The sequence below is a fragment of the Glycine soja genome, chromosome 7 (assembly GCF_004193775.1).
Source record: "Glycine soja cultivar W05 chromosome 7, ASM419377v2, whole genome shotgun sequence".
NCBI lineage: Eukaryota > Viridiplantae > Streptophyta > Magnoliopsida > Fabales > Fabaceae > Glycine > Glycine soja.
The window spans coordinates 29,181,469-29,253,557 of NC_041008.1; the positions used below are offsets into that span (position 1 = coordinate 29,181,469).

General features: G+C 36.6%; 1 protein-coding gene across 1 annotated transcript; it reads left to right on the top strand.

Moving 5' to 3' along the window:
- The first annotated feature begins 35,623 nt into the window (after positions 1–35,623).
- Positions 35,624–36,217, top strand: LOC114420561 (ran-binding protein 1 homolog c-like). Its single transcript, XM_028386426.1, has 3 exons — positions 35,624–35,775; positions 35,869–36,020; positions 36,123–36,217. Exons 1-3 carry the CDS (start codon positions 35,624–35,626, stop codon positions 36,215–36,217), a joined length of 399 nt encoding a protein of 132 aa, XP_028242227.1.
- Positions 36,218–72,089: the final 35,872 nt, after the last annotated feature.

Below are 72,089 nucleotides of genomic sequence, written 5' to 3' on the forward strand. Positions count from 1 at the left end.
AGGAAAATTGGTCTATGTGAGGAAAGTAAACAATATAAATCCAAAACATTTTTTTTCTCTCTTTCCTTTTTCGACTTCCAGTCTAACAACAGAAAATGGGACATTAAATATCTTTTACTATGCAAGGTTTTTACTATAAAAAGTGAGACAATTTTGATGAATAAAAACTTACGGCGATTTCGTCAACAAGGAAATAAAAGGAGACTAGGAATATTCTTTATCCAATTTATGACAGATGCTTTTATCAGAAAGACATTAAAAAAAATAGCTTTTGAGTTATACCCATGTTTATTCGGTGTTGGGTATCATTCTCAAGAGGTGGGGGAAGGCCAATCTTCTTTGACCTTTTCCTTTTCTAATTCAACTTGAATCAGTTAAGGAATTTTCTTAAAAGTTGGATATGAGATGGGGGGAGATTTGGTGAGGATGAAAGAAATTGGAATTTAATAAGTTGTAATTTAAATATAATGTGTAAGATATCTTAAGATATATTAAAATATATCAATTTGGGTAGGGAAAGAAAAGAAGGTCGGGAATTTAATTTTAAAAGAGTTTTGAAGAAAATTGTTAAATGATTTGTGTAAAAGCTATTTGAGTTAATCAAGAGAAATTGAACTTGTTATTGGACAAAAATAAATTCAGTTTTTAGAAGTAAAAGTGGTAATTTGAAGTTAATTTATATAATAAAGCTTACTTTTAATTTTTTACTCCCTTAGAATTCTAATGGGAGAATGTTAGGAGGGACAAAACAAACCAGCAAAAGCACCACTAAGGGCACAAACCCTTGGTGGATTCCCTTTAACAGAATCTGTTAGAAGGTGCTGAGTTGTCAGGAGGATACTGGTTCATAGGAAATATGTTGTTGGCATGTTGCTTCCCATCGTGTAGCACTACATTGTCGTCATTTTCCACTTTTCTATTATTTTTTTTCCCATTCTAGCACCTTCTGTTTTCGTAGCGGCACCCTTGGCTAGTGCCTCTATACAAGGGATGCTTAGTATGTAATAGAGGACAGCAGAAAAATAATACAAGTTTTCTTCCTTATCCTTCTTTCTTATGGAGGTTCATAGTCCTCGAAGCTAGGCTGTTCTTTTCCGTGCTTCTGTGCATGACAGAGAAGGTTGCCAATGTTAGATAAACTAAACCAAAATAATTGGAAACCTCTTAGCTTATTTAACAGTCTTGACTTACTTGCCAGTTTTAAGAAAAATTGCATTGAATTTTCCATAATAGTGTTTTTTTTTGCCTTTTTTGTTGTTGTTTGGTGAGTCCAATTAAGTTAACGAGTTTTTTGTTGAGCTGAAAAAGAAATCTGATTACTAGTTTCCAGCTTTGGAAGAAGCTTGTTCCAGTGTGGAATCACAGTGATAGATCATGATCTTTTCATTTTGTAGAACATCCAACCCCTGATGTTGATATGGTTTCCAAAATAGAATGTATAAGGAGTTTTGTTTCAATTTTTTTTTTGGTATTTTATTATTATTTCCCCCTTCTGTTTCAGTTTTATGTCATTTAAAGTTTGGGAAAATGGTGGGTATGAAGCATATTTATGCTAAAGGGTGTTGTTTGTTTGTTTTTTTTTTGTATGGCTTCTCCTTTATTTTGAACTCCAACCTGAGAAGTATTTGAAGCAAATGAGTGATTTTAAATTTTACGATTTTTTTCATAATTATTTTAGCCAAGTGTGGATTGTTTTTAATTTTTTTTAAACTATACTAATTTACTAATTTGTTTTTATTTTGCATTTTTATTATTTTTATGTGTCTCATCTCTTGTTAGGAGGCAAGTTTTTGGTTCTTGTGTTTGAAACTAAGTACCCAATTTTCTGAGATGAGAAAAAATACCAAAAACTGTTTTTTTTATCAGCAAAGACTAAAAATCTTAACTTTGATAGAAAATAAATGCATTTGTTGTTATGATTCTATTCTCTTAACCCGAAGTGTTGAAATCTTTTATAATTTTCCCCCCATTTTATAGCTAAGTTCCGTTAGGGATCTATGCTGATAAAGTGAAACAACTTGTAATCTAAAGTCTGCATCTCTGCTGATGGGATTTCATTGTGCTTTTGTTACATGGTGTAGAAGGTTTGAAGTCGTTGATGGTTTTGCTGATAGCTAAACTTTTTTTTTAAATGAATTATGGTCTAGTAATCCATTTACAAAATATCATTTCGTGTGGTAAATCTTTTCCAAGCTAATTGTATTTCTCATTTGCAGGGGGGAAAAATGCCATATAAACAAATCAATTGTTTACACACACATGTTAAGCACTAATAGCTCAACAATATACATATACATTTTACCAAAAGAGTACTTCATGGATCAATGAAGCTTAAGATAGCATTTGAATCTATGGAAACAAAATTTTACCAAAAACAAAATAATAAAATGTTGGGAACCCAAAGAGAGACAATAATGACTAACCAGTCACACAGCTAACACAGTTACCCACTTAACACCCATCTATTTGGTATCTTTATTCCTGAAAGGGTATTCAAGCTTTACTCATATTCTAAGTATTTGATTTGTAACACTCGATCAGAAAAAGAATTTGCAGTGGTTTAAGATTAACCATCAATTCTTCCTAGCATAAGTTATGCTGCCAAAACAATATCCATCAATACTCCAGGCCCAACATTTCTGATTTCTCTAATGAGCTGTCAATGATTGCTAATTCTTCCCGCCATAAATGTATGTAATCTAAATATTGGTTAATTATTCAAAGAAAGCTTGCAAGTGATAGATCATGAGCAAAGGTGACAATAGATTCAAAAAATGTATAACTCACTTAAAAAGAACCTAATGCACTGTAACTTTTTCATAATAATACCTCAAGTTGCCTGAGACTACCAACATTTTGGGAGTTACTTCCAATACCAAGTGAGCGTGATAAAACATCAGTGCCTCCATGCAAACGTTTCATAAGTTTTACACACATATCCCTCCTGAAACAAAATATGCATTTAATGATGAATCATGACCTATCTATCAAGAAGCTGATTTTGACTCCCTCTTGGAGGCACATCAACCCCAATCTTTCCATTGCCATAAAGTTGATACTGTAGAGGAGAGCTCCCATCAGATGACGAAACATCCATAACAATGTTGTTTTCATATTTGTACCTGATTGAAGAATGCAAGTTTGGATTATAACAGCAATAGCATATGTAATATCCTTGTCAATAAGAACAAACTAACAGAACATTCATTAAGTGTAAGTTTGGATGAGCGAGGCAAAATTGATTTTGGTTAAAATTGATTTTGAAATTATGAGAATTATGAATGGATATTTTACCTTTCATTTGATGAATTTATTACATCATGCTGTAGGTTTTCTTGAATATCCTGATTATCTCCTGTTGCAGTCAAATTAATTTGCTAAACACTAAATTATGCTGCCATAGTATTTTCAGATTCCATTGGGAGCGATTTTAGCCATTGTTGATTCTGTGGTCATTGCTGTTTCGAAATTCAAACTGGTCTTGCGGTCATTGCTAGAAAGTCAATTATGCCGAAGCCTCGAACTCAGGTATTTATATGTTTGATTCGAAAACTAATTTGAAATTGTTGTTGTATGCATTAGTGGTATATTCGTAACTTATGCTATGCCTCTCTACATGACTTTTCTTTCATGGGACTGATATCTTCATGCTTCTCTACATGACCTTTTTTATTGGATTGATATCTTTGAAGTATTTACTGTGATTTTGGCTCTCAGAACTTGTTAATTGTTAGTGTTGAATGTTTTTGTATTTTTATCTACTGCCCTTCTGTATATATATGTTGTGACTGCCACTGCCCAGCCCTCTAATGTTGTAGGAATGAATATTCATCTATGAGTTTTCCTCTCTCCCAACTCCATAGCTTCATTTCTGTCTCTGGCCTCCATATCTGCAAAGCTTTGAATAAAATCAGAGTGACATGTGTCTGCTTCCAAGCCTATGCTTGTCCCTAAGTCCCATAATTGCTGGGCCTCTTCCAACAGCTGATTGTTACAAACAATTTTGCTTTTTAATCTCCCTTCTGCTTCCAATTGCTTGTGACTTTGACTTTGGTTCTGGATATCAGTTGTGGTAGCCATGTCTTTGTCTCCTTCTAGCATGTGAGGTTCTTCTACCACAGGTTCAAGCTGGGGGGCTTTAGAGTGAGAAAATCTATGTCTTTACCAGGACTAGTAACAATAGGTTGGGGTGAATCCACTTGAGAAGCACTGCTATTGATTTCTGATGAAAGTGAACCACTTTCAATGTGTTGATCTAAGGTTTGCTTGATTTCTGATTTGTAGTAGAGGTTAGAGCTTTCAACTCATGACAGAGTGGGAAACAATGATGCAGCAATGTAGATGTAGATGTAGGGCATCCATCTAACACAAACCCAATAGCTTTCTCAAAGCCTGATTCCACTAAAATTTTACCAAAATCATGTTTCCTTGCAATCTTAGGACTTATTGGAATGTTGTGCTGCCTTAGAATATGACGATTTAAAATACCTTGTACCCCAACTGCAATATAATAAAATTAGAAATAGACTAATACAAGCATATGACTAATTAATAAGAAAAGCAGAAGAGTGAACCACTTTTGTGCAGTGAGTACCAGTGGTACTAAAATTACAGTATTTTTGGGGCCAGCTGCTTCCTATGTTTACTGATAGGACCCAAGCCAGCACCACAGCACCCAGCTATGTAACACCCTACTACAACAATCCATCCTCCTTACTCCTAGGCTAGGTACAGAAACCTAATGTTAGATTAGTAGCCCATTGGTTAAAATGTACTGTAAAGTTTTTGTCATTGGACCTGAGCCATGACCAAAGTAGTAGTAGGGCATCATCCATGACTTTGCTACTGTTGAAACATTGGTTTGAAAGACTGTTTTATTCCTTTGTTGCCAAATTGTTCACGTTACTGTAACCCACCAGCACTTCCACCTTGTAGACTTTGTGTTACCAACAAGCTGATGCCCATGCTGCAGAAAGTGATCCCTTGGATTTTGTGGAAGTGCAGTCACTACTCCGATCCAAGATAATGACTCTCGCCATAGAGGTAGGGTCTTACTGCAGTTAAAGAACAAATGGGCAGCGTCCTCCTCATGATTGCAGCAGAATGGGCACATTGTGTCGCTCAGCACCACTTGTCTCCTGCCTCTAAAGCTAACTTTGAAATCCAGCTTGTACTGTTGACACACACGCACACACACACACACACACACACACACACACCCACAAACCCACACACACACACACACACACACACCCACATACACACAAACTACCACACACACATACACACACAGCGACACACACACACACACACCCACATACACACAAACTACCACACACACATACACACACAGCGACACACACACACACACACCCCCACATACCCACACACACGCACACACACACAACCACAAACACATAAACACACACACACACACACACACACACATAGACAGCCACACTCCCACACACAGACACACCCATACACACACAAACACACAGCGACACACACACACACACACCCACATACCCCCCCCCCCCCACACACACACACCCACATACACACAAACTACTACACACACATACACACACAGCGACACACACACACACACACACCCACATACCCACACACACGCACACACACACACACACATAGACAGCCACACTCCCACACACACACACACACCCACATACACACACACACAGACAGCGACACACACACACACGCACCCACATACCCCCCCCCCCCCCACACACACACAGAAACACACACACACACCCACACCCACATACACACACACACCACACACAGACAGCCACACACACACACACACAAAGTACAACCACACTTGTTAACTAAAATTTTCACCATCAGCATTCCCACTGTCACTTTGTTGCCTTTTGAACTGATCAAATTTCACATGCCCAAGGCTGAGCTCCTTGTTAATATCAACACTTTCAACAGAATTTCCCACTACCTTCCCACTATCATTATCGTTCTCTGTTGTGTGCCTTTTGTGCTTCTTATGAGAGTGAGATGATCCAAGCTCCTTGTGGAGCTGCTTCAGCTCGTTGAAAGATGCAGAAGGTCAGTGGAGATATGCATTGATGACATGAGAAGTACCATCGTCAGCAGAGACAAACTTTGTGAGAATTTTAGCTGCTTTCGAAACTGATATGTCTTTTACCAAAACACAATGTCCAGAGATTGTCTTCATCTTCTTGCCCTTTGGCTCTCGCACATATATTATGTATTTTCGCTGAGCGAAACAAAAAAAAACAGTCTAAATTGTGCAGTGCACACTTAAGAGGAAGGTTTCGCTGGTTGAGACGTGAAAGCTCAGAGCTAAATGCATTGCAAATGTCTAGCAACTTTGAACTTATGTCGAACTACACATCAATCCATTTGTCCTCCCAATCACTCACAGGAAGCTTGATCGAGGCCGTACCCGAATCAAATAAACATGAAAATGCAGTAACTAGGAAGTGATCCTAGGTCGTTTCCCAACGAGCAATGATAAACCAATTGTTCATAATATACTTGCAGTAACAGTAACGATTGGGGGGGTTTGTTTGTTTTGTTATTTAAGGAGCAGAACAAGTAAACTGGAATACGAAACTAATAATATTAAAAATGGGTTGTTTCCTCTGATTCAAAAGCCATTCTCTTATCCTGGGTTATGGAGAATTCGTCCCTAACAGTTAACCACTTAATCCAACCCTATTTCAATTTACTAAGCGAAAATCAACCTAGGGTTGTCAATACATGATTAGGCACCACATACACCAGTTAGCCCTTCGTCCATTAAGCATGAACGCAAGTTAGGCTTAGAGGCAATTAATCGAACACGAAGCATGCACTGATTAATGTTCACGAATTTGGGTTAACTGGTGAAGGGAAAACTGCCAGGGAACCACATTATAAACGAAACCTCAAAGAGAGTTGGGCTTCTTCCTCAGAAGGAAACAACACCAGAATAATTAGCCTTCCATAGATTCAAACAGAAAACGTAAATGAAACATGAAACAGAAACGTAAATAAACAGAAACGTAAATGAGACAGAAATGAAAATAAAAACAGAAACGTAAATGAAAGTAGAAGAAGAAACAAGAACGAAATTGTAATTAGAAGCAGGAAATCGAAAATTGCATTAAGAACGAAACAGTAGCATTAGAACAGAAAAACTTCAAAACCATAAACCCTAAGCTCTGAATAATAGTCTAACAGAATGCCCTGCACGAATCCCAAGGCTACTATTTAAAAAGAGTCACTCAAAGTCACTGGGCCCTATTACAATACTTTGGCCCAAAACGAAATAAACACTGAACCACATAAAATAAAATTGCGAAATTTCCTAATTAGAAATTAACTAAGGTAAGCGATGCTTTATTTGCCTTCTTCAAGTCCACAACCAATATTCGGATTAAGCCCAATGTTTCATTAATTCCTAAAATTAGATTAAAAACATCAAATTAGCTAAATGAGCCCAAATAATAAAACTGCCTAATTAATTGACAATTAAGACCAATCAGTAATTAAAATGGTGCAAAAAGGGTTTAGAAAATAGAAGAAAATGATGGCACATCAAAGCTCAAGGGCAGTCATAAGGTGAGGATTTCATCCTTGCTTTTAGGCACAAGATAGTTGGTTTGTAGAATCAGCTAAGCCCAAACCCTGCAAAAAATGTTCCCTCCTCTCCTTCACACTAACAAGGTCCTTCAGACTTAAAGCAATAGTGGATAGATATCCATAATCGGTAATCACACAAAACAACATTGATCACTAGTTTGCCCTCAAATTTTACTAGCATGACAACTACACACATCCTCATGATACACACAAACCCTCATGATACACACACACACACACATATACCCAACTACAATAATAAAGCATAAGCACCCTTGAAACCCAGCATTTGAAATTAGTTACATAAACAACTACTGATGTCTATATTTGTCTGTAATTGAATTTTACCTTTTGTATGTTTTTGTATGTGATTAGTGTAATTTGCTATATAAACAATTGTTGTTCATGCTGAGTGAACCTTAGATTCCCGTTTGAGACTGAATGCAATGACTCTTGCGGACAGTTTGCATTAGTCATTGTATTTAGTCTTGAATTGTCCGTTTGGACAGTTTGGGGAGACTGGTATTTTTATGTTAGATTCATTGGTGAAGGTTATTATTATTTTCATTAATTTGATTAAATTTCGGTTCAATGCATTTCAAGTTGTTCTCCGAGTGCATACTTGATTATCAGGAAATTCATTTCACCGATGTCATGTCGTGTACTTGGAGACCAATGCGAAATGCTGCCGAAATTTAGTCAAATTTTTGTAAATAATGGTAACCCTGACGTTTGTAAATAATGTCAAGGCCAGGTATGGGTGGAGTGACAAAAGTTTCACCTCACTGCTTGAGGTAGTGCACAATCTGCTTCTAGAGGACAACACATTGCCTAAAAGTTACTATAAGGCGAAAAAGATATTGTGTCCGATGGGTATGGAGTATCAGAAGATTCATTCTTGCCCCAATGATTGCATACTGTACAAGCATGAATTCCAAGAAATGTCTAAATGCCCTATCTGTGGGACTTCACGATACAAAGTGAAGGATGAAGAATAAAGTTGTTCTGATGAAAACTCCAACAAGGGCCCCCCAGCAAAGGTTTTGTTTCCAAGGTTTAAGCGTCTTTTTGCTAACGAGGACGACGAAAAAGACCTTACATGGCATGCAAATGGAAGGATTTCTGATGGAATGGTCCGTCATCCGGCTGATTGTTCCCAGTGGAAAAAGATTGATGGTTTGTATCCAGATTTCGGGAATGAGCCAAGAAATCTTAGACTTGGACTAGCCAGTGATGGAATGAATCCATATGGCACCTCAAGCACTCAACACAGTTCATGGCTAGTTCTGTTAGTAATTTACAATTTGCCTCCTTGGTTGTGCATGAAGCGAAAATACATGATGTTGTCTATGATGATATCGGGCCCAAGACAGCCAGGAAATGACATTGATGTTTATCTAAGTCCGTTGGTTGAAGATCTGAGAAAGTTGTGGGACGAGGGGGTTGTAGTGTTTGATGCGTTTCGCAAGGAGACATTTGAAATGCGTGCAATGCTTTTTTGTACCATTAATGACTTTCCAGCATATGGGAATCTCAGCGGTTATAGTGTTAAGGCTCATCATGCATGCCCCATCTATGAAGAAAACACAAGTTACATACAACTTAAACATGGTAGAAAAATAGTCTACAGTAGACATCGTCGCTTTCTAACACCCAATCATCCTTACAGATGACTAAAAAAAGCTTTTAATGGAAGTCAAGAGCATGATATTGTGCTGATACCATTGACTGGTGAGCAGGTATATCAGTGGGTTCAACACCTGAATATTGTATTTGGGAAGACCCAAAAGAAGGATAAAAGTCAGAGTTGCATATGGAAGAAGAGGTCCATTTTCTTTGATTTTCCGTACTGGTGTGATCTTGACATTAGACATTGTATTGATGTTATGCATGTGGAGAAAAATGTTGGTGACATTGTGATTGGGACGCTCCTTAACATTCAAGGCAAGACGAAGGATGGCTTGAATACCCATCAAGATCTAGCTGATATGGGTATACGATCACAGTTGCATCCAAGGTCTGATGGGAAGAAAATTTACTTGCCCCCAGCCTGCCATACTTTGTCCAAGAAGGAGAAGATAAGTTTTTGTCAGTGTCTTCGTCGGGTGAAGGTTCCACAAGGATACTCTTTAAATATTAAGAGTCTTGTGCAGTTGAAGGAGCTTAAGCTTGTAGGGTTAAAGTCTCACGATTGTCACGTGCTCATGCAACCATTGTTAGCCATGGCTATACGAGAATCTTGCCAAACAAAGTCAGGTTAGCGATAACTCGCCTGTGCTTTTTCTTCCATGCTATATGTAGCAAAGTCATTGATCCAGTCAAGTTTGATGAGTTGGAAAATGAGGCCGCAATTATACTATGCCAGTTGGAGATGTATTTTCCCCCTGCTTTCTTTGACATCATGATTCACTTGATTGTGCATCTGGTCAGAGAAATCAAATGTTGTGGTCCTGTTTATCTACGGTGGATGTACCCGGTTGAGCAATACATGAAGATCTTAAAAGGGTATACAAAGAATCTATATCTTCTAGAAGCATCTATTGTTGAGAGGTACATTGCAGAATAAGCCATTGAATTTTGTTCAGAATACTTAGAGAAGGCTAAACCTGTTGGGCTTCCTGAGTCTCGGCATGATGACAGAGTGGGTGGTAAGGGTTCAAGAGGACTGCATGTGATCACTCCAAGTGTAGAAGATTTGTTACAAGCTCACTTGTATGTCTTGAACAACAGTAATGAAGTTTTGCCATACATAGTTAAGCAAGAAGCTTTAGTCAAACTGAATAATCCGAAAATGTCAAAGAATTGGGTGTTGAAAAAGCATAACAAGACTTTCTGTGATTGGTTTAAAGATACAATCTTTGGAGATGAGAATGCTTCAGAAACATTAAGAAAGCTAGCAGATGGGCCTAAAAGAAATGTTATAACTTGGCAAGGATACGACATAAATAGGTATTCATTTTACACAAAAGCACAAGATGACAAAAGTACAATGCAAAACAGCGGGGTCACCCTAAGGGCTGAATCTCAACACTTTGCAAGTGCCAATGACGCTAATCCCTGTGTAGCTTCCATCCCTTACTTTGGGTTCATTGATGAAATTTGGGAGCTTAACTATGTGAAATTTACGGTATGTGTTTTCAAATGTAAATGGGTTGACAGCAACACCGGTGTGCGCACCGATGATATAGGATTTACGTTGGTAGACCTAAAGAAACTTGGTTACCACAATGACCCTTTCATCGTGGCAGAACAAGCTAGACAAGTATTTTACGTGCAAGACCCTTGTGATGAAAGGTGGTGCATGGTTCTGTAAGGCAAAACAATTGGTGTTAATGTAGAAGATGATGATTCATACATGGACACCTATGTTAGTCCTTTGACCACTCAAATCACTCCTAACGTTGTCAGAGAAGAAGAAGCTGATGACGTTCATGCTAATCTAAATGATCATGATGAAGGAGAATTGATTAACATCGTCTAATGTAATTTTCTGCAGAGACAGAGGTCACCAAAGCAAGTAAGTGACAACTACATTTTTCTCTGATTGAGGCATCGGTATTTTCTTTTAGATGGTATCCTTAGGACTTCATACAGCTCATGTTTGTCGCCAGTTTCATCATCCACCACCCTTTTCTTCTCTGTCTTCTCATGTTTATTGTTGTTAAACCCATATTTATGCTTTCTTCCCTTCATGTCTTGTTTTATCACAACTTTAGTCGAATCTCCTATCTTCAGCACAGTTGAATCTCCTGTCTTATTCTCCAATAACACACTTCGATGGCCTGTATCTCTTTTCTTCGTATGTTCTAGTGCTTCAGCTTCAGAATGCATAAAGCAATCTGAATCTTCCAATGATCACCAAAGGCTTCTGCATCAGCATTGACACTCTCCACCCTCTTCGGTTTATGCTTCTGTGCTGCATTCCGTGCTTCCTCCTTATAAATCTCAGATTTATTAGAGGTTGCACTAGAACGATCAGCACCAATCTGTGCTTCTTCCTCGTCTACCAGCTCAATATCTTTCCTTTCAACTTTTTTTTTGTAAATTACAGTGTAGTTTACAAAAGCAAAGGTGAAACGAAAGATATTGAGCTGGTAGAGGAGGAATAGGCACAGATTGGTGCTGATTCTTCTAGTGAGACCTCCAATAAATCTGAGAATTATAAAGAGGAAGCACGAAATGCAACGGAGAAGCATAAACCAAAGAGGGTAGAGAGTGTCAATGCTGATGCAGAAGCCTTTGGTGATCACTGGAAAATTCAGATTGCTCTATGCATTCTGAAGCTGAACCACTAGAACATACGAAGAAAAGAGATACAGGCCATCAAAGTGTGTCATTGGAGAATAAGACAGGAGATTCAACTGTGCTGAAGATAGGAAATTCGGCTAAAGTTGTGATAAAACAAGACATGAACGGAAGAAGGCATAAATATGGGTTTAACAACAACAAACGTGAGAAGGCAGAGAAGAAAAGGGTGGTGGATGATGAAACTGGCGACAAACATCAGCTGGATGAAGTCCTAAGGATGCCATGTACATGTGTATTTCTTAAGATATAGTATTTATATTTCATCAAGCATACATTGATTGTTGATTACATGTAATAGACTTTTTATAACATGGTTGCCCCAAATCAAAATTCAAAAGCACAACTACCAATCTTTCGGAGTCCTTTGGTTAATTTGTCTTGTCTCCTTCTGTGGTGGGGTTTTCTTGGGTTTTATGTTTTTGGAAGGTGGCACCTTGGGTGTCTTGTATCTGATCTCCTAAGTACCTCTGGTACTGTTATGTTTTATTAATAATATTATACTTTTGCCTTCCAAACAAAACTTATGACTGATCCTCTTTTGATTAATCCTATTTTGTATGTTGTTGTATGTTATTGTATTAAAGATCATGGGTTCTCCACCTGCCTCCACTCCTCCTCTTCCTTCTCCTCCTCCTTCTCCTCCTCATCTTCCTCCTCCTTCGGACGCATCAGCTTCGCCGTCTGCCGTGAAGCGGACACGCAAAGCTTCTCGTCTACGATCGTTGTCCACTAGACCACCTAGTGCTGAGAGACAAGTGGTGCATGTTGATCCTGCTACCGGGAAGGCCGACGGTCCCCACAGGAAGAAATTAAGAACATATTTGGGGATTGTGGCGCGTGATAAGGTGGACGTCACCTACGAGAATTAGAAGGAGGTCCCTACTGCTCAGAAAGACCTGATTTGGGAGGATATTTAGGTATTTTTCTTTTCTTATTTGATTTTGTTTAATTAATATCCAAAAAATACATTATTGTAACAAATAAACTTTATTTGATGTTGTCAGGCGGAATTTGATATCTTAGAGGCTTCTGACAGTAGGACGAAAAGGAAGTTATTGCAGACCGTGGGGGAGAGATGGAGGCAGTTTAAATCAGACCTCACAAGGAAAGGGGCCCTTGCAGCCGATCAGGACGGTGTCGAGGACACTGTCTATGAGAAATACGGCATCAGCAAGGAAAAGTGGGCCCAGTTTTGCCAGACTCGCAGAGACCCTTCTTGGGAGGTATGTTCCTTGCCATTTAAGTTGTTTTTCAAAAAACATGATGTTGTTATACTTCATTCTACCAATTTCAAACATTATTGTTTAATTTTTTTAGGATGTGTGCAAGAAGGCACAGGACATCCAGAAGCAGAATACTGCCCCCCATGTTTTGTCTCGTGGGGGTTATGATTATTTGGAGCAGAAGCTCCTGGCTGAGAAGACGAAGAAGAAGCTGGAGGAAGCTGCATAGTCAGGAAGCGTTGATGGCGTCATCGACCCTCCATCCCTGGTCAGATGCCACGTGAAGTGGAAGATGGCCCGCACGAAGAAAACAGGGGAGATGACAACTGACACCGCAAAGGAAATCGCTGAGAAGATTGTAAGTCATTTTCAACTAACCATTACAATTATATTTCAATTGTAAGCCATGTACCACTGTGTGTTTTCTGTGCAGGATTCCTTTAAGGAGCAGACCACACAGGGATCCTTCATCCCCCATGGACGCCAGGATGTTCTCCCCGCTGGTATTGGACGTCCAGAGCACCCTGGACATGTCCATGTTGTTGGAGCTGGTGTCACCATCAAGCAATACTTTGGATCAGCTCCACAGACGTCCCGCAGCGCTTCCTCCCTGCCTCCTGACAAATTGCAGCAGCTGACCCAGCAAATCGGGGACCAGCTAGAGGAGTCCATCACAGAGAAAGTGATGAGGCAGGTCATGGCATACTTCAGCCACATGCAGTCCCAACTTCAGTCGTAGATGCAATCTCAGGGACTTGCAGTGCCTCCTGAGCCTCTGGTTGGTCCCTCCGGTCCTCGAGTGAGCACAAAGGGGAGTTGTGTTGATCCCTCAGGAAACGATCCTGAGACGGGTGACTCTGACAGGTGCGGCTTGTACATAGAAGTAGATCATGCCTGCCTGGTTGCCATGGGGAGAGTTTATGAGGGATCCACTATTGTTCATAACACTCCTTTGTTGCCTAGCCAAGTAAAGGTGAGTTTGGAGGAGGTTACAGATGCAGATGCTTCTGTTCCTGTACCCACTGATGAGATTTCCTTAGAAGGGCAGACACTTCACACATTCCTTGCTTGGCCGACACATCTGCTCAAGTCTTTATCACAGCAGGTACTTATTGTCCTTACTATATGCTTCTTCTTTTTAAATTAATTCATCAAGTGTGCCTCAAATTAGGCAATTTAACTTTGTTTCATGAACAGGTAGCTGCGTCTCCAGCAAAACCTCCTCCGAAGCCCGATCCGGAGATCGATGATCCGCTTTATCTGATGACATTGACCATCCCAGAGCTTTTCTTGAGGCCTTATCAGGTTAGATGGGATTCCATCGTGTTCGGGGTCTTTAATCCAGATTTCCCCCTCTACATAAAGCACGAAGACCTCTCCGAAATCGCACACGGTGGTCAATGTCTCAGCATATCAGTGTTACAGTTGTGGATTTTGTACGTCATTTTATATTACTTTTAATTACCTAAGTTATTGCTTTCAATTCATAAATATTTAACTTTGACTTAACATAAACATGCATCTCACTGAAACATGTATGCGAGTGGGGAATTCTGATATATATGGATTCCTCGAGCCACAGTCCATTCAGAGGTCTGGGCAATCGCAGTTTGAGTCTGAAAGTGACATAAAGAGTTGGATGCAGAGTTCACAACGCAATGTTTATCTTGGAGCCTACCTAAATGGGTAAGTCACAAAATAACTAAATTTAATTGATTTTTACTCATGTACTAACCCATTTTAGGTTCACTGCAGCGGACACTGGAAGATGGTGGTCATCCTGCCCAAGGAACACCTAGTTGTCTGGTTTTGTTCATAGCATAACAGGCCAGACAACTACCTTAAGGGGATTATTAATAGGTTAGTGTTCTTTTCAATACATTTTCTTTGTAATACCTCAACGTACAACATCAGTTTTTAATTGTTACTCAACTGGAACAGTACTTTAAAAGGTCTTGATGATGCTCCATAGCCTAAATCAAAGGCTTCTGCTAGGTGGATTGTCGTCAAGGTACGTCATTTACATAAAACTTCCACTTATATATATTTTTTTATGTGTTTGTACACTAGTTGTTTAATTAATATCCAAATTTCATTATGTGTTTAGTGTAATAGACAAAAAGGAAGTACTGAGTGCGGCTACTATGTCATGCACTGGATGTCCACCATCATTTTAGGAACTTTTAGGAATAATTGGGAAGCGGTAAGTTTATTTCAAACAAAATCGATTTATTTATAATTTGTATTACATTATTAACTTATTATGATTTATTTTATCATGCAGTATTTTAACAATCCTAGACCATTGGAGCCAGAGAGATTAAAGGCATTGCGGATCCAGTGGGCACAGTTTTATCTCCGAGTTAGAGATCAGGCCTAAGATTTAGGGACAGTGGTTTTTTCCTTAGTTTACTTTGGTTTAACATTTTTGAAATTTTCAATGTAATATGAACATTGAATTCATTTGATGATTGTTCTTTATGATAAATCAATTATTTGATGTTTATTATCATTAAAACTGCTTGAAAGCAGAATAAAATGTTTATTTGCTGTGAATTGGGCTTGAAATTGCATTTGACAGGTACAATTTTGGGTTTACTGTAAAAACAGAAAGTATATATAAAAAAATACTTGGAAACAACATCGGTTATTAACAAAAACCGATGTTAATATCATAAACAACATCAGTTATTTACAAAAACCGATTTCGACATGAACCTTAACATCGGTTGTAATAGAAAACCGATGTTAACGTTTGTAAATTAACATCGGTTATTTGTGTATAACTGATGTTAGCGTTTGTATTTTAACATCGGTCATATATAGATAACCGATGTCAACTCTTGTACATTAACATCAGTTAGTTATAAATAACCGATGTGAACATTTGAATATTAACATCAGTTATCTACACATAACCGATGTTATACACAAATAACTACACCAAATAAGTCTATGCATCATGAACGTTGACATCGGTTTTCTAGCAAAACCGATGTTAATGGAATATATTAACATCGGTTATCGTAGGAAACCGATGTTAATATATTACATTAACATCGGTTTTTCTAGAAAACCGATGTTAATATAACATATTAACATCGATTTTACTGCAAAATCGATGTCAACGTTCATCATGCGTACACTTTTTTTGCTGTTGTTCATTGTGTTTAACATCGGGTATTTAGGGAACCGATGTTGTCATATATACGTTAACATCAGTTCTACAAAACCGATGTTAACATTGATACATTCAACATCGGTACTTTCAACATCGATTTTTGAACCGATGTAGAATGTTCTAAATAACCGATGTTGAAAGTGTATTTTCTAATAGTGATTATTGCAAGTGCCTTCATAATATATATTACTAACACATATTCTACCGGACACGAGCAAGATTAACCACTTGCCTGTGAAATGAAAACCATAACAATTAGTGTTGGAAGCCTTACTTCAACACATTTTGCCAGCTACAAAATAGAGGGAAAGTCAATAATATAATCCTAACCTATCAAGTCCTAGACTTATAGCTAACTAAATTGCATAAAATTTGAGAATTAAGACTCAAGCATTTAACCTATTTGACTAAAAAGTTAGAGACACATGTAGAACTCTTTACCATTGGGAATCCAAGAAGATAAAGACTGAGTCCAGTAAATGTTACATAAGGTATTATAGAAAGTGGGCTTAGGAACCTAAATCAGCATAAGAAGAAGCAATTAACTAGATGGATATAAAATGCTAAAATTGATTAAAGGATTTTATTTGCTCTAACAAGCCAAACAAGATGCATGCCATGCACTTACTAACCTGACAACAAACCTCCAAATGCCCAACAATCCCATACACACATGGAAAATTGATTTTATGATCAAGGCACCTTGTATTCCTCTAATTGTGTGAGTGAACCTCTACATATCAATAACAAGGAATGCACATCCCCTAGTAGAACCACAAATCCACATGGAATAAGTTTTTCTATAAGCACTCATAGAAAAAGAAAATAACAAGGAAAAAATTATTTTAATTAGCTTAAAAAACACATTTAAATTTATGCATAAGTTATTTTTAGCGTGTGAAAGAAGTTTTATTTCATTTTTCCTTATTTATTCTTTGCATTTGGTGTGATTAAAATACTAGTTATTATAGTTTATTTGATTTTTCCTATTAAATTCTATATTATAAATTAAAATATAAAACTTAAAGAGTAAGAAATAAACTCTTCAATTTTTAATTAGATATTTTTAATATTTTATTCTTTTCTCTTTAGAAGTGTATATCACGTACTATTGCCAATTCAAAAAAAATCACATACTACTGCTACAAGTAACAAGAAAAAGTAGTTTTGGATTATTAACATACAAAAATCATATATGAAGCTATTTTTTATATTTATATATATGTGTGTGATATTACACGTACAAGTCTCTGAGGTTGTCATTGTATGATCCTCTGTACTTGAAAAGTCAAAAACTTAATTCCAAAGAAAAGGATATAAATTAAATACTGAGCTAGCCAAAGTAGTATATTTGCCACAAGAAAATGAAGATGTATTTATAGGTAGGTACCTTTATATCCCTTTGGAGAAGTCTTGTAGAATAGCCTATATGATACTTTCTATACACAATTGAAGAGGTTGCAAGTGTTGTTGCTATCTCTGTTGAAACTTTAGAGCCAGCGAAGTCCTTGATAACAACAATAGCCTAAATCTCCCCCTAAAACTGCAACAGAAAATGTGTAATTACACTTGATTTATTAAGTGAAAATTGAGAAGAAAAAAAAGAAATTAATAAATATGACAATTGATTTAGTAAGACATGAATAGAGAAATAGATAAAAAAAAATGTAGTGGGAGAAAGTGGCATAGAAGACAAAATAGGTACATCTTTGGTATTTTTCCAAATAAAATGGCAGGTTATATAGTAACTATTTATTTTCTACAATTGGAATTTAGTATTTTTTTTCTTGCTCAAGATAGGATTGAAATGGTCGGCTCTATTTCATTATGTCAATTCCATCTTCAATCTTGTTCCTATCTTTTTCAAGACCAATATCTCTCTTTTTATAAAAAAAAATTTGCAACATTAGTCATGTCTTTAAATTAACTTTTGGTTATTGGATGAAATATATAAACACATGACTAATTATTTAGAGTTACATAGATATTTCATGCATATGTATTCTCGACTAGGTAGTGTCACTCGACAGCGAATTGACAATTTTATAAGGGATTTTTCCTCTCTCTCTTGTTGAAAAACATGAGTCAAATTCTAGTTTTAGTATTAAAAAAATTTCAATACTAAAAAGATGCACTCTTCATTGGTGTAGCAATCAACTATTACGAAAAAAGTGTTTTGCTCGAGCATTAAAATTTATAGTACATTAAGACATGCGGGAATAGAAAATAAGTGCACTTAAATTGAAAATATGCAACAGAGCTTTCTCTACCTTAATCTTTTTAGGATTATCTGATCTCTTTTCATGAAGCTCCAAAAGAAGTTTAGAGCTTCCAGAGCTTTCAGAGGCTCCATGAAGTTCTTTTTCTTCCTTCTTAATGATTATATTAGAACCAAAAGTGCTGGAATCGTTGTCTAGTGCATGTCTAGTAATATTCACAATTGGACTCAACATATTCATATCCACATACTGCTTCAAATTGAAAAGGTGAGAGAAGAAAACATGGCAATGACATTCAAAACCAAGTGTCAACAGTTAAATATTGTACATCAAACCAACACTACCAAAAGATACACAAGAGTAAACAAGGAGATAGGAGTAAATATACGAGCTAAATGGCAAGCAAGGATAGCTTAATACATATTGTTGTCATTATCCAACACTTGCAAGACAAACAAAATCCATAAGTTAACCCTTAAATTAAAATAATAATTATATAAGCTATTGTATAGTACATATAGTAAGAGGCATTCCTTAAAAACCAATGATAGTGAATAGTAGCATAAAACATAGGCAGATAAATAAATTAGCAGAAATTAATTACTAAGAGAACGGTATTTAACACAAGTATGGAAAACACTATCATACATACAACACAAATTTGTAAACATAAAGAAACATGATATCTCAATCGCATGTGTATTCTCGTTTTACTCTCTATACAATAGTTGACTAATTTTTGGGACCACTGCATATGAAAAGAACCATCATGAGCTTCCTAAGAAGTAGGAACCTTAACAATTGACAACTGCACATGCTATATTAAGAAAATGGTGATCTTGTTTATGACCAAAAAGAAGAAGAAAAGAAAAGAAAATGATGATCCTATTATAGTTAGATTTAGTAATGAGAACCAACCTCAATGCACGATCCCATATGTTGTCTACAATATTCCAGTCAATAACAACTCCATCCTTCAATGGTGACAACACCTTATCAACATCAAAAAAATATATTTTAAAATAACTAAAATAAGACTAAAATTTAAAGCCTAACTAACCTAGCAAATACATATTCGGAAGTGTACGTTACCTCCATATGGTCTCTGTGGCATCCTAGTGACTGAGATCCTACATAAAGTTTGCATTTTCCCTTGGTTTTGTCAGAGTTCTCATTATTAATATCAGCAGTTCCATCAATGTTTGTTTTATCAATTGTGCCAACAACATAAGTATGTGACAATGTATGTTCTACACATCTCTTACAATACAAAAAATAAAATACAAATGAAAAGTGGCGAATGAGAAAGAGTTACAGAGGGAAAGACAACCTTGGGAGCATCTTCGCCAACATAACTAGCTTTGCAAGTGTGGGAACCCAGGTCTATCACTATTGTTGACACTTCATCTACCAAATTAAATAAAATTGCAACGGAAACAAAAATAATCAGAAACTAGAGAGCATACATAGACATAGTGAACAAAACACTCTCCATCACCATACATGACTCTGACTCGGGGACAGAATAAGTGTGAGTTGGAATTCCAATTTCCAACAAAACGAGATTAGGAAGGAGTGAAGAGTAGAAAGAACAAGGGCTTCTTTTTGATTTTCCGTTGATGGCAGGTTTCATATCACAATTTGAGTTGCACCCTTCAGATCATCTCACGACAGATCCAACACTAGCCTCGATGGTTCTGTCCAATCAACCTCATGCGGTAGACTGCCTTGTCGAATCCTCTGTAGGATCTTCTGCTCCTCCACCCCACAAACCTTTGCTGTTGTCGCTATCATAGTTATACGAGTATCTTGTCGCGCGTAAGGCCTTGGTTGAAACCGCAGCCGCGGTTGCACGAGCATCTTGTCGGGCATAAGTTCTCTTCTTCTTGGGGTTGGAGTTCACGGCCTCCTTGAGGCTAGGAAAGCTTTGGGGCTGGACCGTGAGTGAGAAAGGGAAGGGTGAGAGAGCTATGCTATGAGACACTGAGAGAGCATGCATAAGGTAAGGGTGAGAAAGTTGTTGCGTCGGGAGAGACTAAGAGGGCAAGAAAAAGGGAAATGAAATTTAAAGCCTAAATGGGAAGGGTTTTCAAAGATGGATTTTCAAAAACTATCCATGTATCCTGCTTTCAAAGATGGTTTTAAAACCGTCTTTGAATACTTTCTTTCAAAGAGGGTTTTTATAAAGTTGTCTTAAAAAGTTGAACTTAATTTCAAAAATGTCACTGCTTATTTTTCTACATCAATTTTTCAGAAACCGACTTAGATTCAATGACATTAAAACATGTTTTTTAAGTAGTGATTACTGATTATTTGATCCATTTGTCATTCTTCAAGTCAAGGTTTGGCCTTGCATTTTTTGTGATAATTAGAGTGCTTTTTTCATCATACTTGTGGGAACATTATGTTTTATTACCTCCATAGGAGGAAAAAAGGAGCAACGCCAATGGTGGCTTGCCTGTGTAATAGTAAATGTTGTGTGTTAGATGTTCCTCTCCTTCAAGTGATATGTTCATAAGTTGGAAAAGAAAATAAAGTATTAAAAATTTGTTCAAGTCTTATTAGTTATCAAATAACAACTTTATTTATTAGGACTTACTTTTTGTCAATTTGCATTACCACTGCTATTTTCATAGGTATTATGATTGTACAAAAAACATATATCTTTTGTTGACATTAGTTAATTGGTGATGACATCTTTTTTGTGCATTAGTGCATTACATTGAGAATTCATAATTTCATATATATTCTTGGGCATTTCAGTGGACTAGAGCAAAGGAATGTTAGGTATCTTTGCTCTCCAAAAAGAACCATATGTACATGCCTTAAAAGAGGACATCACTCCATCTGGTGTGCTTATAAGGGGTATGAGTATACTCTACTAGGATTAAGGTATGAAAAGTAAAAATACACATCACTACTTAAAAAACACATTTCACAATGGATTTTGAGACTTTTCACGATGATTCTGAGAGGTTTTTCATGATGATTTCAAACCGTTTTGGAAGAATATAATTTCTAAGACGGTTTTGTCCCAAAACCATCTTAGAATGTATTTTTTTAAGAAAAAATTAAAAAATGAGAAAGTAGACTTTTTAGACAGTTTTTGGAAGAACCGTCTTAGAATATCTTTTTTAAAAAAAAAATTAATCCAAAAAAATTGAGGATTTTAAGATGGTTTTTCCAAAAAAAACGTCTTAAAATGTCTTTTTTTTTAAAAAAATAATTTTTATTCTTAGCCACTTGCTATTTCAATTTCATATATTCTTATAGTCATTGTTCACTTCACAAGTTTCATAAATGTTGAAAACAATATAATAATGATAATAGAACTAATATCATACCCTATCTTTCTTTCAAAAATAAGCTATCTACAAAATAATGTTTTAAATAAAAAGAATAGCTTCAAGCTGATGCAGATTACTTTGGAAGCATTTCTCCCTCCTTCTCCTTTTCTTTGTAATTATACAACATTCTTGTCATTATCATTTATCTCTAAACAAGAGGTCTCATGCTTCAACACTTTGCAAGTTAGGATTTTGAACTAATGCATAGTTTTGTTGTATTATTAGCAATTACATAATCTGAAAAAATACTTATAATATACTCCAAGGTCATAGATCTGAAAGTAATTTAATAATTAATAATATATTGAAAATAGAAGAGACACAATGAATGAACACCCAAATGTATTTACCTAGGAAATATGTTTGTAACAAGCACTTTATTGAAATAAAAGATTACCTATTTACACAATATATACACTGACAAACCCATGTCATAACATATGCACTCTAGTTGTACACCTTTTTCTCCCCATTTACAAAGAATGGAGGACTTTTTTTGGCATATCCAGTTTAATTTTCCTTTTTTTCCTTTTATTATGAATCCTTAGGAGGATATCTTAACATATGCACTCTAGTTGTACACCTTCTTCTCCCCATTTAATTAAATTTATCAAACTATAAAAAAGGAGAATATATGAAGCAACGATTCTGCATTTAATGTAAACAAGTAAAACACGAAAGAAGCTTATATGAATTGTGCTAGAAATAGAGCCCCCTCACAAAATCCATCTCTGCCATGGATGGAAAGAAAAACTTACAGAGAAAGCTAAAGAGAAAAGAAAATGGAGGAAAATCTAATTATCATAGCATGAGAATTAGCTTATAAAAGTGTTGACTATTACAGTTTATATAGTTGGTTACAAGAATAATTAACTTGTAACTAACTAAACTAACTAAGCTAACTCTAGTTACAATGTGATTAACCTGAACTAACCATGATCAAAATGATATCTATGCTAATACCCCATCCAATGTCATTTTCCAATAAATTTATGCACTTAACATTCTTCTGAAGGAGATGCTTTACTATGACCAAGGCTGAAATGGGTTCAAAAGAAAACTAAATATAAGTTTGTTTCTCTTTTTTCTTTTAGTTTTCTATTTCCTGTGTTTTATTACCAAAGGTAGTAGGGCATATCAAATTGAAGCTTGATATAAGAATATTAAAACATACCCGCCATGGAATCCGCTGATCCAACACACAGTGAAAGAGTTGCTAATCGTTTTATATATGCAGCAGTCTTTCGCATGTCATGTTGCTTATCATCACACAACATTATCTTCAAAGCTCCTGCCAACACCTCTCCTTGATCTCTGTTTCATAAAAATAAAGCATATAAATTATCTGGAATAAGTTTAAAAAAACTGAAATTTACTAACAAGGTGCATCTCCTTGTACAACATTAAAGTTTAAACAAAGAAAAAATTAAAAAGGACAAACAAAATTCAATAGCACTTTATGTTTCCATGCTTCCATTGGATACACACACACACACACACATTGGGCTAGGAGAATTGAAAATTATACAATTTTCCATTATCCACCTTCATCGGTAAATTTTACTATGCTTGTTTTCCCTCTTAGGTTGAACCTTTAATTTCTTACCACCTAATTGACAACCATTCATCGTACTAATGGCAGATTGAGCATCTTCTGGAGTATCATAACTAACAAACCTTGCAAAAACGGGAGTTAATAGATTAGATACAAGCTCCATTCAAAACTCATCAAATTCATTAACAGATCTAACACAAGCTTACAAAAAAATTTGTTTACACATGTTACTTTATCAACAAAAATTTTAGCACTCAAAACTCTTAATCATACCAACATTATTCTAGTAAACAAACTTGATAAATAAAATACTTCAAAGTTGCCTATATTGGTTGCTAATAGCTATTGCAGAGTATACACAATTCTTCCAGTAATACAAACTTGCATATTACCACAAAACTCTTAATGGTGCCAACATTAAAATAGTGTCTATAGCCAGGCTTTTAGGGCACAAGAAAGTGCAACAAATAGTTGAAAAAACATTGTATGTTGTGGTTCACTAATCTCATATGAAACAAGTTATGTAGAAAGGCTTGAGTTGTCACATACTAACATCATTTCACATCACACTTGTAATCTTAGCTACACCTTGCTTCAAGAAACAAAGATATGTATCTAATCAATGATAATGACATCAAAGTATGAAGTAAGATATATCTTTTCTTCAGAGGTACTCTCGAGAATACACAAGAATGCCTATGAGAACTAAGAGCCACATGATTTGGTTCGCAAGTTAGTAATGCAAGGGCATTCAAGGGCTTTCTGAGATTTGGTTTCAACTAGTTGTCCTCGCACTCGATCATGCCGCCTCTGTAGAGTTCTTGGCGCTAGAGCTCTACCGTCACCATGTGACCTGAAGCCTCGTGAAACAACTTTACCAAAATTGCCAAACTCTTGCTCATGCTTCTCTCAAACGCACAAAAACCCTACTCTACTATACCCAGATTTGTGATTGTGACTTTTGTGTTGTGTTGTGCCCTATTTTCCCAAACCCTCGACAAGGTAGTTAGCAAAAGGGCATTTGAGAAGAGAGAAAAAGCACAAGACAAATAGAAACACACCTTGGGTTACTAGTCCGAATGGAGAGAACAACTTCTTGAGTTACTCTTGTGTAGTGTAAAAGGATAATCCTGAAAAAATGAAATGAAGCAATGGTAAAGGAAAGGTTAGGCTTGAATCTAGTTCAAGAGAATAAACCTTATTATGGGCGAAGAGCCTTCTCCTGATTCTTTGTCACACCTCCACTTTTCGATTGATTCTAATGATTAACCTGCTACTGAAGGTGTTGCGCCAAACAGTGTCGTTGTGGTAGAGGGCTTTCCACCAAAAGGCGACACGATAGAGGACATTATTTCCCCAAATAGCACCATCATCGTGGAAGACGAAGAAGCACTAAATGGCATTGTTGTGACACTGAAAATTGAAGAACCAGTGGTGTCGAATGCGGGTGCAAGAGAGGAAGAGGAGTCCAAGGAGAAGAAGGGTATAGAGGAAGAAGAAGTGAAGGAGAAATATAGAGGGCATGGAGAAGAGGATGACAAATGTAGGGTTTGTGGGGAAGAGAGCATGCACGGGTAAGCTAGGGATTTGAAAGGTGATGCGCTAACAATTTTGTAATTAGAGGAAATGAAAACCATGACGGTTTTACGTAAACTGTCGTGGTTTTCATTTCCTCTAATTACAAAATTATCACCGCGTGATATTCTAAGACGGTTATGTAACCTTCTTCGAATGTGCGTCGTTAAAAACCATTTCTTTTTAGTAGTGCATGCTTATTTTACCTAATTTTTGTAGTGAATTTGTTGTGTCTTGGACCTTCTGGTTGAAGTATATTTTAAGTAAACAACGCATTTTGCAAGTGTCTTGATTTTAAAGGCAAATATATGGTTACTTATCTGCATAGTTATGCTTCTATTAATTGATATTTGATATGTATATTTTATACTTGTATCAAAGATCTGCAACTTGAGCAATATTGTCATAACACTTAAAAGTAATGACCTATTTTTCTTTTTTCTTTATTTTCCCTTTCAGATTTCAACTTGTGCCTGTTAGATTCATACCATGCTTTAGACATCCTGAATATTGATTCACACCTGTGTTTAGTGCTTGATATTTGAAAATCCTAAAGACTCGTTACTTACCATTGTGCTCTAGTTCATTAAAGTCAAGCATCAATACTTATCACAATTATCTATGGATTAGTCATTTAGTTTGCCCTTATATTTTATAGTCACTATTTGAATTTTCCGAAGACTATATTTTATGAATTAATAATCCAAATGAATAAAGATTTAATGACTTATATGGTTTTCCTAGTTGTTGAAGTTGTTAGACAATAGTATGTGTTTTACATTATATGAAAGGTTATTACTTGTGCCTATTTTAATTTTCCTAGTTACTTAAAACTTGAGTGTTTATTACTTGTAGTAATATCATGAGTGCCTCATGAAATGAGAGGGAGTGGTATGGTGAAAAAAACACGCTTTCTAAGATGGTCGTGTTAAAAACGGTTTAGAAAGTCTCTACTTTCTAAGGTGGTTGTAATCCAAGATAGGTCATTCCGGGAACCATCTTAGAAAGTCTACTTTCTAAGGTAGTTTTTTCAGGTAGTCGTCTTAGAAAGTGAACTAGACGAATTTTGAAACAATGGTCTTACAAGCATTTTAAGACGATTTCATTTATGAAAAAAAAAAAACCTAAGACAAGTTTAAAGGGAATTGAAGTAGAAATCAAGATTTTAAGGCGGTTTAAAAACTGTCATGAAAAGTGTTGACTTTCCACAACGGTGGTTTCAAAGATAGTTTTTGAACCATTGTGGAATGTGCTACAAAACTGACTAAAAACTCTATTTTCCAGTAGTGAATCGGACGGCTTTAAAAACTTCAAATGAAATTTACTTATATATATATATATATATACTTCATTTAGTGTATAAAAATTAAATTAGATTTTTTATTTGTTTTTTTTTTACACAAATTAATTTAAAATGTCTTTTTTCAATATTATATTTAATTATGAATTACATTATTTAAATTTAATAAATAATAAATTAAATACAATAATGTTTTAGGATATTTGAAAGTCTAATTTTGTCATCTTTAAAGACCAATTTGGGAACTTTATTTTGACTTCACTTGCATAACCCAAAAAACTAACAAAAATATATTAATGATGAAAGAGATTAAAAAATACAACTAATAAAAATATTTGAAAAAGATAAAAGTATCTCACTAATGTTAATGTAATTTTAGAGAGAAAACAACATATAAACTTAGTACAAATTTAATGTTACGGATTAAATTAAGTAATTTCTTTAATATTGAAGAATTAGGTATTATTAAAAGGACTGAATGTGTAATTATTAAATATTTTTATGTTATATGATTGCAAGTATCTCTTAATTTGTTCACTCTAAGAGGACCAACCATTTATTGGTTGTTATGTGTTAATTTAGTAGCTCAATTGTGTAAATAAATGATAAACGAGTAGTATGCATATAAGTTTGGACAAACTTTGTTCCCTGGATAGGTTTGTCTTCTTGACTATGGGAGGAATGAGTTCCATATATCAACGATTAATCTCAAAAAGGAAATCTGTAAAAAAGAACTTATGAACTTATTATAAAATTGTATTCTTTATTTTACTGTATTCAGGATTTTCGGATGAATTTCCAAACATCTTGACAAATACATTAATGATGAACATATATAAAAATAAATAGACATTTTGAATCCTGAAAAATATTTTGCTACGTCGAATAACTTCTGCTTTTTACACTGTGTCTGAAAAATATTAATTCTCTTTGCCTGAAGAGTGCTGATTTTTTGGTTGTTCAAACAAGCTTCCATCATAAACACCTCGGATTGTTTCTTTTTGCAGTACGCCACTCTTATCTTTAGCAAGTTTGTAAAGGATTTTCCATTCAACCAGACTACCAATCCTGTGCAGGATGTTACAACATATTATCACTTACTACTATATATTTATAGTAAAAAATAATATCAAATGTTAATAATGAAAAAATGTGATTTCATATAATAGATTTTACAAAACCCACCTTCCTGCGAAATCTTTACGCTCTCTGTTGGCCTTTATCATCTCCGTCAACTCATCAAATGTCAAAGCATTTGGATGTGTATGTGCATGTTGTTGAAAATTTCTTCAAATTTTGAAGGAAAAACCAAAAAGATTTATCGTAAAGTACTCTATATATGTAAGAAAGATTTATCAAATGACATTGAAAATACTAAAATGAAATTAAAACAATAAATTAAAGATATGAAAAAAGAAATATTTGAACAACTACTGTAACATCCTGGAAATTTCTATCCGGAATTTTTGGAAACGATGTATTTTGAATGATTATATATAAGTATTATTCAGTGTATATGCCTATATGTTCTTGGTAGAAGTAGGAATAGCGGGGGGCAAGATATGCGGGTTAGGCTAATTAAGGGAGAGAAATCCATAACTGGGAGGTTATGGGTTAATTCCTAATTAATTAGTTAAAAATCATCGTGTTGCGTGCGACTTAAAATTTAACGAAAACAACCTCTAAACCACACTCGGGGTTTCATTCTGAGCGTTTTGATATATATATTGCTTGCTTTCGAAAACTGGCCCCGACGGACGCAGAGAAACGCGAGAAACTGGAATCAGAGAAACGACACGCAAACCGAGGCAGGATTTTAGCGTTTCAAAGGTCAGATTTTTCTCACTTTTGTGACTGAGTATGGGTCACAGTCAAAAAGAGAAAGTGGGCCCTTTTGCTCCAATCGAATAGGGACATGTGGCAGAGCTTGAATAAAATAATGGAAAAAAGGGAAAACCCTTTTTATTTTAAAACCAAAAAGCTTTTCTCTCTCCTCACTCAGCCAAAGCAGAAATTCAGAAGCCTTTTCTCTCCCTCTCTCACGTAGCTTTCTTCTTCTTCATTCTCCATTGAAGCTTCAAGCAAAGCTTCAACCTTTGGCCACCATTTCTGCCCCAAATCGCGAAAGGAGAGCATTTTCGGAGCCGTGAAGTGCGTGGCTACGAGTGGGACTTCGAAAATCCAGGTTTGGGTGGACTTCTTTCTCCCTTAAATTTCGTGGGTATGGGGTTTTGGGAGATATGATGGGTGGTTTTGTTAGTTTTCTGCTGTGTGATGATTATTTGTGAAGGCATTTGCTGAAAACTTGTTGAAATCGCCATGTTTGGATGAGTTAGACATACCCATTCTGTTTTAGGGTTTTTGTGATGATGTTTGTGATGTTTATATGCTGAAATTGCTGATGGAAATCTGTTAGAGACGAAGGGTAGAACTAACCCAAGGTTAGAAAGTGAGAATGTGATGTTATGAGTGGAAAAAGAGTGAGACTTTGAGAGTTGGAGGCTAAGTCTGAATTCTGTGGTAAATGGAGGTTAAAGTGAGTTAATACTAGCTTGAAATGTCACTTAGGACATGTGAGAAAGGTTAGGCTGAGCTAGAGAGAAAAACAAATGACCAAAGTGAACAAAGAGCCATTGCTAGGGCAAATTTGGGTGTTGAAGAGTCAAATTTTGATTCGGTGAGATTTTAGGTGTAAATCCAGTTTGAACAAGTCTAAATGGATGTTATGGACTGGTGTGAGGTGAGAGTTTGCCTCAAATTTACCTCATTCTAAATTTCACTTTTCAAACCTAGAAAACCCATTGAATTTAGGGGTTTTGGACACCTAGATTCTGTGTTGCTGTGTTTTGAAGCTTGATTTTGGGTTAGACATGATTGATACATGAATTGGGACTTGTAGCTATTGATTTGGGCAAGATTGGATGAGGGGAAGTGTGGTTTTCGAAATATACTCTTTGTGCAGATTTTGCTGTAAAATTGTGCAGCAGAATTCTGCACAAGTGCAGAAAAATCCATGTATTTTGCTGGTTGTGGAAAGAGTAATGTAAAATGAGTTCTGGATGTTTGCTAGTAGATCCCAACGGTCAAAATGTAGGCTTATGCACTATAGACTTCCAGTAAAATTTTGGAGTCGATCCAACGGTTAACAAATTGGATCGAAGGAATTGTTACTGGGGTCTTTGAGTGGGAAAAGCTGTGATTTTTGGTTGGTGTTTTGGCAGAGTTTTCTGCCTTTGCTTTGTTTTGCTTGGCTGTGATAGCTTGTGCTGTGTGAATGTTGTTTTGCTTGGATGTTGTGGAAGCTTGGGAGGATTGATGGGGACCCGGTGTTGAGAGAAACGAGGATATGGGCTACGTGGGAGTACGTGAGCTCAGTTGGAGGTGGGCAACAGGGGATGGTGGGTTTATGCGCGCATTGTGGATGTGGAAAACTTGTTGTGCACCATCGCCCGACCGCCACCTAGTACCACATGTGATGGGTACCCCATAATCCTACAAGCTTGAGATGAGGAAGTGTTGAAGGGTGAAACTTCCTGCTTTTATTGTTGACCACAGAGTGGTACCTGGAGATATGTCGCGGGGGTCAGGAGACCTTGGGGACGTCAGGTGGGGTGCTATTGCCCAAAACCAAGCTTGACCAATCCCGACCCAACCCGGGCATAGTCGGTCAGTGAGAACCTGTGATGTACCTAAGCAGGCGAGCTCCTGGCAGTCAACAGATAAAAGGAAAACAAGACCACAAAGCAAGGAGGCTTGTGGTGGCTGGCCAGCTGTGAATTTTGTGTAATATGTGGATTGTGGCCTCTGGTAATCGATTACCAAGGGTGGGTAATCGATTACAAGGCTCAAAATTGAGGACAGGAGGCTAAGATGGTCTCTGGTAATCGATTACCAAGGGGTGTAATCGATTACCAGGCTTGAAAACGAAGTCAGGAAACTTAGGGAGCCTCTGGTAATCGATTACCAGCCTGTGTAATCGATTACACAGAGGAATGGGTCACTGGTAATCGATTACCAGGCATGTGTAATCGATTACACAGTGTATTATTGCATATTTCATGTCCTGAGGCTGTGTAATTCAAGTTTAGCCTCTGGTAATCGATTACCAAGGTTGTGTAATCGATTACCAGAGATGGAAAGCCTTAAAATACCCCTTTTATTGCATGTAGTGTTTATGAGACGCATCGTGTGCAGCACAGTTAGATTCTTGTGAAAGAGTCTACCCCTTTCTCTTCTTTCTTGTAGATCGTGATGGCGGCACAGCTAATTCGTGATCGAGTAGAGATGGAGTGCCTAGAGGGAGCTTGGGAGACCCTCGAAGGCAACACGAGGTGCCGATTTCGGGGCACCATTCGATTCACGGCTACTTCTTTGGTGCACCCAGATGAACCTGCACGGACGCTTCAGCGCACTGTGGAGTGGATACTACCCACGCCTACACCATATCGTCTAGTGGAGCCCGTTCAAGTGATCGAGGTAACGTCATCCGAGGAAGACCCTGAGGAGGACCTGGAGGAGCTACCTCCTGAGCCTGCTGTGGATGCCCTTGACTTTCTAGAGGGTGATGAGGATCCACTTCTCGAGGTGGATTCTCCCGAGGAAGTCATGTCGGCATCTGAGGCAGACTCTACGGAGGATAGCGGCCCGAGGGAGATGGCGATCAGCGGGGGCTCTTCATCCTAGTGGACAGCTTTTTGGATTAGTTTTGTATACTTTTTGAGGGTGGGTGTATCTAGGACTAACTGTTAGGTTTACTCTTTTGTTTTTGTATGGGTAGACCTGATGTATAGGCATTTGATGATTGTATACATGTGGCTGAAGCCACCACTATGGACACCTTTGCTCTAGATGACACTATATATTTTGTAAAACTCCCATATTTTGGACAGCTTTAAATGATGAATGCATTTATGATCGATCTTGTTCTTTGAAAAGAAAGCGTTAGTAACTTTATTTGTAAAAGAGTTTATCGACCGTATTTTATTCTTTTATTTTCACGTGACGACCTAAAGTAATGGCTGGTACGTTCTTTCTTTTGAAAAAGCAAAATAGTTTAGAGATTATGAGCAGTGAGAAAGAAATGACTCCGAACAGAGTTGTGAACTGGCCATTCAGGACTCTGTAGTGAGGATTTTCCTTCGAAAACTTGTTTTAGTGAAAAGAGAAAGAAATGAAAAAGAAAAAGAAGAAAAAAAAAAATACCATGGTTTTTGTTAATTAAATCATTACTATTAAACCAGTCATTATTTTGGGGACGCCACAACTACCTCCCTTCAGTATCATAGACTCCAGTGTCACTGCCATGTTTGCCCCGTTGGATATTTTTAATTTCAATTGGAAAAAGTATCGATGGAAACATTCCCTACACCACGAAAACTTGGTAAGTAGTACCTATACGTATGAACAAAGAAAATATTTTTTTTAAAAAAAATATTTTAATTAGTAGTATTTTAAAAACAAATTAACAAGTAATTCCACCAATGATTATATTACATGTATATTTTTTGTCTGTTACATTAAATATTTTACCACCACCACTACAAAATGTATATTCAACATCATCATTTTAATATCGGTTACAAGAAAAACCAATGTTAAACTACTCACGGTGGCATTTCCCTAAATAAAGGAATATCATTAACATCGGTTTTTCAAAAAACCGATGTTATTAGCATAATGTTAATATCGGTTTTAAAAAAACGATGTTGTTAGTTCATAGTTAACATCGGTTTTTGAAAACCGATGTTGTGGATTGCATGAACAACATCGGTTTTATTTAAAAACCAATGTCGTTGGCTGTTTTATAATAAAGTCTGGCACCAAACCCTCGACATTGCAAACTTACTTCCTTAGTCACTCTCATGGTGCTTCCACTCCTGGATCTCACTCTCATTGTCACTCGCAACTCTCCGCGGCGGGCAAGGACGAGTACAAAGTGCACGGCTTGAGCGAGGAGGAGGCATGTGTATGCAGTGTGCCACAAGTACAGGCTCTCACGTTCTGAGTCTCGCCATCATGAGTGGATGTGTAGCCACTTGTTTCTCGCTTACCCCGATCTTGATCCCGGCCAGTTCTCCGCCCTCCGTGCCGCCAACAACAGCACCGAGAAGCTTGCCTGTGTCGCCGTCCGCAGTGGCCTCCACCACTACGTTTGCCACAACGCCCCTCCCCTCGTCGACCAGGTCGAGCGCTTCGTCGACCAAGTCAAGTGCTTCGTCGATGTTGTCAAGCTCGAGATTCACCCCGTCGCTCACGGCGGATCCGTCAAGGCGCCCAAGGTCCTCGCCGACGTCGTCGAGTCCGTCGCTACTGCGGTTTACGTCAACGTCAATTTCAACCTTCAAAAACTATGGGTGGTACTGTACCTTTTATCAAAATTCATCATCTCTTTTTCTTTCAAAAACTATGGGTGGGACCATGCAGACTCCAACATTGTTATTATGATGGCTGGAAACTTTGATGAAGCCATTTTCACAATGGGGTTTTGGTTTTGGTGATTTTTTAAACCATTTTTTATTCCCTAAGGCTTTGTTCTTATATGTGCAAGTTGTATTAAGGTTATGAGTTTGTGGATACTAAGAATTTGAAAATGAGTTTCTAATGAGGGAATTAAAAATGAATTAGTTGGTGAATTCGGGGATTGCATTGTTTCTCTATGGAGTTTTATGTTATACTTTTATTTTTGTTTTTTTTTTTACTAATTTTGTGTTTGTCTGAAGAACGTTCTCACCAAGTGGAATAGGTTTCTCTCCATTGCCACAAGCTACTCTTGCGAACATGTTCATTGGTTGAAGCCACATATGTATAAGTGGAAATGGTAGCAACCAAACTACATTAAAAAAATGAGAAAAGAAATATTTTTGGCCTAATACCCTCTAGGTTTTTGTCGACTGAAGAAGGTAAAGATGCCATGTTGGATAGAAAGCTGAATCTAAAAGGAAGGCTAGCGAATTGAGATGGAAAAGTGCCTTTTGGGATGAAGCTATAAGATATAGATGACACCACCGTCCTGTTAATTTGACACGTGTACAATCTTGCCCATCTGTCATAATGTTACTCATCTTCAATTTGCTGTTTCTTCCACATTACTTAATAGCTGTGTTGATCGATCTATTTTGTCCTGTTCTTGTGGAAATGACATTTAATTATTGCTTTGTTATGTAGCACGCTCAAGATTTGAATGATTTTGTGCGACTAGAGTTCAATGACTTGGTCTCGCAAAAATAGAGGAAAATTATTGTACACACGGTCACTATGATTTTTAATTTTTATGAGATATGTGCTCAAATTATATAAATTATTTTAAATTAAAAAATTGATTATGCATAATATGAAAGTTGATTGAAATTATAACAACGAGAAATTATTAGATAATTGAGTGTTATTAATTTTTTTTCTCATAAGGTTGGGCTATAGATCATTTTAAAAGTAATATTTGCTCTGACAAATTTGTTTATTTAAAAAGTAATATTAGCTCTAGGTTAGGCTATAGATTATGATGCAATCCTACCCCGCAAGGGCATTGGATAGAAGACTCCAAGTAGATTGGGCCAGAGATGCAAGAGAAGACCCTAAGGTTCTCATGAGCCTTAGGGTAGATTTTGGGCCTATGGGCTAAGTATGAGCCCACTTATCTTTGTACATATTATATTAGGATTTCATTATTTTTGGTCCTTGTATTTAGGGCTCCATAATGTAGGTAGGGTATCCTAGAAATGTAGGATTTTTCAGCTCTTGTATTTTAGGGCACCTAGACTAATTTTTGTATTAGGGGTAGTTTTGTAATTTCACATGCATTGAGTGAATATTTGATGTGTGTGTTGGTAAATAAATTTAATTGAATTGGGAAAAGCCCAATCCAATTAAATTTTAGAGGGGGAGGTGAGCATTTGGTTGCTAAACCCTATTGTCACATCATATAGTCACACTTTGTGCATGTCCTTCATGCTTTACATGCCTCATGACACCTAAGCACACTTAGTGGAGAATCTTGGACTTGATCTTGGATTAGTGGGCTGAACCATAACTAAAATTCAATAATCATAATTAGTGAAGTTTTGGCTCCAAAATTTGGCTCCACAAATTCAAGTAAAATGTGAATAGAAATTCAAATTTCCCTCCAATTTTGTGTGACACTTAGTCTATAAATAGAGGCTACGTGTGTGCATTTTTCAAACTTTGATCATTTAAAAATTAAACTTCAGATTTCAAAACTCTTTTAGAGCATAAAATTTTGTGTTCTTCTTTTCCTCTCCCTTCATTCATCTCCTTCTTCCTTCAAGCTCTTATCCATGGCCTCCTATGGTGGTGAGCTTCTTCTAGACTCATCTTCTCCTTGAAGTGGCGTCTCCTCTCTCTCTCTCTCTTCCTTCTCCATTCCGCTGCCATTCATCTTCCAAGAAGCAAAGGAATCCATTGATGAAGAAGATCCTAGGCCTACAAGCTCCAATGGAGTTTACATCATGAGGCATGTAAAGCATGAAGGACATGTGCAAAGTGTGACTATATGATGTGGCAATGTGGTGTAGCAAGCAAATACTCACCTCCCCCTCTAAAATTTAATTGGATTGGACTTCTCCAAATTCAATTAAATTTATTTACCAACACACACATCAAATATTCACTCAATACATGTGAAATTACAAAATTACCCCTAATACAAAAACTAGTCTAGGTGCCCTAAAATACAAGGGTTGAAAAATCCTACATTTCTAGGGTACCCTACCTACATTATGGAGCCCTAAATACAAGGACCAAAAATAATGAAATCCTAATATAATATGTACAAAGATAAGCGAGCTCATACTTAACCCATGGGCCCAAAATCTACCCTAAGGCTCATGAGAACCCTAGGGCCTTCTCTTGCATCTCTGGCCCAATCGACTTGGAGTGTTCTATCCAATGCCCTTGCGGGGTAGGATTGCATCAGATTATTTATTTAATTTAAAAAGTTGAGCTTTAGATCATTTTAATAAAAAAATTAGCTCTAACAAATTTGTTTATTTAATTAAATACAAGTAATATCCTTTTCTCAATAAAGTTATTATATTAGTTTTGTTACAATGTATTAAAATCATATCACTACTAAAAAAACATTTTTTACGACACTAAAACAAAAACGGTTCCTCAAGAATCGTCTTAGTATATGAAGCGATGACATGCTCGTAAATAAATACAACTATTCTACGACGATTATAAGAAAACCGTCTTAGAAGATTTTTGTTTATATTTAATATTGTCACTCTCACACTCCCCTCCCCTCTAGGGTTCGAAGCCGCAACTATTGATGTCGAGCGCCGATCTCAAGCACAAAGAAGAAGAGGAGGAACTTGTCGTTGGCGACGACAAGGACACCAGAGCTTACGTTGCTCCAATCGTCAAGCTCCAGAAGGTTGCTATCACCACCGGTGAGGAGGACGAAGATCCAATCTTGGATCTGTAAAGAACTTTCTTCTCTCCTTTTTTTCTTCTCGATTTTACTGTTTTGGCACTGATTGGTGCGGTTAATGCTTGTTTTCTCATTGATCGTAGCAAATCAAAGCTTTACCGATTCGACAAGGACGAGAACCAGTGGAAGGAGCGAGGTGCCGACACCATGAAGTTCCTGAAGCATAAGGCTTCCGGCAAGGTTAGGCTTCTCATGAGACAGTCCAAGATGCTCAAGATCTATGCCAATCAGCTTAGTATGTGTTTCTTCTTTTCTTCTTGGGTTTTGCATCTATTTTTGTTTCAAAAATTTGATTTTGAGATATTTTTATTTGTTTTTTTGTTATTGATTGTTGCAGTTTTTGAGTCTGTACAATTTTCATCGATTGGTTTCATTCATGATTGCCCTAGCTTCCTTAAACCTCTGGGAGAGGAAGAAGAAGGACAATCTTAGAGTTCCTTGCTTTCTTTAATTTGTCACATTTTTTAAGATCCAGGAAATTGTGATTTTTCTCATGTAAATAACAGTGTCTGAAAAGAACATTAAAGAGAACATTTAGAGAGTAAACAGAGTGTTGGGATTGATTGTCGAAGAAGTGGTTCATTTTTAATGTATTGGTGTAAGTGTGGCAGGGGAAACTCTAAAGTTGTATATTATCAATGAATCCCACATGTTTGACTGTAATCTATTGGTTTAGGAACTACCTTTCTTTTGTATTAATACAAGAATTCTTTGCTACTTTGGATCATGAAGATTTGTCTCTAAGAGCAAAGGTGAGTTTAGTTAGAGTTGAGCAATCTTGATTTTTTTCTGCTTGATCAAAGTTTTATCATTTCTTATTCATAATGTGCATAATACATGCAGCTAGTGAATGTCATGCTAAGATTGTACCTCCAAATTCAAATGTTTGAGACTCTTTATAATGCAGTTGTGTGATACAAAGCTTTTCTGTTTGCATGTTGTACATTGCAAATGAAGCGAATTCAGTCCATTATCATAAGGTCAGCACTCAACACATTAGATGATTTCTTTTATGCACGCCTCTTAATACATGTTCCTGAACTCATCTTTTCTTGGTAATAAGAGTTTATAGTCACTAGTATACTTGCTAATAATCGTTGTTAGAATATTTTTTATAGTGGTGAGAGTGGATCTGGGAAAACAGAGACAGCAAAAATTGCTATGCAATACTTAGCTGCTCTTGGTGGTAGTTATTCTAGAATAGACAATGAAGTTCTTCTAACAAACTTTATACTAGAAGCTTTTGGGAATGCAAAAACATCTAGGCTATGGAAACTTTTTGAAAATGAAGTGCCTCTAATAGGATTGATTCCTAAAGAGGATGATATCTGTGGGAAACCAAAAAAAAGAAAGTCAAGCTGGATAGTATGATCATATAGCATTGTGTGCTTTCTGAAGCATGGAGTTACAAGCTATGGAATTCAAATAATGAGCTAAGCAATATATTTAATCATGCAGGTCAAATTCCATGTTGTATAACATTACAGGCTTTGGTGTTCTCTGTCTGATCCAAACATTGCATTGTTGCATCATCTCAACATGGAACAACTCACAAAGACATTGGCATCTTTGTTCAATCTATAAGACACAAATCGAAATTCAATTCATGTGCATGAGAATGAAGCTGAATTCCATTCATTATATGTGCTGCTTCATCTTGGTTCATACAGCCAACCAATGGTTAATCTCTACATCATTGGTGTGATTAATTATGTTTCTGTTTTCATGTTAATTTTAGCCTTGTTGCAACTTAAGTTATTAAATGTAGCTATTTTTAATGCTCAAGGGGAGCCACTTTCTTTGTGGTTTAGACGTGTATCAACTCCAGTATTAAAGTCAAAAGAAATGTGTTTTGCTAGGAGAATCTTACGGTAACATTTCTTGTAATCTTTTACCATGAATCAATCATTCCAAAACCTCAATTCAGACAAATGAATGATTTAATATTATATCTCTAACATGCTAACTTTCACTAGAACACTTTTGGCTTAAAATATAGACAATGAACAGGCCCACCTATCATATGCTGAAATTCATTTTCTTAAAAATAATATCAAGAGTTGGCTAGCAAGGATCAAATTCTTGACTACGTAGTCATAGAGGCTATGATACTATATCGTGAACCATCAGTCCCAAAAGCTTAAACTATTATCAATGGTTCTATAACATCATTAATATTCTTGATTTTTATAATTAAAGAGTATGATTTTATCTTGTCATTTTTTTCATATTAAATGATAATTGTATGCATGTCAATTATTGATATTGTCTTTTCTCTTGACAGATCATTCTAACTTGGTAATTATAAGGATTTCTTCTGTACTGCAGCAGCTCAGGCATCATATCTGTAGTTCTGCATTATGATGCCTTATATCAATGAAATAATTTCTGTAGTAGAGATTGTGTTATTTTCCTATCATTCTATAACTTGTTTATTTGGGCTTTCATTTTGTGTCTAAGTTGATGGATGCCTACTTGTGTTGTGCTTCTTACTTTCTTCATATGTATTTTAACACAAATCATCTCTTGTCTTTGTAATAAATATTTTAAGGATAACCTCAATAGGTTATGGCTAAAATATTAAAGATCTACAGAATAAATGAAATGCAAGGGAAGGCATGGAACATTATATCGGGATCATCACTATTTTACCAAAATTTTACTTTGGTTCATCTTATCTCCCATATTCCAAATAATTGAGATAAATTTGCCAACAACATAACTCTTGCCAAAGCTAACATCTTAGCCCAATCTTAGCATCTCAGCAATTCCAAACCACATTTGTGCACTCCACATGCATCAGCAATTAGTCTGTGTTGTAGGATTTTGTACATATGTACCCTCACATGGAAGTTCAGGATCAAGGGGTCAGTGTTTGAGGGTCTTAATTACAGAAGAACACTTTAGAAAATAAATACCTTCTCCTTACACCACTTTCCCTGAAATTTCCACCTTAAATTTATTATTTATAAATTATAATTTATAACTTATCTTACATTGTGAAGTGGACTGCATAGATCTATTGATGTCATTTGGCTCTATAAGAAGCACTACTAGAAAAGTTCCTTTTTATGTCGTTATATCTACATCGGTTATATAAAAACCGATGTAGTAAATGATATGGTGGCATTTTTGAAAATAAAACAAACTTTTTTAATCAGCCACGACGGTTTTTATAAAACCGCCTTCGATGTGAACGTTATGAAGGCGGTTTTATAAAAACCGTATTTGTTAGTCCACCTAATTACTATGGTTTCCTTAAAAACCGCCTTTGATTAATTAAGTTATAATTTTTTTATTTATTTTATTTATTTCGTTTTCCCTTTGAATAAACGTAGCTAGCAGCAACCCTAACGCAAAGCTCGTCTCGCTCCCAAGGCCTTCGCCGTCTCCCTCGCGCCAGAGAGAGAGGCGATGATGTCTTCAATTAGATTCCTATGGATCCTGATGGTGTCTTTGACGACATCATGCCCGTTAAGCCAACCGCAGAAGCTATCGGCCTAAGATGTTCTGATGGAGTACGAGTTCCCGGTGGGTCTTCTTCCCAAGGGAGCCATAGGGTATTCGCTTAACAGAGACAGCGGCGAGTTCGCAGTGTATTTCCAAGGAGCGTGCAGCTTCGACATAGAGTCCTACACGGTCAAGTACAAATCCAACATATATATATATATATATATATATATATATATATATATATATATATTGTTCATTTTTCAGTTGTTTCTCTGGTTTCGAGTGTTGTTTTCTTTTGCTCTGATATGGATTTAGCTTGACTAAATTGTCTCTTGAAATTCTGATACCAATGCCAGATGTCGTACAGGATGTCACGACATCACGCTTCAGAACATGCAGATTATATTTGAGAGTATGAACAGATTAAACAAGTAAATAACACAAGAGAATTGTTAACCCAGTTCGGTGCAACGTCACCTACATCTGGGGGCTACCAAGCCAGGGAGGAAATCCACTAAAATAGTGTTAGTTCGAAGATCTAACAGCCACTGTTTACAACCTTCTCACCTAACCACTACCCGTGCAACCTCTACCTAAGAGCCACTCTTAGATATGAGAACCCCTCTCACTCCCTCTCAATCACTCTCCCGTGTTTACAATTAAATCAAAGACACACCAGAGATTGCTCTCTGAACAAAAGAGATCAACTCTACACACTCAGGTCCAACACTTGAAGTTAGGGTAACATCAAGGTGGCTCACAAAACACTCAAGTCCCAAAAACTCACAAAATAACTTTTCAATCTCGGACTTGGTACAGAACTCGTGCAGCCTCCATGTTTTTATAGTAGTGTGTGTATCTGGGCTGCAACAACTTGCGCTGGATGAGATCTATCATTCTCCTGAAAAATCTGCACTTAAAGATCCAAAAGATACAGTTTGATCTTTTAGTTTTTATCTTTAATCTTTATTCCCTGAACGAACTCTTCTAGTTTGTAATTCGAACTTTAATTATCTTTTAATTCGTTCCTAAAGATAGATCATCTTATCTGCTGCTAACTGCACAATAATCTGTTAAAGATATAATAGATTTATGTGTCCAGTATTTTCGGGCAGGATGTCCTGGACATTGTATCCGACATCGTGGATCCTGCATTGTGTGCATTGTGCAGCAACTCCAGTATTTTCGGGCAGGATGTCCTGGACATTGTATCCGACATCGTGAATCCTACAGCTTCAATTCTTCATTTGACATTTCATCTTGCCTTGTGCATTGTGCAGCCCGATCTGATTCCTTGACATAACGTTGGACATCATGTGCAGCAACTCTAGCTTTCCTTCATTGTCTAAGTGCTTATGTTTTAACAAAATCTTAGCCAATCTTTTAAAACACAGTAGAGCTAAGCACTAACAATCTCCCCCTTTGGCAAATTTTGTCTAAAACATACTTAGACACTTCCTGAGCAGGTACGAGCAGTTATGCAAGTGGGATCAGCAACTTTCATTATCAGAGTAATCAAGCACAGCGGTATCTATAGTGGTAACAGCAAAATTCTGCAAGTTGCAAGTCGTTTCCAGGATGTCAAGACATCTCTCGTGACATCTGCTTTCTGCTCCCCCTGTCTCCATGCTCCTACTGCTGTGAAGCAGTTCACTGCAGCATCTTCTATCAGCTACTAGTCTTTTACAGGATGTCAAGACATCTCATGTGACATCAGTCATCATCAGCAGCAGCAGTCTCCCCCTCAAAATCATATACATACAACTCCCCCTTAAAATCATGAATCATGCATACATCGTATCCTACTTCTCATAAATCATGCATAATACTGCTATTGCATACATAGTATCCTACTTCTCAAAATCATGCATTACTCCCCCTTTTTAGACAGAATTTGACAAAAGTAGAATGCATGAACTTAAGGTGCAAATATTACAGACCAATAGCAAATCAATTGTTCAAGGGACATGCCCCTATAGCTAGTAAGAGTAAAAAGCAAAAATAAATGTCTGATGGTCATGGGGTGGCTTCAGAATCATCATCTGATTCAGTATCCTCTGCTGCATCTTCCTCTTCCTCAGCTGCTTCTTCTTCTTCCTCAGCTGCTTCACCATCTTCCTCAGCTGCTTCACCATCATCAATGCCACTGTCTGAGAGTCTTTTGATCAGGCGTTCCAGCTCCATCTTCTTCTCTGTGGTGGCTTTGATGGTTGCTTCCAGCACCTTGCATGTGTCCTTGAGTTCAGCAATCAAAGCATCCTTGGACACAGCACCTGAAGCAGCAGCTTTCCCTGATGTCGAGACAATGTCTGGGACATGTGTCCCCTCAAACAATTTGTAATGCAGGGATAGAGGAGATTCTTTCTTCATCACAGAGTCAGTGTAGTTTAAAATATTGGGATGTTGACTCAACATAATGCCACACAATACAGTTGGGAAGGCAATGGGTAATTTGACAGCAAAAGATTCTGAATGCTTAACAGTTTGATCAAAAATATAGTTTCCAAAATTAAATTTTGACTTGGTTCCAACAGCATACAGAAATTTACCCAAACCTGTGGCAACAGTGGAAGTATGATTGGTGGGTACCCAGTTTGCAGCGCCAATCCTGTGCAGAATTGCATACTTCACACTTAGCTTCCCTGCAGAAAGCTTCCCTTTCTTTGGCCAATGCTGGACTTGTTTGGCAGTGATTTCCTTGGCAATTCGATGCTCAGACACAGCAATATCCACCACTCCTTCAGTTGGTCTGCCCAGGTATTTGTTGATTACAGCAGGGGAGAATCTAACACACTTTCCTCTGACAAACACTTTCTGATACTCATCACTCTTTCTGTTTGTTATGTCAGAGGGAATGTTGACAATGAATTCCCTGACTAGACTTTCATAGCAATCTCCCAACTTGGTGACAGTCTTCAGCAGTCCAGCAGCCGTGATGAGGTCCATGATCTCCTTGCAATCCAAGGCATCCCTTCCCAGTTCTCTTTCTAAGGCAAGTCTGCGTTGATATACAAATTTCCACCTTTCAACATTGCCAATGGAGTGGAATGAGATGTTGTCCAATGGTGCATCAGGGACATTTCCAGGCACCTTTTTCCCTGATGTCTTGGCCCTCTTGATGTCGGGAACATCTAGTTCGACATCATCATCAGAATCAGATGAGGAAATTTCTTTCCTCTTCTTGGAAGGGATTGCAACTTTGCTCCGTCTGGATGTGGTAGGAGTGATTGGAGTGCTCTTCTTCTATGCCATAGTCTTGATTCGTCCAGACCTCTTAATGGGGGTTTTTCCTTTTCGGCTTTGTAATCTTTCTGCAATGCCAGGTGCCAACTTGTTGGCAATGGGTTCCTCATCAGATTCTACTTCTTCTAGGTCAATGAGGTCACCTGGAGCAGGTTCTGGTGCCCTTGGTGCAGGGGTCTCCTCTGTGGCTTGATCCTCTTCCTCTGTTGAGTCCTCTTTGCTGGGTGAAGAGAGGATTTCAGCATTTGGGGTGGAAGATGTTGGAACATCTTTATCAGCATCAGCGACAGAAACATTAGGGGTGGAAGATGTTGGAACATCTTCATCAGCATCAGGGACAGAAGCATTTTTCAAAATGCTGCTCACAATACTGCGGATCTTCTTATCCATCTCCGGGTCTACTTCCCTAGGACTTGTTGCAATGCTAGGGTTTTCAGAAATCTTCACTCCCTGTTGTCTTTTGGGGGCCAGTTTCTCAGGAGCAGGGGCTTGACCAGGGATCATTTGTATGGGTTGGATATGGAATTCAGGCTGTTCCTGGTTTGATGGTGCTTTGGTAGGTGATGGAGATGATGGTACAGAGGGTGAACCAGGAGCTGAAGTTTCTTTTGGTGAGGTAGCCATGGAGAAGCAGAGCCTTTGGAATGTTTTCGTAAATTTCTGAGAGCTGTTAGGGAATGCTGAAAACGAGATTACCACTAAAATATGAATTTGAATGAGGAATGTAGAGGGACGTGTGAAGCAACGGTCGAATTTGTTTTGGCCCAGTAGAGAACGCGCTATTAACGTTTGAGCACGTTCAGATAACAGTAATTGCTATAAATCTTCTAGCAGACAAATGCCCAGCTTGCCCCTCAGTTTTTCAAACTGATTTGCATCCAATGCCTTTGTGAAAATATCTGCTATTTGTTCCTCAGTGTCAACATGCTCCAGTGTGATAACTTTATCATCAACAAGCTCTCTAATATAGTGATGTCTAATGTCAATGTGCTTGGTTCTGCTGTGTTGAACAGGATTTTTAGAAATATTAATAGCACTCAAGTTGTCACAGTACAATGTCATGACATCTTGTTCGACATTGTACTCCTTCAGCATCTGCTTCATCCAAACTAGTTGTGAACAGCTGCTTCCTGCTGCAATATACTCTGCTTCAGCAGTAGATAGGGACACACAGTTCTGCTTCTTGCTGAACCATGAAATAAGATTGGTTCCCAAGTAGAAACATCCACCAGAAGTGCTTTTTCTGTCATCTGCACTTCCAGCCCAATCAGCATCACAATACCCAACCAGCATTGAATCTGAACAATGACAGTACATAATCCCATAGTCACTGGTGCCATTTACATATTTCAGAATTCTCTTTACTTGATTCAAGTGACTTATCTTAGGATTGGCTTGATATCTTGCACAAACACCTACTGCATAGGTGATGTCAGGTCTGCTAGCTGTTAAATATAGTAAGCTCCCAATCATGCTTCTGTACAGACTTTGATCAACACTGGTGCCAGCTTCATCCTTTGACAGCTTCAAGTGAGTAGGTGCAGGTGTTCTTTTATGGCTGGCATTTTCCATCCCAAACTTCTTGACAATGTTCTTTGCATACTTGCTTTGTGAGAGGAATATGGAGTCTTCCATCTGCTTCACTTGGAGTCCCAGAAAATAAGTCAGCTCTCCAACAAGACTCATCTCAAATTCAGATTGCATCTGTTGGACAAAATGTCGAAGCATCTCATTCGACATCCCTCCAAACACAATGTCATCAACATATATCTGTGCTATCATCAAGTTTTCAGCATCTTGTTTGACAAAGAGAGTCTTGTCAATTCCTCCCTTCCTATACCCTTGTTGAGTAAGGAACTCTGTTAGCCTTTCATACCAAGCTCTTGGAGCTTGCTTCAATCCATAGAGAGCCTTCTTGAGCCTGTATACATGATCTGGATGAGTTGGATCTACAAATCCCTTTGGCTGCTCCACATAGGCTTCTTCATTCAGGTATCCATTCAGAAACGCGCTCTTCACATCCATTTGGTACAGCTTGAATTTGAGGATGCAAGCTACACCAAGCAACAATCTGATGGACTCAAGTCTAGCAACTGGGGCGAACGTTTCATCAAAGTCTACACCTTCAATCTGAGTGTAGCCTTGAGCAACAAGTCTGGCCTTGTTTCTGGTTATAACACCTTCTTCATTGGTTTTGTTCTTGAAGATCCACTTGGTGCCAATCACATTAGTTCCCTCGGGTCTCGGAACTAGCTCCCAGACTTCATTCCTTTTGAATTGCTCCAATTCTTCTTGCATAGCATTGATCCAGAACTCATCAGTCAGTGCCTCTTTCACATTCTTGGGCTCAATTTTGGAGACAAAACATGAGTTGGAGACAATCTCAATCTCCCTTGATCTTGTAGTGACTCCTCTGTTTGGATCTCCTATAATCAGCTCCTTGGGGTGCATCTTCTGGATTCTAATGGAGGGTCTCTTGTCAGGTTGGTTGATGTTTGATTCATCTGTAGCAGAATCAGAGTTTTCTGCATTCTCTGCACTTTTAGCTGTATCTGCTACATTGTCTCCCGATGTTCTGACATCTTCTTCGACATCCTTCTTTCTTGCTGGAGTTAGATCATCAACAACCACATTGATGGATTCCATCACAGTTCTGGTTCTGGAATTGAATACTCTATATGCTCTGCTGTTTGTAGAGTATCCCAGGAATATTCCTGCATCACTCTTGGGATCCATCTTTCTCCTTTGCTCTCTATCTGCCAAAATGTAACATGGACTTCCAAAGATGTGGAAGTGCGTGACAGTTGGCTTCCTCCCTTTCCAGATTTCATACAGTGTGGTTGGAGTCCCTCTTCTAAGTGTGACTCTGTTGTGGATGTAGCATGCTGTGTTCATGGCTTCAGCCCAGAGATTATAGGGAAGTTCTTTGGCATGAAGCATGACCCTAGCAGCTTCTTGCAAAGTCCTGTTTTTCCTTTCAACTATGCCATTTTGTTGTGGTGTAATGGCTGCAGAGAACTCATGAGTGATGCCTTCAGATGTGCAGTATTCAGTAAACTTGTTGTTTTCAAACTCTCTGCCATGGTCACTCCTGATTCTCTTGATGACACAGTCTTTTTCTCTTTGAAGTCTTAGACTCAACTCCTTGAATACTTCAAAGGTGTCTGATTTTTCTCTGATAAAGTTGACCCAGGTAAATCTGGAGAAATCATCCACAACAACATAGGCATACCTCTTTCCTCCAAGGCTTTCAACTTGCATAGGCCCCATCAAGTCCATGTGAAGTAGTTCCAGCACCCTGGAAGTGGTTTGATGTTGAAGCTTCTGGTGGGACATCTTGACTTGCTTTCCAATCTGACATTCACCACAGATTCTGCCTTCTTCTATTTTCAGATTGGGAATGCCTCTAACAGCACCTTTGTCAATGATTTTCTTCATGCCTCTTAAGTGCAGATGTCCAAATCTTTGATGCCATATTTTGACTTCATCTTCTTTGGAGACTAGACATGTGGAGGAGTAACTGGTTTCTTGAGGTGTCCATAGGTAACAGTTGTCCTTTGATCTGCTGCCCTTCATTAGGACTTCACTCTTCTCATTTGTCACCAAGCATTCTGACTTTGTGAAGTTTACATTGAATCCTTCATCACACAACTGACTGATGCTGATCAAGTTTGCAGTCAGTCCCTTCACCAGCAGTACTTTGTTCAGACTAGGAAGTCCATCATGGACTAGCTTTCCCATTCCAGTGATCTTTCCTTTAGAGCCATCTCCAAATGTCACATAGCTAGAGGAGCAAGGTTCAATGTTCACCAGGAATTCTTTAACTCCTGTCATGTGTCTGGAACAGCCGCTATCTAGGTACCAATCTTCCTTAGCTGATGCTCTAAGTGAAGTATGAACAACAAGACCAACAGTCTTGTGTTTTGGAACCCACATCATCTTCCTTCCACTGCAGCTACTTTGAGTTCCATGATGTGGATGGCCATGTAAATGATAGCAAAAGGGCTTTATATGACCATACTTGCCACAGTAGTGACACCTCCACTTCTTTCTTTTGCTCCTTTTCTGCTGCGTTCCATGATGTCGAGACCGATGTTGTGACATCGTGGCTCCAGTGTTGTTTTTGGCAGGAACAAATTCTGTCATGGTTGTTCTGCCAGCAGATTTATGATTAAATCCAACTCCTCTCTGGTTTCCAACATTTTTCCCAAGCTGTAGGACCTCATCAAGCATATCTGAGCCTTTATTCAGCATCTTTATTGATTTTGTCATGTTTTCCAGTTTAGAGTTCAGAAAACCAACTTCTCCTTTAAGCTCAGAGATCTCCTTTTCATGTGCCTCCTTCTCAGCCTCCAGATTTGCAATGACCTTCTTCAGTTGTGCTTCTTGCTGAAGAATCTTCTCACTTTTGATGCATAGTTCTCTATAGGATATAGCAAGCTCATCAAAAGTGATTTCACTATCTGTATCACTTGAATCTTCAGCAGATTCAAATCTCCCAGTGAGTGCATTCACATCTCTGTCAGAATCACTTTCTTGTTCACTCTCTGTATCATCAGACCGACATACAGAAAGTCCTTTCCTCTGCTTCTTGAGATGAGTGGGACATTCAGCTTTGACGTGTCCATAGCCTTCACACCCACGGCATTGAATTCCTTTGTTGTGACTGGGCTTTTCATCTGACTTTCTCTGGTATTCACTACCTTTCCTGATGTCGAAAGGGATGTTCCGGCCATGTGGTTTCTGCCTCCTGTCCATTCTGTTCAGCACTTTGTTGAACTGTTTTCCAAGGAGCACAACTGCGTTAGTCAGACCTTCATCAGTATCCAGGTCATACTCATCTTCTTCTCCTTCATCATTGGACACGAACGCCAGATTTTTGCTCTTGTTTTCAGTCCTATCCGAGAGTCCTAGCTCAAAGGTTTGAAGGGAACCAATGAGTTCATCTACTCTCATGTTGCAAATGTCTTGGGCCTCCTCTATTGCAGTGACTTTCATGTCAAATCTCTTAGGCAAGGATCTGAGGATCTTTCTCACCAGCTTTTCATCTGTCATCCTTTCTCCCAAGGCAGTGCAAGCATTGGCAATTTCAAGAATGTTCATGTGGAAGTCATGAATACATTCTTCCTCCTTCATCTTCAGATTTTCGAATTTTGTAGCCAATAGTTGCAATCTGGACATCTTCACTTTGGAGGTTCCTTCATGGGTGGTTTTCAGGATCTCCCATGCATCCTTGGCCACTGTGCATGTGTTGATCAGTCTGAAGATATTCTTGTCAACTCCATTGAATAGAGCATTCAAGGCTTTGGAGTTTCCAAGTGCCAATTCGTCTTCTTCTTTTGTCCAGTCTTCTTCTGGCTTCAATCCATCAGTGGGCTTTCCTTCTGTGTCCAGCATCTTGGGATGTTCCCAGCCTTTGATGACAGCTTTCCAGGTTCTGCTATCCAGTGATTTGAGGAAGGCCACCATCCTTGCTTTCCAGTATTCATAGTTGGTTCCATCCAGAATTGGTGGTCTGTTCACTGGTCCTCCTTCTTTCTCCATGTTCATCAGAATTTATCTTCCTAGATCTCACTCAGTGATTTCGAGTGCCTGCTCTGATACCAATTGAAATTCTGATACCAATGCCAGATGTCGTACAGGATGTCATGACATCACGCTTCAGAACATGCAGATTATATTTGAGAGTATGAACAGATTAAACAAGTAAATAACACAAGAGAATTGTTAACCCAGTTCGGTGCAACGTCACCTACATCTGGGGGCTACCAAGCCAGGGAGGAAATCCACTAAAATAGTGTTAGTTCGAAGATCTAACAGCCACTGTTTACAACCTTCTCACCTAACCACTACCCGTGCAACCTCTACCTAAGAGCCACTCTTAGATATGAGAACCCCTCTCACTCCCTCTCAATCACTCTCCCGTGTTTACAATTAAATCAAAGACACACCAGAGATTGCTCTCTGAACAAAAGAGATCAACTCTACACACTCAGGTCCAACACTTGAAGTTAGGGTAACATCAAGGTGGCTCACAAAACACTCAAGTCCCAAAAACTCACAAAATAACTTTTCAATCTCGGACTTGGTACAGAACTCGTGCAGCCTCCATGTTTTTATAGTAGTGTGTGTATCTGGGCTGCAACAACTTGCGCTGGATGAGATCTATCATTCTCCTGAAAAATCTGCACTTAAAGATCCAAAAGATACAGTTTGATCTTTTAGTTTTTATCTTTAATCTTTATTCCCTGAACGAACTCTTCTAGTTTGTAATTCGAACTTTAATTATCTTTTAATTCGTTCCTAAAGATAGATCATCTTATCTGCTGCTAACTGCACAATAATCTGTTAAAGATATAACAGATTTATGTGTCCAGTATTTTCGGGCAGGATGTCCTGGACATTGTATCCGACATCGTGGATCCTGCATTGTGTGCATTGTGCAGCAACTCCAGTATTTTCGGGCAGGATGTCCTGGACATTGTATCCGACATCGTGAATCCTGCAGCTTCAATTCTTCATTTGACATTTCATCTTGCCTTGTGCATTGTGCAGCCCGATCTGATTCCTTGACATAACGTTGGACATCATGTGCAGCAACTCCAGCTTTCCTTCATTGTCTAAGTGCTTATGTTTTAACAAAATCTTAGCCAATCTTTTAAAACTCAGTAGAGCTAAGCACTAACATCTCTGATTTTGAATCTGAAACTATTTTCATATATCATATTCGACATTCGTCATTTTGCTTTTCTTCTTCTTTCGCTTAAGAGAGAGAGAGTCACATTTTAAATGGTTTTGCTTACAGTCTCTGGTGGTGAACGAGTATTTCCAACACATTCTGCGTGTGCTGAACACAAACGTAGATGGGAAGCAGAAGATAATGTTTGCTCTCACCTCTATCAAAGGTATTGGCAGGCAATTCACTAACATTTGCAGCAAAATAGCTAATGTTGACATGAACAAGAGGTTTGGTTTCATGAAACCTTTGTTTTTGTTACAGGGTTGGGGGTGGTACACATTAGTGCGCAGTCATGTCATTATGTTCAAAATAAACCTTTTTTGACAGTGTAGTTTTTTTGTATCATATCATAATGAGGAATGATTCTCATAAACCTGAATGCAATATTTAGTTAGTTTAGGACATGTTACTAAGATCTGTATTGTCAATCAATAATGCCAAGAACTCATGATTATTGAATATACAAATAGTGATCTTGGATAGGGTAGTATCTCAAAATCTTGGAAGACCCTGTTATTCGCATGCACTTGATAAATTATCCTTATGTTTTCTCATTCCCCAATTGTGTAAATAACTGCATACTACTCAAGGTTGTCTATTTGAGAAATCACTTATGCTTTGACTGATTGATAAAATTATGTGGCTATTGTACTTCTAAATTGTAATAACCTGTTAAGTATTAAGCATGGACATTATTTGAGAGTGCTTGTTCTTGTACATGACTACTTTTACCACGACAAGTTTGTTTAGAAAATTATTTAGGAAATATCAACAGAAATGACCATGTGATTTCCTGCTACTTCTTAATAGGGTCACTCCGCGTTCGTGGTCAGCACACTAAGACTACTGGTCGCCGGGATAAAACTGTTGGTGTTTCTAAGAAGCATTAAGTTGTGTTATATGTTTGCTTTGAGAAATAGATATTTGTTAGGGAAGCAAATTTTGAATTATGTTGGACATTTTTCCATAGAACATAAATTTTTATTGGTTAAGTGTTGTGATGCTTTCAATTTTTTTATTTGCTTTACCTAGTGTCTTGAGCTCGTTGTTAGTATCTGATACGGACTAGAAAAACAGTGACATTTTCCAACAGATATAAGGGGAACATTTTGCTAGTCAAAATAGTATTTTTGACTGATCAAGGGTCAAAATAAATTCACTGTCACATGTTTGGATGGACTACGTAAAGATGGATAATTTTCATTGACTTATTAGAAAGGTATGGCTACCGGTTTTCTCTCCATTCTTCAGCTACATGTTTCACTTCATAGGTGGTACACTTCTCATCAAAGTAAGTTTATGGCTTTTTTTGTGTCTCCGTGTGTGCACACAGATTATGACTTTATCCTGACTCCTTAGTTCATACAGGGAAGACAAATCAGAGAGATTATTTCTTATTGCCTTTTTGCATGAGGTTATGATGGGGACCACTATGAAACAGAGGTGCTAGTGTTGGCAGCTTCATGTGTGAAAGAGGAAAGCAATTTATGGGAAATTTTTTTGTCTGTTTTTTAAGTATGATTCACAAATGAAAACACAAGGAGACTTGCTTTAATTGATTATGCTGTGTTTGTTTGGTTGGTTTGCTGCATGTAGGATTGCTTAAGCAGCAAGGTCTCAACTCCCTCCATTCCTCCAACTCCACGGACGGAGGGAGAGATCTTGAAATCTTCAAACATGAAGAGCTTCAACTTCAGTGAGCTAAAAACTGCTACAAGGAACTTTCGTCCGGATAGTGTGGTGGGTGAAGGCAGGTTTGGTTGTGTTTTTAAGGGGTGGATTGATGAACTTTTAATTTTTAAAAACAATTGCGGTTTAGTCGAGCACTGTAGAATTCATATAAACTTTTTTATTTACTCAGGCGTCAAGAGGCGTCAAGTTCCAACCCCTTCAAGGCCATCTAGATCACTAGGAAACAATATAACAAGAGTTGTAAGACATGGTAAGTTCTCTATTTATCAACTTTGCCCAAGTTTTCATGATATATATAGCTTGTTCTTGTAGTATATCATGACTTGCAATATATTGGTAATCTTGAATAGGAGCAGAAAGTGTCGGTGTCGACGCAAATGGGAATTCTTTTGATATCACAACAAAGTTGCTGCACTTAGCATGCCACCCAGCTGAGAATTCAATTGCTTGTGCTGGTGCAGATAGCTTAAAGTAATTGATTATTATTACTTGTGCAAACAGCTGACCATGTGAGTATTATTGCAATATTGTTTTTATTACTATTTCTCTATATCTAAAGTTATAAATTATAATAAAAACAAATTAATTCATCATATAATTTAATGATAATACTTTTTATATATTTAAATTAATCTATAAATTTTATAACTTAATATTAATTTAATGATTATTTATCCATAAATTAAACACTAACCCGGGTTGCGGGCTTCAAACGTGTTTACCGCATGCCAATGTATATGGTTGCTTCATGGGACCTGCCATAATTATTAGGCGTCAGTAATTTTGTAGTTCACGTGAATTTTTAAAAATACGTTTAAGTCATTTCATTATATTACTTTTACATCATAAATGAGATTATGTCTAAATATGGAAGAATCTTTAATTTCTCTTAAAGTTTGGTTATATGAATTTTAATTAGATTTGAATTAATGTAATAAAAAAATGTGTATTTAAGTTAGACTCAGGAAGAAAATTTATATTAAAATTTGCATTAGGGTGAAAAATTTTGATTTTGTATCATTGCCAAACAATTGCAAATATGCTTACGAGTTCAATGACTTGTGAGGTAAACTAGTTTGAATTCACATACTTTGTAATTAGTCATAAAAAATATACTTGTGAGGTAAACTAGTTTAAAATATTTTTATTTGTCCTTTAAAGTTCTTATTGTTGTTGGTTATTTAAATATTCTTTTGTTTTAGTCTATGTTGTCTAGTAAAAAAATTAACTAATGGCATAACAATAATATTATTAATAATTCATTGACTTGTCATATCATTAAAGAGTTTGAAGAACACTCACATATATTTTTTGTAAATTAGTTTTTTAAATCTCTCATTAAATTATATGAGAATTTAAAAATTCTCTGTTTCCATAACCGAATTCAAATTCTGTCTTTCCTCCTATTGCCAATTTGCCACATTATTCTCTGCCAAGTCATCGCTAACCACATTTTTTCTTGTTGTACGTGTAGGGCTTGCAAACATGCTTGGTTGCTCTTTTGTCCAGGTGTGGTGTATCATCTTTAATGAATGTTATTAATAATTTTTGGTCTTAGTATCCATTTATTAATGTTACCATATTTTATTTTTTAAAGCAATTCTTCTTTAATTATTTGAGAAGCTCAAATTGGATCCGGGGAGAGTATAGTAAATACCAAAGTGTTATTTTTAGTTATTTTTTAGTCTGAAATCTGATTACACATTTTTGTATAGGCTCTTCCAAAAAGCAAAAAAAAAATAATAATTAATAATTTTACATCGGTTCAGGTAACGTCTGATGTAGAATGTCTAGCATTCTACATCGGTTATTAGAACGACCGATGTTGGATGCTTCATCGTGGGGTAGGGATCTACGGCGGGTTAGGACACACCCGATGTAGAATGATGATCATTCTACATCGGTTTTCAGGATAACCGATGTTAAAATAAACATATTTCTACATCGGTTGTCCTAATAACCGATGTAAAATGTCAGAATTCAACATCGGTCTCTTAGCCGTCGTTGTGTTTCAATGACTCCGGGTTACAACGACACGTGATAACCGACATAGAAAGGCACCGATAACCGATGTAGAAAGCCTATTTTCTAGTAGTGAAGCCAAATTTTCAATAAATTATTATATCCTTCATAGCATCTATTTCTACATTTATTGATAAATGTTTTTCTTGTTTTTATGCTGAAAGGTTCGTGTGCTGGCTTTATCTTGCATAAATTTTGGTGGATACAAACTTCATCCATATCCTCTGTTGGACCTTTCAAAATTCCTGTTCATAAAGGTATGGATTAGCAATTGTATTTTAAGTTATTTCCGACACTAAGTAAACATGTAGGTTCTGTATGGTATTTGTGACATAAGGATCTCCCTTCTAATAGTTTTATCATTTGGGATGAGCTTATTATAAGCTTAAGGCACCATAATCGTCCAAAGTAAAAGTCACCCTATGTGAGCACAGTTTTATAAATTATAATTTATAACTTATCTTACACGTGAAGTGGACTACATTAAATAAGGTTTTCTTATTTAACCATTTTATTACATAAGATATTAATAATGATAGATAATATTATTTTCACTCATTTTTGGATATTTTTATATTACACTTTTTATTTTAACTATTATATTACTTATAATATTTATTTATTATTTTAACATACTTCAAGATATTGGTATTGATATAAGATAAATTTATTATTATTATTATTATTGTGGAAATTTTATGACTTAAAAATATTATTTTGTAAAAAATTCAGAAGAATTACTCCATGTAAATAATGTGTTAGCTGTTCTTGCTCCATGGGGATGGTCTTCGCTACCTATATAATTAGCAAGTAGAAATCTAGCACTTAAATCATTAATTCAGTCACTCTAATGTAGAGTGAAAAAAATAGGTTCATATTACGTAAAGAATTTGTTCCTCCTAGTGAAATGTAGCACTTTTTTATTTTATTTGTCTAACTTTTAATGGTTTCAATATCCTTTTCCTTTTGTTGTTGTTGTATTGTAGAATTTAGGTGCATTTCTTAGTTGAGAAAAGAATATGTATGTTTCTTATATGCAAGTGTAAATAAAATTGTATAGTGATAAGTACCTGTGATCAATAAATACCACTTGAAGGTAGTGGAAAATTTCGTTAACTTGCTGGTTTATTTCAAAGTAGTACCGATGATGCACCAAATTCAATTTACCTTTCTACAGGTAGTACTGATACACTTGGAACATAATTACTTGAAAGCTTATTAAGAATGGCACCAAGCAAGGAAGAAGAACGTAAGTTAAAGGAACATAAAGATGACTCACCAACCAAGCTTGGTCCAGCTGAAAGTTTTTGAAGGCAGTGCTTGATGTACCTTTTGCATTTAAAAGGATTGAAGCAATGCCAATTTTGAGTCTGAAGTGGAGTATCTTAGGAGGCAGATTTACTGTAGGGGGCTTCTTTTAAAAACTATTTATCAAACAGGGTTTGTTTTTAAACAAATTGCAAGGAGGGTCTGTTATGGCCATAGATGCTGCCAATTCTACTGGCAAGAAGCTTGTAATGCCATTGGCAATGGCGAGAAAGACGAATGCCGCCATTGACAGCAGCGAGACATGGTGCCCATACTGCCATTCGTACTGGCGGGACATGCTGACTAGGAGATATGAGCATCTCGCTAGCCCTTCCTGCGAGACACCAGCCCATGCCGCCATTGGTACTGGCGGGATATGCCAACATGGACAGTCCCGTCATTGGCTCCTGCGGAACACGTTCCACTGTTGATGATGAGACTCAAGCATCGTGATGTAGGCTAGGGTTGAAAGCTAAAGTTGTATGCCACTGTTGATGATGAGACTCAAGCATCGTGATGCAGGCTAGGGCTGAAAGCTAAAGCTGTAGTTCACATGCAATCTGTGGAGAGGCTGAATCATTTTTTTCGTGATGTAGGCTAGGGCTAGAGTTGTAGTTCACATGCATTCTGTGCAAGTATGACATGCATACAGTGCAGCTTGCAGAGGCATGCTTTAATAATGGCCATTGTGACTTTCGAGAGCATGCTTTAATAATGGTCAGTGTGTAGTGTGTGTAGTTTTTGTTTAAATAGAGCATCATGTAACTTAAAATTTCACAACATTCTGAAGCAAGAGAGAAGAAAGAAAGAAACTAGTTTGAAGAGAGAAAGAAAAGGCTGAAACACGTTTGAAGTTAGTTCATTTCATCTTCAACTTCAAAGTTCTATTGAAAGTAAGGATTTTTTAATTTATTTCAAGGAACAAAATTTTTTTCATGCTGCTTCAACTTAATTTTTTTGTTAGAAGCATTATTTTATGCTGTTTGAACTTAATTTTTTTAATAATTTGTATCATTTACAAATTGTTTATTTTGAAGTAATAAATTTTGTGGTTATAATAAAATTTAAGTGTAGTAATTTTTTGAATTAGATTTTGAATTTGAAAATTATTACCACTAATTATTTGAAATAGGTTTTTGTGTCTAAATTTTTTTTAAGTGTAACTTTTCCATGTATAAGCCTTTGTTGAAGGTATTTCAGCCTTAAGAATATTTATATGTGATAGTCACATATTTTGAAGTTGAGGAATTTTTTAAAAATTATTTAATTAGTTTAATAATTTTTTTAGAATAAAGTATGAATGTCTAGTTTAAGTTTAATAGAGCAAGCAAATATTGAAGGTAATATTTTTATTTTTATGATTGACAAAATATTAGTTGAAGTAATAAATTTTATTGTTAGACTAAAAATTGAAGTTAAAGTTTAAGTGTAATAATTTTTGGAATTAGAATTGTTATTTTAAAATTATTATCAGTAATTATTTGTAAGCGTCTTTATCTATGGTTTTTGTGGCTTAGAAATTTGTAAGCGTCTTTAGTTGCTATTTCTGACTTAAAAATATTAAGAGGTGAGTTGTTTTGGAAGTTAAGGAAATTTTTTTGAATTATTTAATTCGAGTAATAATTTTTATGTTAGAATGAAGTATCAATGTCTAGTTTAAGTTTAATAGTGCAAGCAAATACATTTATTTATTTTTATCATTCACAAAATATTTAATTGAAGTAATAATTGTTTTTTTTAGACGTATTAATTTATTTAGATGTATTAATTTTTATCAGTAATTATTTATTTTTAGACAAAAAATTAATACATGAAGTTTAAGTGTATTAATTTTTGTAATTAGGTTTTTTAGTTTGAAGTTAATTTTTATAATGTTTAATTATTTACAAGCATTTGTTCATGGGTGGCCAGGTGTTACTAATAATTACATGATTCCCTTCTAGTTTTTTGAAGTTAGAATGACATTTTAATCTGTAGTTTAACTTTAAGTTTAAGTTTAAGTTAGTAGATGAAGCAAGCAAATACACTTATTTATTTTAAAAAGACTGTTGTTATGATTAATTATTTTTAATTTTGTTGATGTAGGTATATCATGAATTCAATTATTATAGTGTTATATTTCAATGGAAGAGTATATGAAGACAATGATGGTGTAATATTTGAAGGCAGTAAAAAGGTGATTCAGATTAAACCCGGAATTAGTTTCAATGCTTTGGAAAAAAAATTGGAGATAAGGTAAAGTTAGAAAATAATGAAATTATTTCTACTATAAGTTGTAGATTTTTAGTTTCAGGAAAATATGTTGCGTTGCAAATTTGTGATGACGAAGATGTTGAAACTATGATCGAAAGTTTTCAACAACAACAACAAATGTCAGTTCTAGAATTGTACATAGAAAAGGATGTTGCTGGTGGTTCTATGTTTCATGCTGCAAATTTTGTTACGTTATGTGGACGTAATGTATCTCATCATGAGTCGGAACTGCCAAGAAATATCAGTAATTTACATGATGATGAAGATGATGATGATGATGATTATCTTGCATCTAACTCATACGTTGAAGAGTCTTTCGATGAAGATGATAGTGATGATGGAATATCTGATATAGACGATGAAGTCACTAACATCGTTGAACCAGTTTCAATTGTTCACCCAACCGAAGGTAAATGTTTGTGAAATACAAAGTTAGTTGAATACATCTATCTTTTTATGAGAATTGTATTTAATGGTAACTAAATAGGAGTAGTTTGTTGACGTGATTTTTTTTTTTAAATTATTAGGTGTACCAGAAATTCAAAATCCATTATGGAATGATGCCATGCATTATAATAATATCAATTGGAGTCATCCGGACGAGGAGGACATTTGTGGTCTGGACATGCCAACGACTTTTAATGTTGGACAAGAATTATATGTTGGCGTGAATTTTGATAGTAAAGAAGCGGTCAAAAATGCACTTAAACAATATGTGATGAAGGTGCATCAAAGTTTTAAGGTTCTTGAAATGAAATCACACAAATATATCGTTTGTTGCCCCAACAAAACCGAAGAGTCTCCTTGCCCTTTTTATATGAGGGCAATTTTATCCAAAAAAACTTATGCATGGAAAGTGACACAATGGGGTGGACCGCTGATATGAACCCTCATGGCACAAGGGCTGACTTAGGATCGTCTAGGATTAAACCTTGATGGAAAATGCGGAAATTGATTAAGGAAAGGATGGAAAATAAGGTGGTTAATTTCGTGGGTCTTAATAAGGTGGTTCTTGGCATAAAATGGATGAATGGGATGGTAAAATGTAGGTTAAGTGGTGGCTGGACAGAAATATAGAAATGGCAATAACTGAAGCTACAGGGCTCCAAATGAGGTGATTCCAAAACGAGGTGAAAGGTCTCGTTTTGAAAGTCAATTTAGGCTCAAGAATCACTTAATTTGAGTGCATAAAATGGGAGTTATGGCCACGAGATAATTCTGGGCAGAGGTGGATTTTCTGGAATTGTGGTTTGAAAGAACAAGGGTGAAGATGAAAGGAAGGAAAGAATCACTCTTTCCAGCGAGGGCAACACACAAAGGTTGTGAAAGTCCTTTGATACAGCCAGGGTGTTCTTGAATCACTCAAGAATTTAGGAGAATCACTCTCACTAAGATAAAAGAGATAAACTCTAATTTTCTGAATAAAACTCAACTTGTGTTTACTGATAAAATGGTTCAGCTTATATAGAAGCTTTACAGCAGATTTTAGTAATGACCCACTAACCTAGAATTAAAATAACTTAATGCCATTAACCTAGGGAATTAAAAAAAAACTTAATGGCTGAGTGTAACTGAAATTGTGGCAACCAAAAGTCACCCCCAACAGCCAACAAGTCAGCCACCATTTGGTCTCCCAAAAGGCTGATGCCTAGGTTGCCAATTGGGCCCTTATTACAACTTGAACTAAACCTAACTAAAGCCCTTTTAATTGATTAACCCAAAACATATTTTTGGTCAGCCAACTTTACAAGGATTGGGCCATTATTTAGACAAACTAAACACTCTAAAAATTGAGACAAAGTGGTGTCATTTAGTCCTCCTCCATTTGGGCCATGATACAACTCACAACCTTGGACTTTTCTCCTTGAAACTTGGGCTTGCATTCAAATAGTATGGACAACACTTGTTGAAGAGCTTCCTTGGCTTTCCTTGCTCTAGCCCTTGTCATAGGTCCTCCAAGTCCTTCAAGTGGATCCTTGCCCTTGCTCTTGGTCATGTCCTCATCATTCTCTCCCTCTTGAGAAGGATTTGTCCTCAAATCGGATTCTCCATCTGCATCAAAAAGAGGTAAATCAGAGACATTGAAGGTGGAACTAACATTATACTCACCGGGCAGCTCAACTTTGTAAGCATTGTCATTGATTCTGTCAAGCACTTGAAATGGTCCATCTCCCCTTGGTTGAAGCTTTGATTTCCTCTGTTCTGGAAACCTTTCTTTTCTCATGTGCACCCAAACCCAATCTCCGGGTTCGAAGACAACCTTCTTTCTCCCTTTGTTGGCTTGTTTAGCATAGCTTTTACTTTTCCTCTCAATTTGATCTTTGACTCTCTCATGAAGCTTCTTCACATAGTCCACCTTTGCTTGACCTTCTTTATGCTTAAAAATAGAAACATTAGGCAAAAGATCAAGAGGAGTTAGTGGGTTAAAACCATAAACAACTTCAAAAGGAGAACAATTAGTGGTGCTATGAACAACTCTATTGTAAGCAAATTCAACATGGGGTAAACAAGCTTCCCAAGTTTTTAAGTTATTCCTCAAAACTGTCCTAAGCAAAGTTCCCAAAGTCCTATTAACAACTTCCGTTTGCCCATCGGTTTGTGGGTGACAAGTGGTTGAAAATAACAATTTAGTGCCCAACTTGCTCCACAAAGTCCTCAAAAAATGCAAATCATCAAGCCTAGGTATAGGATGCCTATATTTAATGGTGATGTTATTAAGGGCTCTACAATCAGAACACATGCGCCATGTCCCATCCTTTTTAGGGACCAAAATCACTGGGACAGCACAAGGACTCATACTATCTCTTACCCAACCTTTGCTAATGAGTTCATCCACTTGTCTTTGAATCTCTTTGGTTTCTTGTGAATTACTTCTATAGGCTGGCCTATTGGGCAAAGAAGCTCCCGGAATGAGATCAATTTGATGCTCAATTCCCCTCAAAGGTGGTAGTCCACTTGGCACATTTGGTGGAAACATGTCATGAAAATCCTGCAAAAGAGTTTTAACACTAGAAGGCACTTCAAAATCATCAAAAGTGTTAGTGGTCAAAATCTGATTTTTGCAAAACAAGATATAGAGTGACTGTTTAGCACGAAACAACCTCTTGACCTCACTTTTTGTGGCTAAATAGCTCTCCCTCACTTCAAGTGTTTCACTCTTCTTTTGTTCACTTTTTTTCCTCTCAAGTGTTTCCCTCTTTTTCTCACTCTCAAGTATTTTGCTCACCTTTTCTTTTTCTTTTTTCTCTTGAAGAAGTTTTTCTCTCATTTTCTTTTGATCCTCACACACTTCTTGTGGACTCAATGGCTTGAGCACAATCTTTTTGTCTTGGTGCATGAAAGAGATCTTGTTGGTGTAACCGTCATGATTGGCTCTTTTATCAAATTGCCATGGTCTCCCCAAAAGTAAGTGACTGGCCTCCATAGGAACAACATCACAAAGTACCTTATCATTGTATTTCCCAATGGAAACGTCCACTTCCACTTGCTGCCTCACTTGCACCTCCCCATCCTTACTAAGCCATTGAAGTTTGTATGGCCTAGGATGTGGTTTAGTAGCTAAATTTAGCTTTGACACTAATCTAGCACTAGCCACATTGGTGCAACTACCTCCATCAATGATCACCATGCACACCTTGCCATTGATTAAACATCTAGTGTGAAAGATGCTTTCTCTTTGGCTCTCCTCCTCATGCTTCAATTGACCACCAAGTAACTGCCTAATCATCAACAAATCTCCCTCCGGAGTCTCCTCTTCCTCTACGTACTCACTCTCCTCTTCTTCTTCAACATCAGATTCACTTATATATTCTCCATCTCTAAGAACCATGGACCTTTTGTTAGGGCACTCATAAGCATAGTGTCCTAGGCCTTGGCACTTGAAACACTTCACATCTCTACTCCTTTTAGAGGGTTCCTCTTGGGACTTTGAGCGAGTTTTTGATGGGATAGGTGTGGAACTACTAGAAGTAGCAGCCCCATCTTTCTTACCTTTGTCTTTCCAACTAGAAGAACCAAAGTTGGTAAAACTCCTCTTTGCCACTCCCTTCCTTTTTAATTGTTGCTCCACTTGGATTGCTTTGTGAAGCAAATCATCCATTTCAACAAACTCCTACAGCTCAACAATATCACGGATATCATTAGTCAAACCATTAAGAAATCGAGCCATAGTTACCTCCTCATCTTCTTCAATATTTGCTTGAATCATGAGCACATCCATTTCCTTGAAATACTCCTCAACAGTGAGGAGAGTAGACCAGATGGAGAGAAGACAAACAATTCGAGGCAGAGGAAGACCCAAAAAGACTATAAGAGAGGTTATCAAAAAGGATCTCGAACTTAATGATTTGGATAGAAGTATGGTACTTGATAGAACATTATGGCGGAAGTTGATCCATGTAGCCGACCCCACCTAGTGGGATAAGGCGTTGTTGTTGTTGTTGTTGTACTCCTCAACCCCCTTGTTGCCTTGGGTTAGTTTTTGGAGCTTGAATTTCAAGTCCCTTGAGTAACTAGCCGGCACATACCGCTTCCTCATGATCTTTTTCATCTCCGTCCATGTATCAACCATTGGCTCTTCATTTCTTGCTCTCTCCTTTTGTAGCTTGTTCCACCACACAAGAGCATAGTCAGAAAACTCCGTGGCGGCAAGCTTCACCTTTTGGTCCTCCTCATAGTTGTTGCATGAGAAAACATGCTCTATTTTCATCTCCCACTCCAAGTAGGCCTCCGGATCATTCTTTCCTTTAAATGGAGGAATGTTGAGTTTAATACCATCAATTCGGTTTTGTCTAGGAACACCATCATTCCCTCTTCTCCTCCTTTCTTCTTCATTATGATCTCTATTCTCCATTTGATCCAACCTCTCATGGAGCGCATCATCTCGTTGTTTCATTAACCTCTCCAAATGTTGCATCAAAGCTTGCATTTGGAATTGCGAAAGCCCCACTCCATCATTAGGATTAGTACCTGACATCTCAAACAAACAAATCAAACGTAACAAGACAATTATAGTTGTTGTTTGAATACCTCACCCACTCAAGTGTATCACACAATTATGGCTTTTCTCTAATGAAACACTCTTGCCTTTTACCACTCTAATTCCCCTTGAGTTCTTAGGCAATTCAAGAGATTATGGCCACAACAAAGAACAATTCACCAATATGTGTAAGGTAAGGCTAGAGAGACAAGGAAAAGGTTAACCAAGAAAAAGGCTAACAATGTTTTTAGGCACAAATGAAGGAAATAAAATTCAGAATTTAGGAATTCAAGTAACAATCCTTCATGCAACCAATATATTACCTTAAAGAGATTTTTTTTAAAGTTCTTCAAGCATGAACCATTCAGCCCAATTTTATTTTTCTTTTAATTTTGCTTATACGAAATTTTGCTTCTTTTTTTTTTTATAACAAAGAGATCAAAAGGCTTAACTTTTGTAATGGTTCAGCCTAAAAAAAATATATATGAATAAGAAGGTAATATAAATGGCAAAGAGAATAAAGAAGGATGTTACCCAATATTTCCAGCAAAGGAAGTGTTGATCCTAGAACCGGAGCTCTGATTACCAAATGATATGAACCCTCATGGCACAAGGGCTGACTTAGGATCGTCTAGGATTAAACCTTGATGGAAAATGCGGAAATTGATTAAGGAAAGGATGGAAAATAAGGTGGTTAATTTCGTGGGTCTTAATAAGGTGGTTCTTGGCATAAAATGGATGAATGGGATGGTAAAATGTAGGTTAAGTGGTGGCTGGACAGAAATATAGAAATGGCAATAACTGAAGCTACAGGGCTCCAAATGAGGCGATTCCAAAACGAGGTGAAAGGTCTCGTTTTGAAAGTCAATTTAGGTTCAAGAATCACTTAATTTGAGTGCGTAAAATGGGAGTTATGGCCACGAGATAATTCTGGGCAGAGGTGGATTTTCTGGAATTGTGGTTTGAAAGAACAAGGGTGAAGATGAAAGGAAGGAAAGAATCACTCTTTCCAGCGAGGGCAACACACAAAGGTTGTGAAAGTCCTTTGATACAGCCAGGGTGTTCTTGAATCACTCAAGAATTTAGGAGAATCACTCTCACTAAGATAAAAGAGATAAACTCTAATTTTCTGAATAAAACTCAACTTGTGTTTATTGATAAAATGGTTCAGCTTATATAGAAGCTTTACAGCAGATTTTAGTAATGACCCACTAACCTAGAATTAAAATAACTTAATGCCATTAACCTAGGGAATTAAAAAAAAACTTAATGACTGAGTGTAACTGAAATTGTGGCAACCAAAAGTCACCCCCAACAGCCAACAAGTCAGCCACCATTTGGTCTCCCAAAAGGCTGATGCCTAGGTTGCCAATTGGGCCCTTATTACATCTTGAACTAAACCTAACTAAAGCCCTTTTAATTGATTAACCCAAAACATATTTTTGGTCAGCCAACTTTACAAGGATTGGGCCATTATTTAGACAAACTAAACACTCTAAAAATTGAGACAAAGTGGTGTCATTTAGTCCTCCTCCATTTGGGCCATGATACAACTCACAACCTTGGACTTTTCTCCTTGAAACTTGGGCTTGTATTCAAATAGTATGGACAACACTTGTTGAAGAGCTTCCTTGGCTTTCCTTGCTCTAGCCCTTGTCATAGGTCCTCCAAGTCCTTCAAGTGGATCCTTGCCCTTGCTCTTGGTCATGTCCTCATCAACCGCACACATGTCTAAATATGACTATGACACAAGACCATGAGAAGCTTGATTCAAATTTAATTGCGACTTGCGTAGTAGGTATGTTTTTTATGTTCATATTATCCTCCTTTTGTGTTATTTGTTATTTTAATTTGTAATTTTATTTTATTATTTGAATTACAGGCATGATCAGAGAAGATCCATCAATAAAAATTTCTTTGATTCAAGAAAGGATAAATAGTGAATTTTCCTATAAGGTTTCATACAGAAAAGCATGGATGGCCAAACAAAAGGCGATTGCAATTGAATATGGCGATTGGGAAGAGTCGTATGCGAAACTCTCGTCATGGCTAACACATGCAAAATCATTCTCTTAGCTCTCACTTTCAAATACTACATGACGATTTTGTTGTTGGTAATAGGGTGAGTCGTGAACATCGTCAGTTTCATAGAGTATTTTGGACATTTGGTCAATGCAAAGAGGCTTTTAAGTACTGTAAGCCAATCATACAAGTTGACGGCAGACATTTATACGGCAAATACCGTGGGACCCTGTTAATGGCCACATCGCAAGATGGAAATGGTGGTGTTCTTCCTCTAGCATTCGCCGTGGTCGAAGGTGAGACGCTAACAGCATGGTCATGGTTTTTGGCCCACTTGCGTGAACACATCACAGATAAGAATGGAATTTGTCTAATATCTGATCGTCACACGAGTATAAAGTCTGTTGTCGCTAACGAAGCACTTGGTTGGCAACCTCCCCACGGTTATCATGTGTACTGCGTCCGACACATAGCCAGCAATTTCAATCGCAAATTCAACAACGCGAAACAAAAAGAGATGTTCAAGAAATTGGGTAAGGTTTATTTTATACATTAATTTAATTTGAGTTTCATGTCTACGTACAACTTTTGATGATAACAAATTTGATGCAGCGTACACTCCTTGCAAGCATGTGTTTGATCAAAACTTAGAAAAAATTCATCAATTGAGTCCAGCCATAGAAAGATGGATTGATCTCATTTCAAAGGAAAAATGGACCATGGCTTATGATACATCTGGACGATGATATGGTCACATGACAACCAACCTATCAGAATGTGTGAATAAGGTGTTGAAAGATTGTCGCAGCATTCCAATAACAACGTTGGTCAAGTCAACATATAATAGGTGCTGAAAGTACTTTGTTGATCGTGGTCGCCAAGCCCAAAGACAATTAAGAGAAGGCCAAGTTTATTGTTCTAAGCTTGTTACAGAACTTAGGAAAAATCAAGAACAAGCTTGTTCGCACATCGTTCGCGTGTATGATATCCACTCGACAAGGTTTGAAGTAGAGGAGACCTTCAATCCTATAACACAACGTGGCGGACAAAAGTGGGAAGTTAACTTGAATGGCCATTATTGTCAATGCGGAAGGTATTCTGTGCTTCACTATCCATGTTCACACATTATTGCAGCTTGTGGTTACGTGAGCATGAACTACTACCAATATATAGATGTTGTTTACACCAATGAGCACATCTTAAAAGCATACTCCGCACAGTGGTGGCCTCTTGGGAATGAAGTGGCAATTCCTCCTTCTGATGAGGCATGGACACTAATCTCTGACCCAACTACAATTCGTGCGAAAGGTCGGCCAAAATCAACAAGGATAAGGAATGAGATGGATTGGGTTGAACCATCTGACCACCGACAAAAATGTAGTAGATGTGGAGCAGAATGGCACAATAGGCGCCGATGTCCAATGCAATCTGACCGTGGGAGTAATTCATTTAATTGATTTATGTATGTTACATGAGTGACTTGTATTGCTTTAAGTTTTGTTCAATGTATTTACTTTTTGTTCTTCAATGAAATCGTCAGTTACTTATTTTTGAATGTGTACTTCTAATGAAATAAAATTACATTTAGAAGTTGAAATAAATGGAGTAGATCAATCGAGGTTGAGTGACATTGGTGTTGATCGTTAGTTAGAAACGTTAGTTATTTTCTTTTCTCTACCTTAGTTTATTTTAACTATCTACAATGACAAACTATGGGCTTAGTCATTATGGTTTAGTGTCTAAGTATTATGGTTTAGTGTTTAGGGTCTAAGCCTTAGGTTTTAGGGTTTAGAATTTAGGATTTAAGGGTTTAGGGTTAAGGGGTTCGGGTTTAGGGTTTAAAATTTAGTGTTTAGGGTTTGGAGTTTAGAATTTAGTATTTAGGGTTTAGGGTTTAGTTTTTATATTTTATGGTTTAGGGTTTAGATTTTATATTTTAGGGTTAAGGGTTTAAAAGGTAGGGTTATGGGATTATGGTTGAGGGTTTACTTTTTATATTTTAGGGGTTAGGGTTTAGTTTTCATATTTCAAGGGTTAGGGTTTAGTTTTTATATTTTAGGGGTTAGGGTTTAGTTTTTATATTTTACGGTTAAGTGTTTAGTTCTTATTTTTTAGGGTTAAGGGGTTAAAAGGTAGGGTTAAGGGATTAGGGTTTAGGGTTTAGATTTTATATTTTTGGTATTAGGGTTTAGTTCTTATCTTTTAGTGTTAAGGGGTTAGAGAGTAGGGTTAAGGGATTAGGGTTTAGGGTTCATTTTTAATATTATAGGGTTTAGGGTTTAGTTCTTAGTTTTTAGGGTTAAGGGATTAGGGTTTAGGGTTTATGTTTAATATTTTAGGGTTTAGGGTTTAAAAGGCAGTGTTAATGGATTAGGGATTAGGGTTTAGTTTTTAATATTTTTGGGTCTAGTGTTTAAAAGGCAGTATTAAGGGAGTAGGGTTTAGGGCTTAGTTTTTATATTTTAGGGTTTAGGGTTTAGTTTTTATATGTTTGGGATTAGGGTTTAGTTATTATTTTTTAGGGTTAAGGGGTTAAAAGGTAGGGTTATGGGATTAGGGTTTAGGGTTTGTTTTTAATTTTTTAGGGTTTAGGGTTTAAAAGGCAATGTTAAGGGATTATGGATTACGGTTTAGTTTTTATATTTTAGGGGTTAGGGTTTAGTTTTTATATTTTTTGGGATTAGGGTTTAGTTCTTATTTTTAGGGTTAAGTGTTTATTTCTTATCTTTTAGTGTTAAGAGGTTGAAAGGTAGGGTTAATGGATTAGGGTTTAGGGTTTAGTGTTTAGTTTAGATATTTTAGGGGTTAGGGTTTAGTTTTTATATTTTTTGGGATTAGGGTTTAGTTCTTATTTTTTAGGGTTAAGTGTTTATTTCTTATCTTTTAGTGTTAAGGTGTTAAAAGATAGGGTTAAGGGATTAGGGTTTAGGGTTTATTCTTATATTTTAGGGTTTAGGGTTGAGTTTTTATATTTTTTGGGATTAGGGTTTAGTTCTTATTTTGTAGGGTTAAGTGTTTATTTCTTATCTTTTAGTGTTAAGGGGTTAAAAGGTAGGGTTAAGGGATTAGGGTTTAGGGTTTATTTTTTATATTTTAGGGTTTAGGGTTTGGTTTTTATATTTTAGGGGTTAGGGTTTAGTTCTTATTTTTTTAGGGTTAAGTGTTTATTTCGCATCTTTTAGTGTTAAGGGGTTAAAATGCAGGGTTAAGGGATTAGGGTTTAGTGTTTAGGGTTTATTTTTACATTTTAGGGTTTAGGGTTTAGTTTTTATATTTTTTGGGATTAGGGTTTAGTTCTTATTTTTTAGAGTTAAGTGTTTATTTCTTATCTTTTAGTGTTAAGGGGTTAAAAGGTAGGGTTTAGGGTTTATTTTTATATTTTAGGGTTTAGGGTTTAGTTGTTATATTTTAGTTGTCAGGGTTTAGTTTTTATATTTTTAGGATTAGGGTTTAGTTCTTATTTTTTAGGGTTAATGGGTTAAAAGGTAGGGTTATGAGATTAGTGTTTAGGGTTTATTTTTAATTTTTTTAGGGTTTAGGGTTTAAAAGGCAATGTTAAAGGATTGGGGATTTGGGTTTAGTTTTTATATTTTAGGGTTTAGGGTTTAAAAGGCAGTATGAAGGGAGTAGGGTTAGGTTTTAGTTTTTATATTTTAGGGGTTAGGGTTTAGTTCTATATTTTAGGGGTTAGGGTTTAGTTTTTATATTTTAGGGTTAAGTGTTTAATTCTTATCTTTTAGTGTTAAGGGGTTAAAATGTAGGGTTAAGGGATTAGGGTTTAGGGTTTATTTTTATATTTTAGGGTTTAGGGTTTAGTTCTTATTTTTTAGGGTTAAGGGGTTAAAAGGTAAGGTTATGGGATTAGGGTTTAGGGTTTAGTTTTATATTTTAGGGTTTAGGGTTTACTTTTTATTTTTTAGGGTTAAGGGTTTAGTTTTTATTTTTAGGGTTAAGGGTTTAATAGGTACGGTTAAGGGATTAGTGCACATATGACATTGATGTTCATCGTTACTTAGAAACATTAGTTTTTTCCTTTTGTCTACCTTAGTTATTTGTTAACTTCATTGTTTATTATAGTTTGATACGCGACATAAACTGTATCCATAAGTAAGCCTTAATAAACTAAATATCATACATTACGTGTGAAATTCAAATGAGAAATATACAACAAAGCCTTAATAAACGGAGACATGCAAATCATTCATTTTGGTGTCCGTGATGCCATGAGGATGTGCCACATGGTCGATTCCATCTTCGTGCTTGGCGATCAGGATTTCTTCTGTCCCGATGCCTCCCCGCTTCTTCTTCGTCAGCCTCCGAAAAAAATGCGTAACGCAAATCAACATCGAATAAGTCACCCGTATTAGGTATTTGTCCCGGTACATTCCATTGTGTTCCTAATGGGGCATTAGGTGTTGGAATTGGGCCATGATATTGCTGTGAAGGGGTCATTGTGGGCCATGAAAAATGAGCTTGTGTTTCCGCAACAGCACCGAATGATTGCTGGCTTGTAGAAGTATCAGTGTGATGACCCTGAAAAGGATACTGATGCATATGTGTCGGATACTGAGCAAATGTTTGTGGCGTATAATACATTCCATGGCCATGCTCCGCCATTTGTTGGGAATATTCTTCCGCTTCAACAGTCTCCCTTCGTCTGTCTATGCCCTGAGTTTCAACACTTGACTAAAGTATGCGAAACTGTTGTACGGGAAATTGACGCTCTGATGTAGGACCATGTGACACTGGCTCAGTGACTCTCTCTTGCTCTTCGGATAAAATTGTAATTTTTTCCACATAAGGCACAAGATCATCAACTGTCCATGTATTCCTCCCTTGAGGAGACGCCATGTATTGTAATGTCTCCGCAACTTCAGCCTGCAATTATTAGGGTCAGAAAATTAATGGCCATCATTAAAAAAATGTTCAAGTTAAATATTCAAAAAAATTAAAAAATACCAATGTAGCCGTGTTTGCATTTTATGGGTCAACAAACATCTTTGTCTTTCGCCTATACCAGACCATGTAGTCTGAGTTAAAGCTCAATAGGCCTTCTTGTCGAGGATAAGCGTCGACCCTAAATGCATGGCGATTATTCCACTGATGAATCATTGGGGTGAACAATTGCCCCCAATTTTTGTCATGTTTCCCTTTTAATGTTATGCCATGAATGTTTAAGGGTTGTGAAGGAGACTCTGGAATTGGTTGCTGCATCCCAAATTGTCTCAATACTCTGTCCGGTTGGTGCCACTCAATAACTTGGAAACAAATTAGTGGCACCACCGCGTACCACGCGAGACTTCCGACTAAACAAACGGGAGGCAACAATGATATAACGGTTGATGTGTAAGGCTCCCACACAAATTGCATATAACAACATAGTTGTGAACATTTTAGTAAAATAACACATATAATTTTTTATTTTACAAATACAATAGCATGTTCTTACCTCATGACGTTTCATAATATCCAACTTGCGACGAAAAGCTCTCACATCATCATTGCCGATATGTTGGTTTCCACGTTTCAGCCACCTACAAAGATTAAAATTTAATATACCCTAAAACCATTTATTCTATTGAAATGAAAGACGCTGTTAAAAATGACTAACCTGTGCCCCAGTGGTGTATTTTCTACTTGGGAAGGAGTCCTCTTTGGAGCCAAGGTTGGACATCGTTCCCATGCCCACATTTGTAGTAAGATGCACATACCTCCGATTGATTTAGTTTTATAATCGGTGGCACTGCACATCTCTCTGTATAGAAAACCAAGTGCGGAAGCTCCCCATGCATATGTGCCACATTCTTCAAAGTCATGTAAAAATTGAAGGTACCTTAGCGAAACTTTGTTACTGCTTTTGTCAACGAACAGGACACCTCCAATGAATCTCAGTATCCATGCACGGGCAAACCTTCGTACTTGTTCTTCTTCGTCGTCGTTATTTATTTGTGCAAAATGGTGAGCCAGCCAACTTAATTTAACCACACTACCTTTAATTTCACCTTCTTGTAGTCTGACTCCCAATAATTCCTCACATAAATCAGCCCAATCAAGATTTGTTGGACCGACTAATGGTAAACCATCCACACTTATACCTAACAATACAGAGAAGTCTTGGAGAGTAATAATACACTCTCCGCATCTCATGTGAACGTATGTGTTTCCGGCCTCTATCTTTCTATCAGAGCACTAATTAATGAGGCATTTATTTTTAAGTATCCCATCTTGATAATCCAGGCGAAACCAGATTGTCGAAGAAAAGGAAAAATTTGCTCTGGAATTTGTTCTTCCCCTTGATACGTGGGGATAGCTCATCTGATATGTAATTTCCGATCTTCTTCCCCATTCCAAACATGTTCTAAAACATGCTTAGGTTGCATCCATAATACATCAGCATCGATGGGGCTAGACTTAATGTTAATATGTGATGAAGATGATGATGAAGATGTCATTGCTACTGCAAAATAAAATATAATACAATAAATTCACAAATCAATTTATACATTATTTGTAGATAATATAAATTAAACTACGCACATTTATAAAAACATTATTAAATATATAACAATAAATTTGTAAAAAATCAAAATGGCCAATTTTTAATATATTCTATAGATAAATTAAAATACATGTGAAGAAAACTTTAAATGAATTAATTTTTTTTTTCTACAATTAACAAAAAAATAATTGAATAAAATATGGACTAACAAATTATTTATAATACAAACAAATATTGAAATGCAAAAAATCATTTCAACAATATATATACAAAAATAATAATAATGTACAATGTATCATATATTTAATAACGAAAATTTCCTAAAACAAATAATATTAACCTACAAACTATAACTAACACTATCTTATCATATATATATATATATATATATATATATATATATATATATATATATATATAGCTAAAAACTAAAAATAATTAACTCAAACAATATTAACTTATCAATTCATTTATTTAAAACTATACTATCTATATATAACATACAAAATTATAACACTAAAAAGGAAAATTTACGTGTATCTAATATTATAATTATTTATTTACATGTAAAATGCTTAAATTTCTACAGCTAGCTAATATTACAAAAACTAAAAATTTACGTGTGTCTAAAATTTACAAATATATACCTAAAGTTAATATTAACTTGTGCCTAATACTACAAAACCTAATATTACGTGTGCCTTCCTAAAGTATCATGCATGTATATATATTTATTAGGCTAAAGTATCATGCGTGTAAATATATACCTAATACTACAAAAGCTAATATCACATATATAAAATTTAAGAATATATACAACAACTAAATATATATACAGGTAATATTTTTATACTAACTAAAAAAATATATAATATTTTCATACTAAGTAACCAAATATTATTTTCAACCAAATATTATTTTCATATATATATATATATATATATATATATATATATATATATATATATATATATATATATATATATATATATCACACATATAATATCTAACAATACATACAATAACTAAATAAAATTTTCATTCTAACTAACCAAATAATATTTTCATAGTAATTAACCTAACATTGGAATATCTATTAATACGTAAAAAATAACAACACAATACCTATTGATACTAACTAACTTAAACTTAGAATTTTTGTTAATACTAACTAACCTACTATTTACATACTAACTAACTTAGAATATTTGTTAATACTAACTAACTTAAACTTATAATATTTATTAACAGAATATATAAATTTTATTTACTTTGAAAACACTTACCAGGAATTTATGTCCAGGATAAGGGTAAGGGCACACATTTAAAGGAAGGAAGCACATCAAGCACCAAATTTGAACGAGATTTGAACCAAGGAGCACAACAAGCACAAGCACAATAAGCTCACACTCAAGAAGAAACAGAAAGAGAACTCAGTAAGGAGAAATGTAAGTGTAAACAATCAAGGTTCAAGCATTTTTTTTATAGCTGAAAACTTAAACCCCAACGTTCAAATTTTTAACGTTCACATGCAATACTAGCCTTTTCAGAACTGCAAACCCTAAACACTGCAAGCCTACCCATCTTCAGACTGCCATCTTCAAAACACTGCAAGCCTAACGTTCACATGCTTCAACGTGTTCCGCAGGAGCCAATGGCGGGACTGTCCACGTTGGCATGTTCCGCCAGTACCAATGGCGGCATGGGTTGGTGTCTCGCAGGAAGGACTGGCGAGATGCTCATCTCTCCTAGTCAGCATGTCCCGCCAGTACGAATGGCGGTATGGGCACCATGTCTCGCTGCTGTCAATGGCGGCATTCGTCTTTCTCGCCATTGCCAATGGCGTTACAAGCTTCACGCCAGTAGAACTGGCAGCATCCATGGCCATAACAGACCCTCCTTACAATTTGTTTAAAAACAAACCTTGTTTGGTAAATAGTTTTTAAATGAAGCCCCCTACAGTAAATTTGCCTATCTTGCCTATCTTAGGACATCCTTTTCAACTCTACAGGTAATCTGTCACACATGGTTTATATTTATTTCTCGAGAATTATTCAATCTGCAGCCAACCCAATTCAAGAACTAAGCACCATGA

Excerpts from the sequence above, each read along its gene's own strand:
- LOC114420561 (XM_028386426.1), top strand. The coding sequence starts at position 35,624 with ATGTCGAGCGCCGATCTCAAGCACAAAGAAGAAGAGGAGGAACTTGTC. Across the intron at positions 35,776-35,868 it reads GAAGATCCAATCTTGGATCT|CAAATCAAAGCTTTACCGAT; the intron begins GTAAAGAACTTT and ends CATTGATCGTAG. Across the intron at positions 36,021-36,122 it reads GATCTATGCCAATCAGCTTA|TTTTTGAGTCTGTACAATTT; the intron begins GTATGTGTTTCT and ends TGATTGTTGCAG.